The 72,089-nt window shown below is 35.9% G+C and overlaps 2 protein-coding genes and 1 long non-coding RNA gene across 4 annotated transcripts; 1 reads left to right on the forward strand and 2 right to left on the reverse strand.

The window, feature by feature from the left end:
* Positions 1 to 7,396: 7,396 nt before the first annotated feature.
* Positions 7,397 to 15,386, reverse strand: LOC145777631 (spondin-1-like). Its single transcript, XM_082589064.1, has 5 exons — positions 12,735 to 15,386; positions 10,965 to 11,027; positions 9,783 to 9,845; positions 9,251 to 9,381; positions 7,397 to 8,405 (listed from the first exon to the last, which is right to left on the reverse strand). Exons 1-5 carry the CDS (start codon positions 12,977 to 12,979, stop codon positions 8,362 to 8,364), a joined length of 546 nt encoding a protein of 181 aa, XP_082445190.1. The 5' UTR covers positions 12,980 to 15,386; the 3' UTR covers positions 7,397 to 8,361.
* An 8,657-nt stretch (positions 15,387 to 24,043) lies between these two features.
* Positions 24,044 to 29,195, forward strand: LOC145777635 (uncharacterized). Of its 2 annotated transcripts, XR_014290340.1 has the most exons (3): positions 24,044 to 24,144; positions 28,626 to 28,828; positions 29,090 to 29,195. It is a non-coding gene; the product is annotated as an uncharacterized LOC145777635 (long non-coding RNA). The 2 variants fall into 2 exon arrangements; XR_014290341.1 differs by lacking the exon at positions 29,090 to 29,195 and having other exon boundaries at positions 28,626 to 28,830.
* A 25,201-nt stretch (positions 29,196 to 54,396) lies between these two features.
* LOC145776807 (coadhesin-like) lies at positions 54,397 to 62,230 on the reverse strand. The gene is made up of 8 exons (XM_082588028.1): positions 62,139 to 62,230; positions 57,505 to 58,836; positions 57,213 to 57,275; positions 56,683 to 56,813; positions 56,016 to 56,252; positions 55,736 to 55,861; positions 55,013 to 55,135; positions 54,397 to 54,476 (listed from the first exon to the last, which is right to left on the reverse strand). Exons 1-8 carry the CDS (start codon positions 62,228 to 62,230, stop codon positions 54,397 to 54,399), a joined length of 2,184 nt encoding a protein of 727 aa, XP_082444154.1.
* Positions 62,231 to 72,089: the final 9,859 nt, after the last annotated feature.

Below are 72,089 nucleotides of genomic sequence, written 5' to 3' on the forward strand. Positions count from 1 at the left end.
TTTCCATAGAACGTTTATTTCGAAACCAGGTTTTTCATGTCACTACTCACTACCTAAGGGAAGATTTCTTATTGTAACGCTTTTTATTCGTCAATGGATATTTGCTGGTTGAAACAACTGTTTTGAATAGTTTGTGGCCTACATTGATCATAGATTGCTTTTCTTCGTAAAGCTGATAACGCAAAAACCGTTTGCTATTATTGTTTCTAATTAACAACTTTGTGACCACTGGCTTCTTTTTGTAGCATTAGAAATAACGCGCTTTGTGTTATTGAGGTCAAACCAAACAAAGGAAAACAAGAGGATGTTCCTCTCTGCTCGCGCATATGGATTCACGAAGCAATTATGAGCTTATGGCTTGTTATCGCAATGTAATCCATTTCACGCTTTGCTGGAAGTTAGCTAGAAATAGCAAAAATTCATCAAAATCTTGAATTTACAAGAAAACTACACAACTTTTAGCATCAAATTTAGTATCATCAGATCCGCCTGGCAATTTTAGGAAAAGTCAAGAAAAACCAAGTGCATGGCGTTACTGTGCTTCAAGTAATCAACGGAAATATGAGGGGGGGGCCAAATCTGGCCTCCCTTTGAGGAGCAAAGTGTTAAAGGCATTGTTGTGATTAGGCTGTTCGGTAACGGTTTGTTATAGCAGTAATTTTTGATTCATCTTGCCGCAAGAATAAATTCCTCATAAGCAAGTATACAATCAACAAAACTTTGTACATGATTGCACAAGTCATGTCAATTTGGTATATTTTTATACTTATCTCATCTCTACACTCATGTATGCTACAGGATAGGCTACTGATAAAAAGATGAAAGAGTTATTCAGCGTATTCAAGAATTCCAGAAAAACCGTTCGTGAATTTCCTGTTCGTATTGAACTTTTGTAATAATTAAATAAAACAGAGTCAATCTTGTTTGAAAATACTTTACTATTTTTGATTTTCATATTAAACTGGATAAATAGATGAATAAAGAAATTCTGCAAAAACGTATTGTTTATGATGAAATAAACAACCACTAGGTGACTGACAAACAGGAAAAAAATAATATGTTAACAAAAGAAGAACAAAAATCGTGTGATTGCTTTTGTTTCAACCGTCTACAAAATATAGTTGAGCAAGACAGCGTTAAGCGGAGGCTCTCTAATTAAAGCTCTAAACCTGTTCCTTATTTCACGGTCTGCTGTGAGACCAATTACAGAGAAAGGACATTCTTGCGGTGAACAAAGAAAAATATCTTCTTTAACCCTTTGAAGGTTGGGAGGCTGTCAATTCAACTTTTTTGTATCAACAGTTGTATCTCTAAAACCACTAAGGCTGCGACTACGAGATTTCTTGACTTTTCCTAACTTTTATTCACCTCTATTGAGCTGAAATTTTGAGCGAATAAAGGTTATAAATTGAGAGATATAAGGCATTTCTCAGCACATCCTCTGAAATATTTCATATTCTATTGTTCATAATTTTCCCACCAGCTGGATAAAGTAATTAATTTGGCCCATGTCTCGTTAATCCTAACTGTTTCACAACGTGAAGGGAATTGGCTGTATGTAAAATTATGTAAGAAAAAAATTTAATCACAACATTGCAATGCATGTTCTTCAATACTCTACCAAAAAACAATGTGTAAACTCACGCTACAATTACAGTCATAAGTCACCTCAACAATTCAACGTATATGAGCAGTTCAAAAATTCACATAATTTTAATTTTCGGATATGCTCAGCGTGAATAATTTTACAAAGTGAATCCCAAATTTTGAAACCGTGCCTCAAAAATTGACAAAGATATCACAAGCATAAGAAGAATCGACAGCCCCCCTCACAAACTGAGCAAGACTCCAGGAGCCCAACCTTCTAAAGGTTAAGATGATATGAGTGTTTTATGAAGCAACAGAATATCATGATAGTGTCTTGTACTTCTAGAGCATTCGGGGTTCAACCAGAGATGCGGAACCTGTACGCTGAATCGTTATGATTAGATATTAAAAGACGTAGCCTAAGAAGCTGTGACGTTTTACCAGTTTATTAATTCATATTCTAGACTAAGTATAGATGACTACTACAGATAATTCTTTGCAATGGGATTTTTATGTAAGGCATCAAATAGACCAAACAAAGTAATTACCTCGTAACGATGGTATGATCCTCTCCATAGAGATACTGTCGTACCAAAACTACAGTATATGATATTTCTTTGTCTGTTATAGAAATATTGGGCAAAAAAGAAAAATAGTTTTGTTAATTTTACATGAGAATAACATTAATTTCTTTTTAACCCTTTGATAAAACTTTTTATTGATTTCACTTCGATACATACAAGAAAAAATTAGTAAGTACCTCTGTTTCATAGGCAGTTACTCAGTTACAGTGGTGTTACTGAACAGACCGCAGACCATGTCATCCACCACTGCCTAAGCCACCGGCCTTCAAACGGTGCGCATGGTCTGAGGGTCCTGGACGACGAGACTGCTCAGTGGCTGATGATTTCCTGCTCCCCAATCTAGCCTGGAAATATCTGCTCATACGCCGATGATAGGCAATGCGCAACTTAGGCTACGTAGTCCCATAGACAGCATATCGGCTTTTGTCAATGATTTTTTTAAAGTGGCACTGAATCTTGTTTCTGCTTGGTATTCAGCAAATAAATTCAATTTAGGACGATAGTGTGGGTTATTCAACTGCACTTCCAAACTGCTGCACTGATACTGTCTGCTTTGTAAAGCGCTGAGGAGCAACGCATATCAGCGATGGATACAGTGCTATATAAAAACACATAATATTGTTATCATTATTATCTTCTTGAATGTGAATACAGTAGGCAGTTATAAAAACAAGAAGTGAGAACCACGAAATCCTCCTCATGCAATCCTAAACAGCAGGAATATTTTCGCAACGAGTTTACCATAAAGTAAGGTAAATGTGAGTCCCATACTTGAATCCAATCATCAGGTGATGAGAAGATAAGGTTCTCATTATACTAAGCCTTCGGCACTAACGAGAGTATGGGGGGCAGTTCCTTTCTCTCGGCCGCCTTTCCTACAGCAACTACGCCCACCCAATTTATTACACCATGGGTAGAGGTGAGCGGTGTTAACCATAAAGTACATATCAAAAAAGTGATCAGTTGGTTTTATTTTTTAGATAAATTTCGTTTCTATGGCATGTAAACCAAGACATATATGCAATTCATGATGTTTTATTATGGAATGATGACAAAAATAATGCAGTGAAGAAAACAGCCCAAAGAAAACAACATGAGACTCAAATTATTTCAGTCAATGAATGCTTGCACTGAAAGAAATTTTGTTACCACAAACACTGTTTTGAACAACGTATTAGTTATGCATTGTGAGTAGAGATGCAAAAAAACGTTTTTTTTTGTTTTTAAAAAAAACTTTCTCTTTTTTTTTTTGTTTATCTTTTTTTTTTTTTTTTTTTTGGTTTTTTTTTTTTTTTTTTTTTTTTTTTTTTTTTTTACCTATTTTGACATTAAATGTCACAATATGCAGCAATTGGGGTAAACTCATTGCAATAGCGTCTCTTTCAACAAACAAACAGTCTCATAACTGGTATAACTTATTTCAAATCAGACAATATGTCTGGTATATTTTTTCATTGCAATTTTGTAGATCTCAAGTCTCAACACACGAGCCATAAAGATTTCTCATCGTCTCAAATAGTATTAACAGTGTCCTATGGTCGGCACATCTCAAGTATTGTCTGTAATTTGGTCCAGCCAGTTGTTAAATGCAGTACCACACTCGTGTACAGTTTCGAAGCCACCTGGTATTTTGGTTAATGGGCATGTCAGGACCAGGTGGTCAGTGTCCTGTTTCTCTGCTTCACAAAGGCACTTTTGACCAGCACTCCACACCTTTTCCAGTACTACGTCAAGAGGTTATTCCAGTTGATGTGCATTTGGTGCAAACTTGATGAAAATCACACAAGCGGTTCTCGGGTTATAAGTGAAATAACCTTAGCCACTAGGTGGCTTCATAGATAAAGAGCAATAGAAAAACGGCAATATCTTAAGAACCGCTTACCATATTTGGATAATTTTTAGCTCTACTTTGGGATGGGCTATCTGTTTATAAACATTAAAACAAGTTTTGGCTACTACTTTTTGAGATAAAAAGAAATTAACCTTTTGTCGTTACGCACCGACAAAACCATGATGCGTAACTTTAAAATTTTTTTTTATTTGAGTAGAGGAAAGATTGATGAAAATTTTGGCAAAAGCAGTGTAGTGCTAAAGTCCCAACTTTTAGCTCAAATCACATTTAAATGTAGTGAAAGATGGAAACATTTTGATGTTTTTTATTTTCCCTGAAGAGGTTCAATACTCCTTTGTGATGTCATAGTGATGTTTTTTTTCCCTTAATCACACCATTGTGCTGTCATGGACATGTTTAAAAGAAGTATGGTTGCACTTAATCCATCCAATTTGAACTAGTTTGCAGGACTTTGAGACTTTAGCACTTTTCTGTTTTTGCCAAACTTTTCGTCAATCTTTCCTCAACCCAATGAAAAAAAAAACGCATCATGGTTTTATTGGTGCGTAACGACAAGAGGTCAATTTCTTTTATCACAAAAAGTAGTAGGCCTAGTTCCCAAATAAAATAAGTTTTCATCTTTGATGTTTGTTTTGTATTTTTATCCTGCATTGCAGGAATATGGGTAAAACTTTATACTTGTCAGGAAAAGTATTATGAAGCATTTATTCACTATGTGAACACTGAGCAGTGCTGAAAAACTCCACTTTAAAGGGAAAATTTCTTCATTCAGGTTGGTAGTTTCTAGCAATAGTCAACATGGGTGGTGGGAATTTGAAAGGAACATTAACCTAAACCTTTTCTTACAAATACACTTACTTTTGACAGCTAAAAATATCAGTGATAAGATCTCTTGCATTATGTTACAAATGATCTGCAAGAAGCATCAATGACAAAGTGTCTAAGACCTTACAACACACGAAAAGAATACTTCTATTTCAACGTTTATAAAGCATGTACATCTTTGCTAAGCTATCAGTTAAAAAATATGTTTAAACAAGCTATTGGCAATAGCTTGCATTAGTAAATTACCACAAACAAGGTAACGTGTGTTTTGAATACTGCCATCTTGTTTTTACCAAAATTTCGTCAACCCATTGAGTGTGTACAAGAATAACCAGTCCCGGTATACTAACATCGTAGGCTAACTTCCATAAAAGGAAAAAGAAATTAACTCATCTACATTATGTCATGTATCAAATTGCATTAATTCAATGTTTGTCATGTCTAGTGCCACAAACATGCCTAAGAAAGAAGAAGAAAGCGAAACAACGTAGGACTATGCAAAAAACATATGCTGCCAAGCACAAACACTTATGAATTTCAGCACACCAATAAAACCATTTTTACTAATTTAATGTTTTTCAAAAGACTATAATGAAACTAAGCTGCAAATTGTAAAAAATTTGCAACTTTTTCAGAAAAATATGAAAAAAAACAAAAAAAAGGTTAGTTGATCGATTGTATAGATATCACATAGTAATGAAACAATAAATGCTATTGATACTACAAAAAGTGCTCACAGCCTAATAAAAAAGCTAAGAAGAGAAAATTACATCAAATAAAGTTAGTACTTTCTAAAACCTCTACAGCCTGTTTCACCTGAAAAAGGGATCATCAAAAGGTCCTTTTTCAAATAGAATCTATATCTTCTTTTAGAATATTATTATTACTATTATTATAATCTTCTATTTGAATAAAGACCTTCTGATGATCCCCCTTTTAGGGGGAAACAGGCAGTAGAGGTATTAGAAAACAGTAACTACATTTGATATAATAATACTAATGATATGAATAAATAATATAAGTAATACATTGTTTTATAGGAGCAACATCTAGTAGTAAAAAGCAGCACTTTGTTTTTATACAGAATAATTTTCAGCCGCTTCATAGAAGTTTGGTGATGTGGAAGATTAAAACCAACAAAAATCGAAGTTTTTCACGCTGCAGTTCTGAGATCATGCATTTCCATTTACAAAAGGTCGATTGAGGTAACTTGCTTCATCAAAGCCAAGTTAACTTAATAAAACAAAACTCCCCAGTATTCCTGCATCTGCACTTTTTTTGAAGGGCTTTTGAAATTTGATTCAGTGTAAGGTGTTTTTGGTTTTAGCAGCCACTACGATTTTGTAACAGTTTGCTTTATGAAGTTAAACTGTATTTTGCCTAAATCTGGAGAACAGAAAGCTAAGTTCTTACTCGGACATCTCATCATCATTTCAAGAAGAGACTGTTTAACTTACCAAACACGAAATTTATCAAAAATGTTGACTAAGCAACATGATGCTTGGGCAATATCATCAGTTGCACGCATACCGAGAGCATGGGATTGTATCTATGACAAGACATTTGAAGACATCCTTGAAAGTGGAGACGAACATTGGCTTCTTTAACCGTACCTGTTACTGGCGTAGACCCTATGGTCTCGCCCTCTGCTAATTCAGCAATTTCACGTAGCAGCAGTGACGCTAGAAACCTGAGATTTCTTGACTTTTACTTTTTTTTCTTGCCCCAACTTATAACCCCGATTATGTTGGTATCGGATAATCGTGAACTTCACAATAAACCTTTTGTCACAGCCAGTTATGAAATGCAAGAAATTTGCTAATATTCAAAGCTTGATTGACAGTTTACTATAAGCGTGTGGTTTCATTTTGTGTTTGTCACTCATAACGCGACGGCGCTAAAATTCCACTCCGAAACCCAGGCAGCAAAATCCGTCATTTTTACATTGATTCAACGTCGATTTTGCTGTCTGGGTAAGGAGTCGGTCTCTGACGCGATATGAGTCATTCTTTGCTGGCAGACAATAATTAGGAAGGTGATTTGTTATTTGCACAAATTGCTTTGTAGTGCAAAAAGTGCATGGAATACTGTTTGCACAGAAACGGAAAAACAAAATTGATGAAATTCTGTGTTCAATGCAAGAAGACTTTCAAAATAAAATGTGAACTGAAAAATTTGACCAAGAAATGGCGAAAATAGGTAAAAACCGAGTCTTTATTACCTTTTCTACCTAAAATACACAATCACGAATATATTTTGCGAAATAAATTGATTGAAGTGATAGATAAGGCTTTTGACCAACGGCATACTTTTTCCCGGTGTTATTTGATATAAGCCGACGGAGTAATTAGCAATAAGAGAGACGTAGACCTGATGGTCTCGGCCAGTAACTCTTGCCGCCAAAAGGAAGCAGTAACAGATAGCCTACGGTTAACGTCCAATTAATAATAATTTTCAACCAACGGATATAAAAGCTTGAATACGGCAATTTCGAAACTCCGATGCTTTGCTTTGCATGTTTGGCAAGAAGTAAATAAATGTAATTGAAAATGTTTTATTTGTAGCGTATCAAAATGGAAATCATCGACAAAGAATATAATTGAAACCAAATCTCATGCGTTCAAATACACAGTTTTATCCTGTCATGTCCGAACTGTTACCACTCTTCATCGATGGAGGCATCAGAACACACCGATTTGTCCAAATTAAGAACAAAGCAGGCAAACTGTTGATTTGATTTTAGACTCTCCATGCAGCATTCAAGCGTTTCAGTTCATGTTTGGTGAAACAATTAAACAAAGTTTTGACAATCAATTCGAAGTCATAGTGGCCTATGGGACAAGCTTCACCAGCCTGCAAGCCGAATGACGTCTGTGCGGCATTCTTATCAGCTCGAACAAAAGCAGAGCGTGGGTTTGGTAAGGTGAACATTTTCATAGAATAAACGTTTGAACGCTCCCAGGTGCGAGGAACCCGCGAAGATGACTCTAACAGTTCGCAAGCTTACGAGCGGTGGTTCACGCAAGACTGTGAATATTTGAATTTATGTCATCACTTGATTTTGGTGACAGTTTGTAGTTATAATATCTAATTGTCCAATGATATCGATGTGCATTATTTTTGTTTTGTGTACATGCTAGCCAAGCTAATGCACAATACGGCAATAGTTGTTGTTTTTCTTATTTTGTCCGTTCTTCATGTTACTTTTTTATAAACTTAAACTTAAAGGCAATCAACTTATGAAATATTATTACTTTTGTAAAAGAAACATAACAAATCCCACGTTCATGAAGCGTTCAAGTGAAAACAGCCAGTGCAAAACAAACATTCTCATGCAGTAACACGGCATTGGTCAATACAATGTAGACAGCATAGTTAGCCCTTCAATTGGACGGGCAGATTTCGTGTTTCGCATCCCGCAGTGTCAAAATATCACTGACTCGTTTGTAGGTATGATTGATTAGTAGACAATGCATGATTGGGAATTATGAATGAGTTTTTCTTGCTGTCCCCTTACAATCTTGCAGCACGATCTTTCTCTTGGTCTTTCGGAGATTCTGAAAAAGAATACATTTAAAATTAACACAAGTCTTGTTAAAGTTTGAGTTATTGTCAGTATTGCCTGTCATTAAAAAATAGCTTTTTCGCGCACTGTGCAGCTGTATTGATTTAATTTTGCTATTTCAACCGCATTCTCTGCTGGATGAGAAAACTTAAGAGAAATCACCTCATGCAAAAAAATTACGAAGAGATACGTTTTGACAACATGTAGCCTATGCTTCCATTAATAAAGAGATTGGCAATTAAATTGCATTACAACAATGTCGCATTGATTTTGCTAATATTAAAAACAAGTGATTCATTGGAGTATTTGCAAAACATATTAATCTTAACATATTTGCATGTCCCAAAATTTAAATAATGAAACGCATATGACCTTGGGCAACTGTGTGACATGACTTAAAATATTTTATTTTTTTATTTGGACAGCTTATTTTAAATTCACATACTTCAAACATCTAGACTAGAGCATAAAATACCGTTTATACAACAAATGAAAATATTTAGTCCAAATGATCTCTGCAAGTCAAGTTATCCTCGGCGAGTCCTTCATTGCACACGCTTAGGCCACTGCCTGGCTCATTGATGCATTGCACAATGCACAATCTTGTGATAGTTGTAAGTTTTACTATCACATCCTTCTTTATTGCAGATTTTTATATAGAATATATTTAAATTCACGGTTAATTAATTATCTGTCTATGGTATTCAAGAATGCTATACTATTCTTTGTCAATCAAATATAAACGAATCTGTCCAAATTGGTTTAATGAGCATACAAAATCATGGCAACATTTTTGTATGACTGATAAAAAAGAAAAATTAAAGCGTTGCTCTTTACTTGGAAGGCATTCCATGCTGCAGTTTTTAACTTCTGTTATGTCTCCAGTGCAACCACTTCCACCAAATGAAGCTTCTATTACAAGTTGACGTCGTCTGATTTGAGTACCATTCCCACATCGCTTGCTACAACTACAAAAAGAACTGTGTAATTAATTGTTTATTTAGGGCAAAAACTTTGAGCCTGTTAATACCACAGGCATTAAATATCATTCGAAAAAAGCTTGGATATAATTTTACAATAAATTTTCATAATAATGAGCGACCTATGTTGCAGACATGTTCGAGAAAATTATTTTGTGAAGACTTTTTGCTCGTACTTTTACTTTTAGCTTGAGGTCAGAGGGAACTATAAGAACCGCACAAATAACAAACATGAAACCATAGGTCGTAAACAACAATGGTAGGATTTCCAATTAATTGGTAAAACATTGGTACGAGTATTGGCGTTTCTGCCTTTTTGCCAGCTTCATCCAATCTTGAATAATTAAAAAATTGTTTTCCACAACAGAGTTTAAAATATTCCAATTTACCTTTCCCATTCCGACCATTCTGAAAATATACAATCCACTGGACACTCCAGTTCATTGCATGTTCTAAAAAAAAATTTTCAATTGCTTCAAGCTTTCCATGTGCAGACTGTTTGGGAACTTTAAATATGACGCTTAGTTTCCTGGCTTTTGTAAGCATATTTTTATTTAACCCTCAGATGGTTGGGCTCCTGGAGTCTTGCTCAGTTTGGGGGGGGGGGGGGGGCTGTCGATTATTCTTATGCTTTAGGAGTGATATCTCTGTTATTTTTTAAGGCACGGTTTCAAAATTTTGGATTCACTTTGTAAAATTATTCATGCTGAGCATATCCGAAAGTTAAAATTATGTGAATTTTTGAACTGCTCATATACGTTGAAATGTTGAGGTGACTTATAACTGTAATTGTAGCGTGAGTTTACACATTGTTTTTTGGTAGAGTAATAAAGAGCATGCATTGCAATGTTGTGATTAAATTTTTTTTACATAATTTTACATACAGCCAATTCCCTTCACGCTGTGAAACAGTTAGGATTAACGAGACATGGGCCAAATTAATTGCTTTCATCCAGCTGGTGGGAAATTTTTGAACAATAGGATATGAAATATTTCAGAGGATGTGCTGAGAAATGCCTTATATCTCTCAATTTATAACCTTTATTCGCTCAAAATTTCAGCTCAATAGAGGTGAATAGTGTTATGTCTCCGGTGCAACCACTTCCACCAAATGAAGCTTCTATTACAATTTGACGTCGTCTGATTTGAGTACCATTCCCACATCGCCTGCTACAACTACAAAAAGAACTGTGTAATTAATTATTTTTTACGGCAAAAAACTTTGAGCCTGTTTTAGAATACCACAGACATTAAAACATCAATCGCAAAAAGCTCGGATAAAATGGCACAATAATGCGCGACCTATGTTGCAGACATGTTCGAACAAATAACTTTGTTAACACTTCTTTGCATTGGTTTTACTTTTAGCTTGAGGTCAGAGGGAACTATAAGAACCGCACAAATGACAAACATGAAACAATAGGTCGTAAACAACATTGGTAAGATTTTCAATGTGTCTTGGTGAAACATTAATACGAGTATTGGCGTCTCTGCCTTTTCGGCAGCTTCATCTAATCTTGAATAATTAAAAAAATGTTTTCCACAACAGCGTTTGAAATACTCCAATTTACCTTTCCCATTCCGACCATTCTGAAAATATACAATCCACTGGACACTCCAATTCATTGCATGTTCTAAAGAAAAAAATGTATTTTCAATTATATCAAATATAGTTATTACTCACTAAAACCTCTACAGCCTGTTTCACCCAAAAAGGGAGATCATCAGAAGGTCTTTATTTAAATAGAATCTATTAGAATCAAATAGAATTTATTTTCAATTATATCAAGCGTTCCATACGTAAACTGTTTGTCAAACTTTTTACATTACGTTTAGCTACCTGACTTTTTTAAGTATATTTTTATTTAACGCTTCATTTAAGGAGCAGTTGGTATTTCGAGGCGAAAGAAGTGTTTACAATAAAAATAATTCTGAGTAACGGATATTTTAAATCGCCTAACCTGAGCTCCAACTGTGACACTACAATTAGATTACCATAACACACAATACATAAATGCCGACGAAGTTTATAGGGAAAAACATAATCATTGCAGCCTGTTCTGTTATAATAACCAGACATTTCATTTTCATAAGTTTTAATTAACTTAAAAGTAGGATATCTAAATACAGAACATAAATACATACGTAAACAGAAAAGAACATCATTACTCTGTAGTCAACATAAGCTAACAACACCAGCTAACAAACTCAAGACTGCAACAAGTTGAAAACACAAAACACCGCGTGTACCAATAAAGAATGCCAGCGTCCGAAACAAATCAATCATGACGTCACACACACGAATCAGAAGAACGCAATTTCATTACACAGCCTAACGTTGTTTTTTGTTTGAAATAAACAGATTAATAATTAATATAATCAAAGCAGGAAAGCCATCATTCATTAAACTCTTAACCAGTGACACAATGTCCGGCCTGGCCTACTTCTGATGAGACTGTCCACTATCAACGTTATTGGAAACGGTAAACATTTTGATTTTGTTAACATCTTAAAAATCAAATATATTACACGATAATACGTGTGCCTTGTAAAGATGATGCAACACATAAAAAATCGGTTGCTAAAAATTCTTACACTTTACATAGCAACAATATATTGCCACTGGGTATGCACAAAACTCAATTTTTTAATAAGTAACTAGGCTGCGGGAGAATATAATTTTAATGTTTATTTTAATTCTTGAAAATCTCGTCATTTTGTTTATTGTTTGCCATAGAAATCATATCAAACAATATTCGAATTATTTGCAACTGCAAAGCAAAGTTGACTTTACATGACAACCAAAACAAAGCATTGCAAACGTTACAGACAAATTTTGAATTAACGCTTGATCGATAAGCTTTTCAATCGGACATGATCGTGTGAGTCTTTAGAGTGGAAGATCTATTTTTTTATCACCTTGTATTGGTGATGCTACAGAAGAGCAGTCATTTTTTTGGCTCGTGGTTCAGCACAAGCAAACTTTCTGGTCTATTTTAAGATGGTGCCTCTAGAAAGATGGTATTAATCAGATGGTATTCTTAAGATGGTAAAATGGTATTTGTAAGGTAATTTTTGTGAGATGGTAAGATGATATTTGTAAGATAGTAAATGGTAGGATGGTATTTATAAGATAGTAAATGGTAGGATGGTATTTGTAAGATGTAAGATGGTATTTATAAGATGGTAAAATGGTAAGATGGTATTGGTAAGATGGTAAAATAGTAAGGAGACTTCAAGCTCAAACACCGGTTTACTCATTTTTGTATTCCGGTAGGCTATATAGCACAATTTTAAACATTGTACATTTGAATTAAAATCAAGCGTCGGTAAACATTTACCTTGTTTCTCTATTGCTTCCGCTACATGTTTTGCTTCCATATTGCTCTCGAACGTTAACTGATCTTCTTCGTGATTGTAATCCCCCTCCACAAGTCACAGGACATTCTTCCCATGCATTCCACTCAGACCAAGAACAACCAATAGGACAGTTTTGGTCATTACAAGTTTCTGTTTCTGTATCTTCACCGACACAACTTACGCCACCGCACTTGGCAGCAGTTTGTATGGTTCTTGATCTATTCATTTCTCCACCTCCGCATGAAGCTGAACATTCACCGTAGTTGCCCCATGAACCCCATCTACAATTCACCAGAGAGCATTGCACATTAGGGTGGATCGTTTTTCAACTTTTTTTCTTAATCGCTTATTAATAGTGCGGAAAAGTTGTGCACTGACATTGTAAGCACAGCACAAAAAAAAAATTTCAAAAATTTTAATATCTTGGGTTGCCCCAAAGAAGTTGAAATATTAGAAAAAATGGAAAATTTCCAAAAATTTTATTTTTTGTTTTAGTTTTTAATCGCTTGTTAAGAGCGCGGAAAAGTTGTGCACTGACATTGTAAGCACAACACAAAAAAAATTCAAAAATTTTAATATCTTGGGGTGCCCCAAAGAAGTTGAAATGTTAGAAAAAGTGGAAAATTTCCAAAAAATTTATTTTTTGTTTTTAGTTTTTAACCGTTTCAGAAAATTTCCGAAAATCAATATTTACTTCGCATTGCTGATGTCATGGTTGTCTGTATCCTGTTTAATAACATGAACATTCACCAACGTTTGCTGCCTTCCCCTTAGTGCGGGCCTTTTGTGTGTTATGTGTAGGCAAAACAGCACACACTTGACTTCCTGCAGGTTTCAAGCTGTATCTCTCTCACACAGCTACACGGATCGCAAATCGATCTCATGACGACGACCATGACTCTAATTTCGTCTCACCATACTAGACCACCAGACCTGTGGCGATGCGTTCGATGGCACTTATGTGGGATCGCTATGCCATCTCTGATGGAGCAGCGGCCGCTGTAGCGTCTGCTGCATTGCACGACGTAGGTATGGTAATGGTTAGTGCTGATAAAACTGGTATTATTGATAGAAACAAAGTTCGGAGATCAAGAAGTAGAAATCGATAAGAACTGCAAGAGTCCAGGTCGGACGTTTTACACGGTTTGTATTTTGATGGTAGAAAAGACAAGACCCTAAAGATTGAAGTAGACAATCATGGGGTGTCTCTGTCTCACAGAAGATCTGTTGTTGAAGAGCATGTGTGTATTATTGTCGCCGAACCTGGATCTCAGTATTTTGGCCAGGTAAGTCCAACCGCGGGGACTCTATAATATCAGCAGTTCATGATAGAGGAACAGACACCAGCTTAATAACAGCCGTGGGGTGTGATGGTAGCCTACTGTGGTAAATATGGGTCATGCAGGCGGTGTTATGCGATTGTTGGAATTATAGTTTCGAAAACCGCTGCAATAGTTGGTATGTCAATTCCACGCAAATGAATTACCCCTACGGCATCTTTTTGAGTTTTTGGATGGCAGTACATCTGGTCCTCGTGGGTATTCCGGACAGATTGGAAAGGCTTTACTTACATGTGATAAAATGCCTATCTGACGATTTGAATCAATACCAAGTAATTTTCCTCATATTATGGGTGTGACCGATTTAAGCACGGACCAAAGATACCTCCGGGACATTTGTCATTGCGTTTGTACATGAGAAATTCCTAGTTCACTCGCCACAAGAAGTCCAAGTAAGCTTAATCACTCACGCTGGCTAACTGCGGGAAATCGCATTCTGTGGTTGTATATAGGGACCACAGAATCCTCTGATAATTTAAAAACGCTGGATACCTTTGTCATGAAGGTATATGCTCCTATGTGGTTCGAAATAAAGTGCAATCTACTCTGTATCAGCGGTGATTTTCATCTATGGCAAACCATCAGCAAATCTCGCTACCTGTCGGATACACTAAAGGCCATTGTCGACCCTGTTTTTCAAAGAAATGGATTTTTTGGCCACAGCGAAAACATACTTTATCAATGCTGTTTGACAAAGAATCACATGTGCGTGAGCTGGGAATACGCCGTATACTGTTTGCACGAGAAACTCCCGTTTGCACTGAAATCCGGCGCTTCAAACTGCCAAAATTCAATTTTAATGCTGTCAGTTATGTTGATATGATATGCTGGCAAACCGATAGGCCTAACGACAAACCGAACCTCCAATAACTATGAAATGACAACAGAGAATTGTGGTCGTTCAAAAACATCAACACAAGCCAACATTCTCTCAATTTCCCCTGCCACACGCAAGCAATCGAGCGAAGTGTCAAGGTTGTCACGGAGGCCTCTGTTGCAGTATGTAGTGCCGCTAACCGCGTTGGATTCATCAGAAATCGGCTACAGTCCAGCAAAGACATGCCCCGTCTCAATACAAAACAAGATTTCAGATTATGTTCTTAAAAGGTTTGCGTATCTTACATGCACTTGTACCATAATTCTACATGTAAATATTGATTTTCTGCGTAATTTACAATGATTCGCGGGAGGTAGTGCTGTTACAAATGTGTAAAAATGGAATTTTTAAAAATTTGCAATTCTTTTTTGAATTATAAACTTTGTTGGGGCACCCCAAGATATTAATTTTTTTGGAAATTTATTTTCGCTTTGTGCTTACAATGTCAGTGCACAACTTTTCCGCGCTCTTAATACGCAATTAAAAATTAAAACAAAAAATAAAATTTTTGGAAATTTTCCATTTTTACTAATATTTCAACTTCTTTGGGGCAACCCAAGATATTAAAATTTTTGAAATTTTTTTTTTGTGTTGTGCTTACAATGTCAGTGCACAACTTTTCCGCACTATTAATAGCGATTAAGAAAAAAGGTTGAAAAACGATCCACCCTATTGCACATTGCAATAATTCAACAAGAGAGCACTTCCAGAACAATCGGAAACGCCATGACTTGCTTCTACGACTTTATATCGCGTTCTTATGTAGATTCCAATTCCGCAAGTTCTTGTACATGGTGTAGTTGTGCTCCATGGGCTCCATAGACAGTTCTGACTTGCATGTCGACGACTGCGTGGTCTGTAAGTGAACGTATGTTTAACTTTTGTAGAAACTGAAATCAAACAAATACTTACAATTTGTTCACTTTGAAAGATTCATGCAAAACAACGACATTTTGCATCATTGTATCTTCAAATATCTCATGTTTGGGTACTAAGCGCACATGGCAATTTTACAGTAATAATAATGTATAACTATTCAGTTTTGTAAGATAAAATATACAATATAGTATAACTTAACGTTTAATAATGTTACACAAATCATAAATTGCTAGAGAAGTCTTTTCTTCTGCGACTACAGAATTCTTTAACTACCATGTATAGTCGATGTCATTGCTTTTGTCGTTGGTAAAGAAATCTGTAGATCTTGAATTGTTTACCATAATATACAGTGAAGCCTAATTTGCGGACATGTTGTAATTGATAAGTGTATAGAACAGTCTACCGGTTAAATGCAGAAAACCCGAAAAAAAAAGTGTAGATTTGGTCAGTTATCAAACACATTGCCTTTTGTGTTGCGTATGCCAACAACGTTTCCATCAACATATTGAAAATCATCTTTAGAAATAGATAATTATGAATATCATTTTTAAAAAAAATAATAATAATAATAATTATAAAAAAAATTTAATGAAAAAAAATTAACCAAATGCAATGTAAAAGTTCTGTAGCTTGACAACTTATTTTATGAGTTAAATGTCCTTCTCGGTATAGACCCTCTTGCCACACGTGGCTACGGAACGGCTTAAAAATACGTGATATGAATAGTAGCTAACTCCTCTTACCTTTGTGCCCTTGGCCAAGCAGATGATAAGTTCAAACAACCAATTAAACAAAACATTAAAAATACGACTTTCAAATTCATTCTTAAATGCTCCAGTTAGATCATAAAATACTTCGTTTATTCCAAGACTGCCACGTTTCGAAGTAAAAAAGGGTAATTTTTTTCCAAGGCAGTTATGTTGATGTAAACAATAAATTTGAATCGTTCACACAGTGTTGCAATTTTGAAACGCTAGGATTCTGTACAAATAGAATAAACTTAAAAATGATTTTCAGTCTGTCGTAACCACATTGTTCATGCCAATAAAACCACTGGTAGCTTATTCTTACTAATTCAACTTACCCACATTTTCAAAGAAATCGTTAATCAACCCACATTTTGTTGAAAAGACTTATCACATTGATGGTCTAAAATTAATTCTATCAACCTAAAGTTTTCAATATGTTCAAGTTACATACAAAATGGATTTATTTTATTAGAGTATTAACGTTTTGTTATTACAATACTTGCACACAGTAATAGCACATCTACAGTATATAATTCACAAGCAAAACATCTAATTTTGTTTATAGTGAATATAAAATTCCAATTTATACACTCCAATGCAGCCCAAACGAATAGACGGAGTCATTCTTGAAACATCAATCTTAAAGTTTGACAGACTTCGTTATCTCAGTATGCTTCAACTAAATGTTTTTAACATGCCCTGATAACTTATCGCAGTGTATTGATAAGAGTTCCTTTTGATCCTGGTATATATTTGCACTGATGATAATGGGATAATCATGATATGGTCATTCTATTTTTCTTGAGTGCTTGCGGTATGAAAAAAAATATATTAATCTGAGAACTCGCCTTAAATCGTTGGGCCACTTCGTAAGGAGAGACGAAAATTATGACAGAAGAAGAATGGAACAAATGAAAGTTGATCAAAGAAAAAGAGGAAGGCCGAAAAGAAGATGAATAGATTGTGTGGCAGAAGATATGGAAATAGTGGGAGTGAAGGAGGAAGATGCTGTTGACAGAGTGATGTGGAGGAGTGCAATCTGCACCACCAACTGCACTTGAGGTGAGAATAAAACCAGAAGCAGAAGCTCTCGAAATTTAAAATGCTTCATACTTTTCTGCAGCATAAATTTAAAAGCAAAATGTCTATATTTCCAATCAAATCTACCACAAATACAATATTTGAAAACTAACCTGTTATTTATCGACTTTCTTCATCTACTTACAACTGTAGTTTTTAATATGCCTGATCAAACTAAAGGATTAAAACCAAATTGCTTTTAAATAATAAAGCTACCCTAACAATATGAAAATTGGCAGTTTTAACAGATCGAAGATTAATATCTCTAATCGAGGTGTATCCTGCTATTTAAATTTGTAGTAAATTCAGCTTCTTCAAATTAGATAATAATTTTATGATAAAAACCTAACATATGGAGAATAAAAATTTGACAAACATTTTTCAATCTTTGTATTTATACCCAGTTTGTTTCATCCCGAAAAGCACTTTAAAATTCAATTAAATAAAATCAACATACAGTGTTGAGAGTTGCATGAACGAAAATCGAAAAACAATCTCAATATTCTATCGGCAACATCACTATTCCTTAATACTGATTGATCGATTAATTTACATAAGTAATGATTCGTGCAAAATCGTACATTTAATTGCAAAATCGTACACTCATCGTGCAAAAGGAACATTTATCTGCCACACAGCAAATAAATTAAAGTGATAAATACACCAAGGTTTCTAGTTTCCGAGTACACAAAGTCCAGCAAAGGGATAATTATAAATTCAATTTGAATATATTATGAAACATTTTTGTTTTTCTCGCATTGAATTTTAGTCCTTCGTTTACACTCATAGTAGTGGTCTAGAGCTGTGGAAAAGCATGATATAACAGTGACCCATCGAAGCTTATCATGAGGTCTACACAGGGCCCGATTAACCATGAGGCACACGAGGCACAGGCCTCAGGCCCCCTGGTTTTGGGGGCCCCCAATTTTTTTTACATTAATACCGTAGGCGTCAATACTTTTATAGGTTTCAAGCAGTGCCGTGTCAAGGGGGGCCCGGATCCCAGGCCCACCATCTCAAGGGGCCCACAAATAATAGATTTTTGCATTTCAGAAAAGTGTTTTTTGAGTTGCTAAAGTTCACTGCATGTACTTGTCCATTAAGAAGATGATGTAGGCCCTTATTATACTAAAACATCTCAAATTTGGGCCTATTTTACAAATTTGGGCCCTAACTACACTGAAACATCTCTAAAAACACCATTGCTATCTAAAAACAAAATGCGATAAAGTTAGTAACATGTTCTGCAGAAATGTATTGGATGCAATTGAATATATGAATTCAAAAAGGGCCCAATTGCCACAAAGTGTTTTTGGCACAACTGTTTTAATTATTTTGGTCATTTACTTTTGTGGTGAAACTTCGATAATGATTACATGCTTAAACATACTGGTAAGAAGCATCATACCTAAAAAGTTCACTCATTGAGGATTCTGTGGAGAAACTATAGAGAAGTTGAAGTGCAATTGCTGTAGTTGGGCCCATTTCAAAATCAATGGAAAAATTTATAGAGTATTTTTTATGTGTTTACCAATATGTTTGAAAAATCTGGCTGTTTTTTTTTAAGTATCATTTAGAAGACATTGAAAGAAATTGGAAAGCACAAATAGTGAAATAAAAAAAAAAAAAACAACTGGAGGGCCCTTTTGAATTCACATATTCAGATTCTTTTCATCAATAAAAGTGCTTTGTTTTAAAAAATTGTAAGCTGTAAGCAAAATAGCATTTCAGATAGTTTAATTATCATTTCAATTTTAACATTTACAATACCATAATTATAAATATCCTTGACTAGTGATGTTGCGAGCAGGAAAAACCTGTCCTGTACTTTTAGCAGAAACGTTCTTCTGTATTTACTTTTTCTGAATATATGCACATGAAATTGCTCAATTATTTTCAAATACCTTATAAGCCTGGCATATCACATGTTGTACGGTACAAAACAAAAATCATTTTTAACACAAGGGACCTGTTTATTCTTGCCACTAACTTAGGCTACCATACCCTAAAAACTTTAATTAACTTGAATACCTACATAAAATTATGAAAGCTTTGCCTTGGAATGAAATAATGTTGAATAAAAATAATTGAACACCTGATCCTCAAAACGCTTTACACTGCTTTTGTTTACAAGTTACCGTACAATCACAATGTTTTCACCTTGGTTGACAGAACAAGTAATGTTGCCAGATAAAACATAAAAATAGTGAAAAACAATAATGTTATCAGATGACCAAATCTGAATGGAAATTAATAATTTCTACAGATTTGGTTTTATCCCCAGATTTTATCTGCGCGGTACCGGGCGGCAAAGCAGGGCAAAGTTAAAACAGTCAAAATTTTGTGTGGTACGATGGTATGACCGCGTCGTGACCGATAATGTTCCATTGCCAGTATTGGAGCTGGTATATAAGTCCCCCCCCCCACCCCCCTTGGCAACTCATGACAAAGACAGGACTCAACCAAACATATAGGGTGAAATTACTTTACCTTTGCTTTACTGTTCACACACTTCCATCCACATGTTTTGGTCAATTCCTCTTTATCATGAGTTGCCAAGGGTGGGGGGACTTGTGTACTAGCTCCCCAGTATTTTTTTTTTATTAGAAATTGTTAACACTTTTGGCTTTCATTCCTAGCAAAGGTGTAGCTTAGAAATGATAGACCTGTGTTTGCGGTTACTTACACTTGTGTTGTTTTCTAAACTGGTGAAAAAGTCTATTGAAATGAACCACATTTCCATGTCGATGCAGTGAAAATATACACAATATTATAGGTCTGCTTGACGATAGAGGGCCCAAAATTATTCTGGCCCCGGGGCCCACAAAAGGTTTAACACACCACTGGTTTCAAGGAACTATTAATAAACTCTGCTAGTTCAAATTCAAATGTAGCCTATATTTTGCTAGTGTTTCCTGTATGAAATTAAAATGAGCTCAATTGCCAATCTGTTAGAGAGATTTTTCATCCAATAATTTTTGTAATAAGTATAAAAGTGTTCATACTGTTAGAAAGTTGTAAGTAAATTGGCTAAATTAATATGTATGAAGTTATAGTTTTGCTTGAACTATTTTTTAGCCCATATTTCATCATTCACAGAGACTACGTACCTGGCATTGCTTTGAAAGCGATTGCCAACAGGGGCCCCTAAACTTAGCTGTGCCTCGGGCCCCCATGAGCCTTAATCAGGCCCTGGGTCTACATATTAAAATTCTGGTTTCTTTTTCAGCTCAAAACTATTCCAATATTCTTGGTGAGTAGTATGGCTTGATATGATGGTGATCGCCTGTACTCAATGCGCGCTTATTCTTTTCTATAAAAAGTCAATGTAATGTACATTTGTGCAATGATACTTGAAAATGCGGATTGATTTATAAATGTTTTCAAAATTTTGCCGAAAGTCAGATTAAAATGAACAAATAGTGTAGCATAACAACAATCAAACACACATTTACATGACCGGTAACAAATAACCGGTTTGGTCTTTTCAGGAAGTACAATTTTTAAATGCTGTTTGTGTTTACCAACGAACGTTTTCTTTACAGATGCGAAAGCAGAGATTTCTACAGTAGGTGTCCTGATTCGTTTCACAAATACATGGCATTATGTCCATGCCCACTTTCGGTCTTCAATTTAAAAAAAGATAATTAAACAACAGACATAAATTTTGGTTCTGTTGAAAACCAAAAGATTCACGTCACAAAACCCGTTGCCGGAATCATTTATCATGTGAAACAAGTAAGATATATTTGATATCTTATTGAAATGTGTCGTGTTTCGGTTAGACTACTGTCATTTCGAATAAATTGAGTTGCCAGCTTAAAATTGGTCATCCATCATAATTTCCATTTACCATTTTCTTCCTGTAAAGCTTTTCAGATATAACTTACTTTCGAACGTCGTGCAAGACTCTCTCCACTTCACTGTCCATCGGAATTTTTGTGATAAAGGCAAGGCACTATAAAAATGATTCGGTTTTTAGTTGTTTTTTTTATGTTTTTGCCAAAATAAAAATAAATCAGGATGTATTCATTTGTTTCAAATGTGTGTGGCAAAGCAAAGTGAACTCTCCACCAAAGATCTGTCTTATTATTCAACGAATTCAATGAATAGCTCACGATCTACGCCATTGATTTCAGTGAGTTGCAGAAAGAATTTATCGAAATTAAATCAATTCTATAAACACAATTCAAACCAATAAAAACATTTTATTTTGAATTGTATTGTTTCCAGTAACCATTAGTCTTAAAAAATTAGAAAAAGATTGAAAAAGTGATTCAAAGCCTCGCTTTTGAATTTTGCGTAATGGATTCTAAGGTAGATAGGTTGTTCTTTGCGTCAGCGCATTGCAGAATGAGACTCATAAATTTCAACACGAAGTCAAGAATAATGCATAAAGCTGAGGCATAATTTCGTGAACTATTTTGTTCAACAAACTTTATTAGAATTAACTTTTTAAAAGAAGTCGAGAAACTGCATTAGACAGGATATGAGATTGAAAACAGATGAACATAATAGACCTAGAGTGGAAATGGAAAAACCATGCTTGCGATATCTCATTACCGTTAGCCAGAGTAAGTTTAGTGGATTTACTTTAAGTAAAATCTGGTGTTCATAAAGTAGTTCTGTGCGCAAAAAAACATTATTGTTTTGTAGTACCCTCACAATGCAGCAAACTATTTTTATGCTACTTCTATGACATCACACCCTAAATCACCCATTTTGCATTAGCTTGAGTTAGCATTTTTAAAGCATTTATGCTAGAAGTTGCAAATCCTACTCTCAAGCTTAGCTGCATATGTTTCTAGACAAAAACCCCACTGGAACATAAGAAAACCCATATGGCAGTTTTAAGTGACTAGTAGAAAAAAGATTGGACTTACTGCATTCCGGTATGTGTTCTAATGGTTTCATTGTACACAACATATCCGGAGTGTTTAAAGTGGATATTTTACTGATTTCCTATTCATGAGCTGCTATTAACATTATTTTTCACTCTGCCAATCACTTCAATATGTTTCATGCCTTGTGCAGAGATTGATTGATAGTCGTTCCGATTTGATCTCTATTGTGGAACGGATTGCATGTTTTAAAAAATATTTTCAGATTGAAAATGAAAGCAAATTAAGTTGGTTGGTCGATTTGAATCTTTGTTTTTTTACTACATCCAGGTAAAGATATAACAACTTCACTTTGCCTATCTCGGTAATTGGTCCTGCGTCAGTGGTTCAAAATCTATGTACTGTACAAGTATGTGAAACTACCAGGAATAGCATGCCAAATGCTTTGTCAGCGCGAGGATAAAGATTCATAACCAACCAACCGGGGAATACAAGCAATAATCAAATCTATCTTTTTGTTGCAAAAAGAGAGCCTTTATATTGTAGAATTCCACGGTTATGTTTCTGCTGCAGATGGGCTTTTAGATTCCTGAAGAACACTGGCCAACATGTCAGATCATTATGCGAACAGAATAAATCTATAAGTGGTCTTACAACTTTAAAGCAACCACGCCCCGTTTTGTTGAACTTTAGTCGTATATTCTATGTTAAATTTGTAGACTAAATTTGTGAAATTGCAATCAGTTTGCGGCAGGCAGTTCACTTCATATTTTTGTCAACCAAATTACGGCAAATCATTTTTTTAAGTAATTCTACTGTATAAATAATAGGACTAATATATCACTTTAACAAAAATATGGCCAATAATATTTATACATTTACACGAGAATTAAAAAAAAAAAAAAATTATTTTTTAGTTTGATTCGTTACATAACGTTATATAAACTTTGTTTCAATAACCAATTTATAAGAATCAAAATAAATTTTCAACTCATTTCTTACAAATACAAACTTATAAAAGAATTGAATATGAATGCTTCAAACTTTGACCTTTGAACTTCAAACTTTGACCTTTGAAGCACTCTAGTGGTCTCGATGACCATGCAGTTATTAAAATCAAGATGGAATACTTTATAAAAGGCCATTAATTTACAAATGTAAAATCAAACTTTTTATACACTGAAACGAGGACTCTCAAGTGGGCAGATTTATTTTATAGGGATAAATTTAGTCTATCCAAAGATTAAGTTTTGAAAAGACTAAAATAAGATTACATAACCTATACCCAAAATGTGATGTAAAAAGGGTGATGGAAATAATTTATCTTTATGTGATTGGCAAAGGGAAAACCAGAGTAAAATCGATGAACATCTGTGCACAACACATGGTACAGTATGCATTCTTTATCCCGGCCAATGGCTACTGAAGAAAAAGGAAAATACTAAAAATTTTAAGAGCTTTTTACTCCCACTTTCCTTTATCAGTTATAAAACATTTTGTAAGTTCCATCTTGTCCTATGTTATCAAAAAATCAATTTGCGTTAGACTATAATGAATACGTTGGTAGAAATATTGCTCATATCTGTTTTACTTCTTTCACCGAATTCAAACGCAAGAAGGTTAAGGTAAGTTGAAATATATTTATTCATTATGATATGCTATTAAAATTTCGTCAACATAGAAGGACCAAACACTTCAGCTGATGTTGTTTTATTTTTAAATGCTTGCAATTCCTATTCTGTAAAAGTGTATTACTTCATACTTTCTGACTTTTATGTTTTCATTGGTATATATCATAGCCGTAAAAAATAAAGCTGCAGGGAGCGGGCGCAGTCGCAATCTTGATAACAAAAAAAACGTTGCTAGTTTGGACAAATGATTCAATTATTTGGGAAAATTTAAATTGTTGTATTTTTAAAAACACATTTGCCAAACTAAAATCTTTTATTCTCCCACGGCCATAGTATAAACACATTGATCGAATATCGTGTTTTTGGAGTCAAAGGTTGCTGAGAAAGTTGCAGCATTGTCTAGAATAGTGAGTTAGTAGAACAGTGAACATGGGGGAGTGCCCCACGTTATGTAGCAATAACTGTTTGTGACGATATTTTTGTTAAAGTGGCTATTCTGGAATTGCAAGTGTGAAGACACAAGCTAAAACAAACTTAACTGTGAACTTGACATGAGATGTGCATTGTCTTGAACTAAGACACGAATATAATCGTTTGCTTTGAAAAGCTGCTAGGCTATTGATTTTTGTATGATTGAAAGCAAACTTTGTTTTGAAATCCAAAAGGGGTAAAAATTAAAACTCTATTTAAATAAGTTTCTTCTGGTGATCCTAACAGGGTGAAACAAGCCGATAAGATTCTTTGTGAGTAGTGACTTAATTTCATTTACAGTAGAATGTAGTTTGACTTTGATTTATAACTAAAACAAGAAAAGGATGTTTAAACATTTTTCAAGTGACGTCAAGGATGGCGCAGCCAAAAAATTTGGAGAACCCTTGACTTAGAACTGGGGTGACGAACCTTTTTGCGGTCGCGGGCCACTTTGTCAATTACACATGAGATATCGGCCACACAACTTTTTAATCGTAATCTACTATGAAATCTTTTAGAAGCGACTCAAGATATTATTCATGAAAAGTAACTAACGGCAAATGAAAGTAATAAAACCCACACAGTTGAAATTATCTTACGCAGAATCGAAACATACAACAGTAAAAATAAAAACAAATCAACTTGAGCAAAAAGGATAGAGCAACAGTACTTGCACTGAAGACAGTTTAATTTTCCAGTTTAAGCGTTTTCTTTCGTATGAGCAGAGGCGTAGCAACCGCCCTCCGAACCCTTCGATCGGAGGGGGCCCTGCAAGGAATAAAGGCCCCTCCGCCGAAGTTTTTGGAGGACTATTGAAATACAGGATATAGGCTATCACGTGGTCACAAACGCACGCGAAATAGCAGAGCTTATTGGTATTGAGCAGGTGTTTTCAAAAACACGGTACGACGTAGGAAGAGAATGTTTGGTTACGAATGTGCTGATGATTCGAGTCGTCTTTCTGCTGAAGAAAAATTCAAATCACAATTTTTTCTTGTTTTCACTGATCTGGCCATGTCTTCTGTTTCTTTCCGCTTTGGCCAACTCGTGGAGTGGTACAAGTTGTTTGAATTTCTGTACAAGGCTTGCAGCCTGAAGAAGTGTCTCAGAGAAAATGGTTGGGTTGGTTGGTTTTGTATCTTTATCCTCGGACTGACAAAGCCTTGGTAGGTTATTCCTGGTAGTTTTTCATACATATAGAAGCTCTTGACGCAGGGCCGGTTACCGAGATTGGCAGAGTGAAGTTTCCGATTATTGAAGTGTTGTTGCCAGGAAATTATTCCATTCACTAGGTGCCGCTGAATGGAGAGCAGTCCTGAAATGCGTTGCTCAAGCGTACACCCCGAGAGGCGAACTTGCTCCGCGTGGTCTTGAGCGGGTACTTGAAAGAAAAATGGGAGACATTGATGCCAACGAACTAATAATGGAAATGGAATTGAATCATTTTATTTATGTCATCGAGAAAGAGAGAGGACTTGTCACGGCAAGCATTTTTTTAACGTACAAGAACAGCCTTCAGGAGATATATCCGAATCTTTGCATTTGCACCAGAATTCTTCTGACCGACCACACCAGTTACTGTCACCAGTGCTGAAGGAACCATCAGCAGGATGAAACTGATCCAGAATATCCTGAGCTTAGCCGTGGCAGATGAAAGGCTTTCTGCTCTTGCAATTACCATCGAAAACAAGATTGCCAAATCCCTAGACTATGACCCAATACAATTTGCGCAGAACAAGGCTCGAAAGAAGCGCTTTGCGTAATTATGGAATATATGTCCACACTGTCACTGCAGCACACTGTCACTGCAGACCTATGTATACACAGTAGTGGGCGCAGCTAATGTAAGTTAGCTTTCCACAAAGAAATCAGCGGATTTCCAATAAATTTACTTTCGCTAACGAGTCCGCTAAATTTTATAAATATTAGCGGAAATGCTAATCCGCTAACCAAAACATTAGCTTCGCTAATTATAATTAGCGGTTACCGGAACTGTGCCCTCTACTGTGTATACATATTATGAACCCTGCATGTTGTGTGAAATAAATACCTCATTCCAGTTTCTGCGTTGGAAGGGACCCCGGACTTATGTTTGGAGGGGGCCACGTTCTTTGTTGCTACGGCCCTGCATATGAGTATGATTTCTTCTTTTCTTTGGCTCTATCCTTTTTGCTCAAGTTGATGAAATGTTTCGACCATTATCCTCCGAAACATCAAATCAGTTAATGAAATTTCTTTTTCAAACAACAAACAAAAGCCTATGCGAATCATACAGCTGAAGCTATCTAATGCAGCATTGAAGCATAAAACATTAAAAAATAACATTGAAGTATTGAATTTTTTTGCTTAGTAGAATTTTTGGAAAGTTTTTTGCTTGACTAAGCGTTCAATATTAGGTCGAACAGACGATGTGGCGACTCTCAACTGCACACTAAGATTTTCATCTGTCAGCCTCGACCTGTAGCAAAGGAAAGGTGCACCAGTGAAGGCATAAAACAGCTTTGAGATGCCTTTTGTCTTTAATGCATGAGCGATTGTCAAATTGGTTTGCGGGCCGCACAAAATTCTTTGACGAGCCGCATGCGGCCCACGGGCCGCAGGTTCGTCACCTCTGACTTAGAAGAACAAGCACGTTAATTGACGCCAGAGGAGATAACAGGTTGAAATCCATACCCTTTCCTATACAGTACTGCAATGGTTTCTAGATTGATTTCATTTTATTTTATTTTTATAGTTTTTGTAGGTTAGGTAAGAATATAAGTCAGTAGCACATCAAAATACAAAGACTTTTTCCATGCTTATTAAGTCTTAATTTGATTGCTTAGCTTCATTTCTGTCATATCAAAATTCAATCACTGTCAGAGAAATTAATCAAGTGAGCAATAAAATAAAGAAAAAAAGCTGAATTTGAGTGTTATCTTGGAAAAATTTAAATCTAGTATCACCAGTAGGCCTATTAGAAAGAATCTAAACCTGTAAACACTCTGAGCACTTCACATAAAGACGTTGCTATTCCCAAAACCAACAATCGTAAGCCTACAACTGTGCTCTATTACAATAAAACCAAAGTTGGTGTAGTGTAGATGCTTTGGATCAAATTTCTGGGCTGCACTCAGTGCAAGCAAGTAGCGTAAAATGTACATGTTTTTTATGATGTCATGTCCATTGATATGATAAACAGTTGGGTTATCTACAAACCAGTTTGTGAAATCAGCAGAAGAGCGTACACCCAAAAAGTAAGCAAAGATCTTCTGGATTGCTTCTTTTATATCACCTCTTGCAAAATCTACTACGTACAAAACAGCCTCTCCTGCTACAAGAAAACTCACTGGAACGATGAGAAAGTGACAATCTGGAACAACCCGTGACTAAATATCGCCGGACATGTTGTGGTAAATAGTGAAAAAATAGAACTGGCCATTGAACTTTGTGTCAAAATCCTGCATGTACAGTAGAACATGTTGCAGTAAATAATGCTTGTCGCACATGTCACAACCATTGTAAACATGTTCGTGATCCTTGATTCATTGGGATAAATTACTTTTAAAAGTGCAAAGTTTGATTTTTACGAGGATTAAAAATGAAGTGTAAGGCATGCAAGTTTCACCAAACGTCAATTGAGGTACTTGGTCCTTCTAGTTTTAAGTTACGGTACCGAAAATAAATTTACAGTGCAATGATTTATGACTTAATGATGATGATTATGTGCCTGATCTGATACAGACGTTGGCGATCATGGTCTTCCAAACTTCTTGGTCAAATGTCACTTGTATAAAATCCTTCGTTTTGACTGTTGCGTTTGTGGCCCATTGATTCAAGCTGTTTAAATAAGTCAATCTTTGTCAACCTCTGCTTCTTTTTCCCTGTATCATCCTCAATAGTGCTAATTTTTCCAAATTTCCATTGTCTGTGATATGACTACATATTTTTCCAAATCTCCAGGTCTGTGATATGACTAAATATAAATTACTAATTCAGTTACCTTCAAATTGTTTCTATTTTAGGCGCTGTGTACGGGAGTGCTGTTACGTCACAAAAAGTGGTGGATACGAATGTGAGGAAGGGTGCCTCCCAGGTTGTACAGGAAAGAAGAGCGACACAAAAGGAGATGAATATTCCCGTGGCTTTCCTGGTGATACAAAAGGAGATGAAAATTCCAGTCCATATATTTGTGATTTGACGGGACCTTGTTGACGCATGAAATAAGGTGCATGGTGAAGGAACACACGTGGTCGTGATAATAGAATCAACAATTGTAATGTAAGATTTTGTGGGAGATTTTGATCATTAATTGATCATTTTAGAATTGACTACCAATAGTAATACAATTAAAGAATATTGGTGAGTAATCAAAAAATTATACAAATCTAAAAAGCTTGCAAAAATGAATCCTGAAAAATCAATTTTACTAATACCTTGTATGTTAAAAAAAAGTATTATCTTACTCATGCATAGATTTGTGTTGCAGGTAACAGAAAAAGGTAGAAAATAATTCAACGTATTCAAGAAATCCAGAAACATTAAATATGTGCTTTTGTTTAGTGTAAATAAAACAGCGTCCATCTTGTTACAAATTATCGTTTGGTATTGTCCATTTTGCAATAGATTGAGTTTCGCTTTTAGCAGCATGATCGTTGCTTACTTTACAATATAGATATTAACGACCTGTTTTGGCCTGATGTTGCGAGTTTGCTGTGATAATCCACAGCAAACTCGCAGCATCAGGCTAAAACAGGTCCTTAATATCTACATTGTGAAATTGTCCCATTTTGTTTTGCAGATTTACTTTGTTGAATCTTTGCTGCCCTTCTCATTTTTTTCTCGACCCGTTAATGCCTGCTAGCTTTGGAAAAATATAGCCCACCATGTCAACATTCTGTACCACAAATTATTGTTATACAGAGTGTCATTCATCTTGGTGAGTCCATGCAAAAATTTATAGAAAATATAGATCATGGTGATAACAACCGTGATCAGGCACTAACAATGGCCCATTAAGCTATTCGAATATTATTCTTTAATATTTTTGCAAATGACTCGGTTGGTAAAGATTTAGATTAGCTGGACAGAAGGACAGACAATTTTCAAGAAAACAAGCCAATCTGATTCATAAGTGTCTTTGCCAAAAACACATCAACGAGACCACAATCTCTGTTAATACCAACCTCTTTTCGAACTTCGTACCAGATCTGTCACCAACACGGAGTCAACAAATGGTATGTGATAAGCCAAATAGAATGTGGTATCGATATATTCTATAAATATTGCACTGCAATCGCTGCTTTAAGCAAATATGTATTGTGTTTGACATATTGAACGAGAAACATATTGCAAATGCGTTATTTCCAAAAAATGAACAAAATTCTGAAACTACATAGTCTAGCTAGAAAGTGAGGCAGGCATCGCAAGTAGGAAATAAAACGACTAATCGTGTACACAGAGAAATGCTGCAAAAAAGATGAGATCTAATTGCTAGCAACATATGGAGTGTTAGCTGCAGTCTGAAATACGGTCCTTAGCAAACTCCACTTGATTGCTTCGAGGTAAAACTATAAACAGAGCACCGTATTTTTAACTTCCGACAACCAAGACGGTGATATTGAAAACATTTGTGTATAGGGTTTCTTTAATTTTCTAATTAGACCAACCAATGCAAGTTAGCGCTGCATTAATTTTCTACCAAAAGCCAAAGGTTGCAAAAAATTACTGCAATGATTATGTTGGATAGATAAATAAGAGCCCAGTACTTCTTCTTCTCGTGTTCCTGTATTATTGATACAGAACACTTATTGAAAACAATGATGATAGAAGATGACCACAAACATTTCCGTCTTTTATGTTAATAATCGGAGTTATTAATCACTTCATAATCGTTTAGGCATTTTCATTAATAAACGACTCTGCTCAGACTTTAAGACTTTTCATAAAGAAGAAGGGAGTTATTATTTGCTAAAATCATAGGGAAAATATTTTTATTTTCACTTGTTTTGTGGGTCATACCAATTGCTTCCACGACCCATTTGTGGCCCGGCTTGAAAAAAAAACATCTTAAAGCCGTTTAGTCACATCCGCCATAATGTAGGGGTCTACCAGCAGTTTGAGGGGGCGATATTTTGTTTACATTACACCGCTAACACCAAAAGTGTAAACTAATCGAAATAAAGGCATTGTTGTGATTAGGCTGTTCGGTAACGGTTTGTTATAGCAGTAATTTTTTGATTCATCTTGCCGCAAGAATAAATTTCTCATAAGCAAGAAGTATACAATCAACAAAACTTTGTACATGATTGCACAAGTCATGTCAATTTGGTATATTTTTAAAATTATCTCATCTCTACCCTCATGTATGTTACAGGATACTGATAAAAAAATGAAAGAGTTATTCAGCGTATTCAAGATTTCCAGAAAAAACATTCATGAATTTCCTGTTTGTATTGAACTTTTGCAATAATTAAATAAAACGAAATTCTGAAAAAACGTATTGTTTATGATGAAATAAACAACCACTAGGTGACTGACAAACAGGAAAAAAATAATATGTTAACAAAAGAAGAACAAAAATCGTATGAGTGCTTTCGGTTCAACCGTCAAAAAAATATAGTTGAGCAAGACAGCGTTAAGCGGAGGCTCTCTAATTAAAGCTCTAAACCTGTTCCTTATTTCACGGTCTGCTGTGAGACTAATTACAGAGAAAGGTCATTCTTGTGGTGAACAAAGAAAAATATCTACTTTAACCCTTTGAAGGTTGGGGGGCTGTCAATTCAACAGCGTGAAGGGAATTGGCTGTATGTAAAATTATGTAAAAAAAATTTAATCACAACATTGCAATGCATGTTCTTCATTTCTGTACCAAAAAATTATGTGTAAACTCACGCTACAATTACAGTCATAAGTCACCTCAACATGTCAACGTATATGAGCAGTTCTAACATTCACATAGTTTTAATTTTCGGATATGCTCAGCGTGAATAATTTTACAAAGTGAATCCCAAATTTTGAAACCGTGCCTCAAAAATTAACAAAGATATCACTCCTAAAGCATAAGAAGAATCGACAGCCCCCCTCACTAACTGAGCAAGACTCCAGGAGCCCAACCTTCTAAAGGTTAAGATGAAATGAGTGTTTTATGAAGCTACAGAATATCATGATAGTGTCTTGTACTTCTAGAGCATTCGGGGTTCAACCAGAGATGCGGAACCTGTATGCTGAATCGTTATGGTTAGATATTAAAAGACGTAAGAAGCTGTGACGTTTTACCAGTCTATTAATTCATATTCTGGACTAAGTATAGATGACTACTACAGATAATTGTTTGCAATGGGATTTTTATGTAAGGCATCAAATAGACCAAAAAAAGTAATTACCTCGTAACGACGGTATGATCCTCTCCATAGAGATACTATCGTACCAAAACTACAGTATATGATATTTCTTTGTCTGTTATAGAAATATTGGGTAAAAAAGAAGAATAGTTTTGTTATTTTCACATGAGAATAACATTTCTTATTAACCCTTTGATAAAACTTTTTATTGATTTCACTTCGATACATACAGTACAAGAAAAAATTAGTAAGTACCTCTGTTTCATAGGCAGTTACTCAGTTACAGTGGTGTTACTGAACAGACAGCAGACCATGTCATCCACCATTGCCTAAGCCACGGGCCTTCAAACGGTGCGCATGGTCTGAGGGTCCTGGACGACGAGACTGCTCAGTGGCTGATGATTTCCTGCTCTCCAATCTAGCCTGGAAAGATCTGCTCATACGCCGATGATAGGCAATGCGCAACTTAGGCTACGTAGTCCCACAGACAGCATATCGGCTTTTTGTCAATGAATTTTTTAAAGTGGCACTGAATCTTGTTTCTGCTTGGCATTCAGCAAATAAATTCAATTTAGGACGGTAGTGTGGGCTACTCAACTGCACTTCCAAACTACTGCACTGATACTGTCTGCTTTGTAAAGCGCTGAGGAGCAACGCATATCAGCGATGGATACAGTGCTATATAAAAACACATAGTATTGTTATCATTATTATCTTCTTGAATGTGAATACAGTAGACAGTTATAAAAACAAGAAGTGAGAACCGCAAAATCCTCCTCATGCAATCCTAAACAGCAGGAAAATTTTCGCAACGAGTTTACCATAAAGTAACATTTAACTTACTTTATGGTAAACTCGTTGCCTTCGGTAAACTAAGCCTTCGGCACTAACGAGAGTAGGGAGGGGGGGGGCAGTTCCTTTCTCTCGGCCGCCTTTCCTTCAGCAACTACGCCCACCCAATTTATTACACCATGGGTAGAGGTGAGCGATGTTAACCATAAAGTACATATCAAAAAAGTGATCAGTTGGTTTCATTTTTTAGATAAATTTCGTTTCCATGGCATGTAAACCAAGACATATATGCAATTCATGATGTTTTATTATGGAATGATGACAAAAATAATACAGTGAAGAAAACAGCCCAAAGAAAACAACATGAGACTCAAATTATTTCAGTCAATGAATGTTTGCACTGAAAGAACATTTGTTACCACAAAACTGTTTCGAACAACGTATTAGTTATGCATTGTGAGCACGATAGAGTAAAATTATGGAATAGAGTTAAAACCAAGTACGATTGGTTAACGTTTTCGTCAGCAATAATTAATAGTAATAATTAATTAATAATAACAAATAGTAGAAATGTCGACAAATTTAATATTACGTCATCATAGTTTACAACAATCCGCCATAAAATAATGCAGGTATACTGACATATCTTCACGATATCATGATTTTACATATATTTTTGACAAAAGTACGAAATTTAAGAAAAATGCATGTTACAATTTTACAAGGACAATACAGAAACAGCACGATATGATGAATTACTGTATCAGAATTTCATGAAATTATATAAATCATCAATGCATTTATACACATATCGTAAATCGGTAATCAGAGCAAAATCACAAATATTTTTCAATTGAATAATTGTTTCAATAATCACACAAATTTGCAACAAAACCGTCTCAACTCTTTTTTCCAGAAAGGAATGTTCATTGTTCATGCTCATTTGCCAACTTCTGCAAACAAAATTGAAAGTAAATTTGTATCAGTTCAATTCGGTTTATTTTCATTTTTAACCATCAAGCAAAAATTATCATCTATCATTCACGAGTCTAAAAAAGTAAAAAGGAATAGACTCGAAAGATAAAACGCTTTCAGAAAAGATAAACTAAGTGTAAGGTACGTTTGGATAACATTAAACTTGACATTTGCATATGAGACAACTTATAATATTGATTACATAATATTATAACAATATATATAAAATTATTAAAACCAAAATATAAATTCTTTTATTTGAATATCAAGCTTTTGATGACCCCAATTCTGGTTAAAAAAGTTTTAAATGCTTTTAAGTGACTATAGTGACTATATATGATATAATTCGATCAGTTTGGCTTTTTTGATTGACATTGAGGAATTTCTGTAGTGTTGATAGTATTTATTGGTTTACAAATTATAAATGTAGGTGGTTATTGTCTAACGAATACAGAACTTATGTAGGAAGCATATCTTGTTTAGCCACTGGTATATAGTTAGCGTAAATCTATTATTTTTAGTATAAATATGGCTTCCACGTATTTTTTCGTGCTTTTGTCTGGTATATTAGCAACTGTGGAAAGAAATCTCTTACCTACACACTCTCCATCAATATAGACTAAACCTTGAGTACAGAAACATTCATAACTTCCAACAGTGTTTCTGCACTGTGCAAAAAATCCAGTGCAGCTGTGTTGATCACTTTCGCATTCGTCGATATCTGCGTATTTTCATAAAAAAGTAACATTTGTCAGCAAACACTGTTTAGTTTAACCCTTTGAAGGTTGGGGGGGGGCTGTCAATTCAACTTTTTTTTATCAACATTTGTATCTCTAAAACCACTGAGGCTGCGACTATGAGACTTCTTGACTTTTCCTAACTTTTATTCACCTCTATTGAGCTGAAATTTTGAGCGAATAAAGGTTATAAATTGAGAGATATAAGGCATTTCTCAGCACATCTTCTGAAATATTTCATATTCTATTGATCAAAATTTTCCCATCAACTGGATGAAAGTAATTAATTTGGCCTCGTTAATCAAATGATTCGTTAATCAAATGATTCAAATTGAGATTATGTAAAAAAAATTTAATCACAACATTGCAATGCATGTTTTTCATTACTCTATCAAAAAATACCAAATAGCCCAAACGTCATAAGTCACCTCAACATTTCAACGTATATGAGCAGTTCTAAAATTCACATAGTTTTAATTTTCGGATATGCTCAGCGTGAATAATTTTACAAAGTGAATCCCAAGATTTGAAACCGTGCTTTAAAAAATAACAGAGATATCACTCCTAAAGCATAAGAAGAATCGACAGCCCCCCCCCAAACTGAGCAAGACTCCAGAAAGCCCAACCTTCTAAGGGTTAAGGTTTTATATAATAGATGATTTTTGAGTGACACTACAGAGACAGGCGTAGGTGCTCCTCAACCGTCTTTATCCGCACGTTAGACTTTTCCGCTCAACCATGCATCCATAGGGAATGACCTCATCTTTCTCTTGTGAATATGGTGCTGAGGAACTGATCGCAGACCACACTATCAACATTCAACAAGTGTACCATCTTCAAACCACTTAACGTAGTGGAAGGTCTGCGCATCTTGGATGATGAAACGAAAGAAGCCACTAAACTGTCTTTTAGTGTAGTCTGGGAATATTGTGAATCTGGAGTGGTAAAAGGGAGCCAAGAGCCTCTGACCCAAGAGGCTCACACGACAAAGAGGTTGTGTTTTTTCGCTGGATTCATTACAATCTTAGACAACTAAAAATCGATATCGATCTGCCGGATAATATTCACTTTAAGTCTATTCAAACATGATTTACTTGTTAGCATGGAGTTCTTGACGTAACAACACACTTTTATGGAACATAACCCTTGGACCACGTAGGCAGTATAATGTTTAATACATCAAAATGATTAAATCATATGTTTTATTACTTTAATCAATAGAGGTAATCAATTTCAAAAACTATTTTTTTAAATTTGCATAGACTAGCTAGGCCTACATTTCCAGGAATTTCTGGACTTAAAAGAAGTACAACTGACTGCTCAAAGTAAATAGCAAAATATTGCTTGCAGATACTCTTCGGAGTCACTTGAACATCTTGTACGTTATCAACCTTTGTGAAATCCACATTTCTTTTCGATTATAAACGGACATTTATCTTTACCAAAAATAAGTATTGACATATTTCAATTGATAAAAATCAAAAGTCTCAAATGACCTTTGCAAGTAAAACCATCCCCAGTGAACCCCTTGTCGCACAAACATCGATAACTTCCTGGCTCATTGATGCATTGCGCCATCTCATGACAACTGTCAGTTTTGCTTTCACATTCATCTTCATCTGAAAAGGGAGTACATTTAAAATTGCCTTTTAATCATACTCGCAGCATTTTATATTTGCTACAGCTGCCATAACAGGTTTAACGCTTAGAGGAAACGTATGACACATTAATTTAATACTAATTTAAGCATACCAGTGAAATAAAGGGCCTTAAAAAGTCCAACTTACTCAGCAAAAACTAAAGACCGCAAGCATGTAAACACCCAATAACCGATGGCAACTTAAACGCCTGCAAGTTGAGGGCGATTTGTGAACATACAATTTACTGCGATTTGTGCAAATCAATACGAAAATGCAAGAAGACACAATACTTTACAAAGTTAGACCTTGATATGCTTACTTTACATGATAAACCATTTCTGAACAAAGTTTTATGTCCTTAAACAGCAGAATCGGCCTTTTTCACTTTGGTTCAACGTCTGCAGACGTTGGATCAATGTAAAAATGACGGATTTTGCTGTTTGCGGAAACATCCTGCCACGTGACAAACGCTAATGTTGGTATGTTTTCAATTTTTTTCAACTGCTGACCGAAAGTAGGCAGGGTGCCATGCAATTAAGGAAACGAAAATGTTAAGCTGTACTTTTTAAAAAGAAAATAACGTTTAAAATGTACCAGAGACTTTCGATCATGTGAATACAATGCAAATTTTAAGAAATGGAAAAAAATAATTTTGTTTGAATCAGCAAAGTCTACGAATAAATTTGTTCTGCAAATAATATAAAGTGTCATGTTACCTAATGATCGTTTATATTTTTAAGCATTTTTACCTTGACATTCGCCGTTTATGAACTTCCGTGCTTGATCGCAGTTGCATTCGTAGCTTCCAAATGTATTTTCACAAAGCATGTACGGTTTAGTACAATTGTGTTGATTAGACTCGCATTCATTTATATCTGTGGCGGAATATGTGACAATTAATCAAATAACACATGCGTAAAGCTTTTATCAGAGCAATTTTTCTGATTTGTAGGTGTTTTCTAATGTCTGAGTTTTAGAATAGTTTATAAAAACTGTTTCTTCTTTGTGCAAACTGAGGTAACTAGCCTAAAGTTTTGTAACCCAAAACAAAATTGATAATAAAGCGATTAAAAAATGGTAGACAGAGAGCAGATGTTTACAAGCCGACTGCGACAAAATGTTCACATTACTATTGAAAACTCATGTACCAAAATCGAAAATGAATTTTCGTTGCACAAAGTGTGTTCATATACAAATAGGTTCTATCATTAGTTACCTTCACAAACCACACCATCCCCGGTCAAGCCTTCATTGCATGAACATCTGTAACCCCCGGGTTCATTGACACATTGAGCCATATCGTTACAAATATGAAGGCCACTTTCGCATTCATTAATGTCTGAAAGAAAACAATTTAATTCAAAGATTTGATACTACTTTGCTTTCGTTACACAATAAAAGTAAAGGTCGTTGATTTTTTTTTTTTTTTGGATACCTGGCACCAGCAAATCGCTTTCTATAAAAATCAATAGCTAAAGTGTGCTTTGTTGATAGAAAGTAATCCGAATTAGTAACTCCATGTAACGACACACTCTTTTTCTCTTATGTGAACAAGTCAGTTAAATTTTGTCTTTACAGTGCACTGTCACATTTCAAATGTCTCTTCTGTTCATTTAACTGTTACCGTTATTCCGTGCAACGATGGTCATTCTAACCTAATGTCAACTCGTACATTAAAGGCCTTTTTGAATTATTGGTAATTTTAAGTTTTGTCTATCACTGGGTGGTATCATTCCCTTATGCCAGGATAACAACATAGCATTTCCTATAGCTACTGCTTGCAAGAACGCGTGGGTTGATTGCTAGTCGATAATGGTATTAAAATATGTAGGTGGTATCAAATGCGTTTTTTTTTTGGCAAATCAGTGGAGGGAATTCAAGTTAATTAGAAATAAAAATTTCAATACTTTGTAGTGGTTTTTTAAACTGTTTTGTTAGCAGAATTAGAAGTATTTAATACACTTTAAAAATTATTTTTTTTAGTTTTTTAATTGGTTTCTCAGGTCAAACCCGATTTACTTTTATTTAAGAAAGATTTTTGCGATACCACCGAAAACAGAACGCAATGAAAGAAAAAAAAAATTATGTGCTACAGCCCTACTAGGCCAACGGTACTATTTTGGAAAACAAGGTAAAGGCAAAGGTGAGTCCCATACTTGAATCCAAGCATCGGGGGATGAGAAGATAAGGTTCTCATTATACTAAGCCTTTGGCACTAACGAGAGTAGGGTGGCCAGTTCCTTTCTCTCGGCCGCCTTTACTTCAGCAACTACGCCCACCCAATTTATTACACCCTGGGTAGAGGTGAGCGGTGTTTGTCAACAACCAGCATAAACCGGGAGTCGAACCAGGATTGCATGATTGGAAAGCGAGCGCCTTACCTGCTGCGCCATCCCACCGCTGGAAAACAAGACCAGGACATGGCCACCTAGTAGAATATGGCCGGCTATGTTACATATGAAGGCCTTTTTACAACGGGCCGATAGAAAAATACTTGAAATTTTGACTAACAAAGAAACTGCTCTTACTGGCATGGGGTACAACAAAGCAGATATTTTTCAGACTTGTTATGCGTTTTTAATGCATTTAACAGGTGCCTGACCTTACATTTTGACATATTGCATTACCAAACTACATAATGAATGGTGCAAATTAATAATTTGTAAGTGAACAAACATCTCACAATAAACAATAACAAACAACACAGACTATTTTTTTTTACAACAGAAATAGTGTAAGGACATGCGAAAATAATGATATATGTTTTATTTAATGAAGTGGGGGGGGGGGAACTACAAAGACGATAGTGATCATGGTGACGGAAAAAAGACATCCCATAACTACAATAGAATCTTAAACTACTTTTGCCTTTGCTCTACAATGTTATCCTTTCATTTTGACTCATTTATAATCTTTTGGTAATTATTATAATAAATATTAACAACAATTTTCGATGCAAAGTGGTGGCCCCAGACCATATGTGTGTCACATGTAAACTTTACACCGGAGAAAAGATATTTTTTGAAAACATAGGCTACTGCATAGCTTTTCGACAAGGCAATCCACATTTGCGTACCTTTTCTTCAACAACATCTAAAGCAGCAAAAGCACTATGAACAAAATCAGAAAGTGGCTGAGAAGGCACATTGAAGCCCCCTTGACAAAAGCTGAAAGTACAAAGGAGCTTTAGCTGCAGAATAAGCTGTAAGTAAACTTTTGCACATTGCACATTTGGAGCGTTTAACAAGTTTTTTGCAATATAACCGGCTATTGTAAAGCCAACTTCTGCACTATTAGAAGATAATGTTGCGTCAAACATTTCATTGGCAACTTCATCCACATCTTCCTGAAACTTTTCAAAACTTGAAATGCATGGATCACTTGCAGCTAGATCCTCTTTCCAAAATTGATTATCCCTTTTCAACAAATCTTTTTGTACATGCAAATTCCGATCTACTAACAGCTTCAGCAACCTTGGGAAAGCCAGACAACTTGTCAGAAATAATGTTGTAAAAAAATCAAAAAGTTTTATTCCCGACAGTACTGGAAACCATCTGAGCAGTGTGCCTCAGTTATGTCACTGAAAATAAGATATTCTGTTTTTCTGCGAGAAGTCTACCAGCTGTTCATCAAGTTGTTTTATACGAATTTTGGGTGCTTTTCGTGGAGGTGGTGCTGGAGTTGGTAAAGCTGATGGAGTGATGGCGTTTTAATGCTTGAATTGAGTGAACTGTCGGAACTGGATTTAGATGCCACTTAAGGCTATTTCTTTTACCATAACTTATAAATTTCTCTTCAAAATGTTTCATACACAAAACAGACTTTTTTGTAGGCTCCCAGTTAGATCGGTTAACAAATTTTATCCATTGCAGCAGCAACACTACACTATATCCAAAGGAAAAGCAAACTTAGAAATATTGGTAGCAGAAGTAAAGTAGCCTGATTTGCAACCAAACGCAACGCATTTGTTAGGCATTTTGTCACTTAATTCCTATAAAATGCAATGAAACAACAAGTCCGTCATCTACTTGAACATGTGAACTAGAGATCATAACCGATTCGCGGTCATGTATAATTGTATTGGCTATCCTACATGCCAAGACTTGCATTACGATTTATACATTGGTCAAAGAGTTACAATATTTTGCTGACAGAAAACGATTGGTTGGTCTAGTTTAGTTTTGCAAACATCAAGTTAACCTGCTTTCTTTTCGTCAACTGACTACAAAGTTAAAGTAGGCTACAGTAATAATTAAAAAGTATGCTGAAGTGAAGATACAACTAAGTCTGTAGCCATTGCATATCAGAAGCTTGATTTGCTCAGTAATCAGCTGCATAATTTCGGTACCGTGCAATCGTGCATTACTTTTCTGTGCTATGTTGCTTGAGAATATCACATGAAAACTAACTGCACAAGTGCACATATTGTGCGACTATATTGTCTTCCTTTTCACTCTAGCTGCTAGACTTGCCTATGCTGTGACTAACTGCGTATGAGTTTACTTCATGGTTTACTCCCATCAAGCAAAATGTCCAGCTGCGCAATGTTTCAGCTCTCAATTTACAAACTTTCTTTACATTGAGTCAACGTCCACAAACCTGCGATTCATGTTTACATACTCTTAAGGCAAAAGTAATGTGTTTTGTCTGCCGAACTGCTACGAAACAGTCGGCCCGGTATTTTAAGGCTTCAAAATGTGACATAGCCGGTCATCTCTACTAGTATGGTCATGGACCAGGAGTAAACAAAAGTCTAAAGGAATTTAGTTGGACGAGTTTTGTAGAAAAAATCGTGAAAACGTTTCTTGTATTACAAAAACTTACATAAAAGACATTTGGTAAGCTTAATAAATGTTTCATCCCATGTAGGCTGCAGTCAGGGGCGTAACCACCACAATTTTTTGGGGGAGGCAAATAAATATCTTTTTGCACAAATGAGTAAGCAGGCAACTAGGCGGAGCACATACAGGGAGGTTCGGAAAAGAAACGTTGACAAAATATTTAAAAATTGCGCATTCTGAGAGGGTAATTTCAGCCTAAATCTATACTAAAAATTGTCAAATGAATGTAAAATTTTATTCAAATATTTTGCGAGGACAATTGCCTCCTTTTCCCTTCCCCCTGACTACGCCCTTGGCCTCAGTAAGCTATACACATTTAACATAATGTGCTGATTTTGTAGCATTTGTATTATCGCTATTACAAACCTGGGTCTAGTTGAATCAAAATTTTAATAATAAAGCCAATCTTTCATAATAATGGCTAAATATTTGTCTATTTTTTTTTTCAATCAATACCTTCACAAGAAGACTGATCAGCGGTCAATGAATATCCCTGGTCACATTCACACAAGTAGCCACCGATTGTATTTGAACATATGGTCGTTGGAGTGCACTCATGAGTTTCATTTATGCATTCATCTTCATCTGAAGTAATCATAGTTTTATTGATGGTTATCGATTTATGAAACAATTAGTTTTGTTGCAGAGAAAAGCTCCTTATCAGCCTATTGCTCTACCGTACAACCAATTTATGATGAAATAAAAGTTCGTTCTTTTTTTGGATTGCATGTTTCCAGTAAGGTATCGGTAATGAAAGTGGTATCCGGGTACGCCCAAATGGATAATAATTATGAGATAGTGTTAAGTATCAGTGGTGATTCTTGTGTGCCCACAGAAAGCTACGTTCGTGTTAAAATAAATACAGTTTCAATGTTCAAGTGGCGAATTACTTACCTTCACAAGTACGTCCATCTCCTGAGTAGCCGTGCATGCACGTACAATCAAAGCTACCCGGACTATCGATACATTCGGCATCTATGTGGCAGTTGTGAACATTTGTTGCGCATTCGTCCACATCTGTAGAAAGGAGCATTTATAATTAAGCCGTTTAGGCTTAACATACATTTGATATAAAAAATGAAGTTTTATGTGAAGAATTGTAATTTTTGTATGTCTTCCTTGTTATTTTAAGATGTTAAAACTATAATTTTTAACAAATAAGTATAAAATACCACCTAAATGTCACTTTCTGTCTAAGCAAATGAAATTCATGAAAACATTAATTTGTTTTGCTAAACCATAAGATTCTAGATCTAACTTGAAATGGAAAACAAACAATACGAAGTGATACTCACTGGTGCATTCCGTTCCCAATCCAGTATAACCACTCGGGCATCTGCAATCGAAATTTCCTTCCGTATTTGAACATTCAGCGTTTACATCACAATTGTCACTTCCAATTTCGCATTCGTTGATGTCTGTCAAATTTTAAGGCATAATTCAATGTACAGTACAATAATCAAGATATTTCTAGCTTTTTTCGTAATCCAAATTAACTATTTTCAAATCAATTTTATGTTTTAATAAAACAATTTTCGAAATTTTCTCTTATATTGGAAACACAACAAGTCAAAAGTTGCACCTTCACAAGTCAATCCATCTCCTGTGAAACCGGTTACGCATCTGCATATGAAACTTCCCGGGGTGTCTATGCATACTGACGATGGATGGCAGTTGTGTTCGTTTGATGAGCACTCGTCAATATCTACGTAATAATCTTGTGAAAATCGTGAAAATTTTGTGAACAATCTTGTGAAAAACTCTTTCAGTGCTATGCGCTTTTTCGAAAAGCAATCACTCAAGCCGGCAGTAAATTTTAAAGTTTTTTTTTTATGTTTTTGTTCTTTTGTGGACAATACAATTGAAATAAAAATAACATGCTACATTTTATTGAAAAGGTGTTATCTTGAGTTAGTACAACTGTACGGCAAAATGTTGTATTCCACTCAGTCACAGTTTTAGAAAGAAGTGTTTTAGTAAGTATAGTTTTATGACCATAAATTTTTTTGCAAAAAAAAATCCAAAATTGGTTACTCTTCAAAAAGTTGTCAAAAAAAAGCGTTGCGTAATTATAAAATTTAAAATTAAGGTAAAGTAGTATAAAATAGAATAGATATCTATGAAAATTTAACTTGTTGGTCTAACTGTGACAATATTTCAACAAATGTTAAACAAAAAACACACGCTATTCATATATTGGTATTTTTTTAAACCAAGAAAGCTTTTACTAAATTATTTTTACTGTAGCTCTATACTTCCACCATATAAAAAAGGCGATCGTAGGCTATTTGGTTTGCCATTATACGTATGTAACAAGTACACAATGACAATTTCAGAGACCTGGCTTAATTAAATAAGGTATGACCAAGCAACACGCGGATGACTTTTCATAGACGTTCGTTTGGGTATTTTACAGCTGACAGGTCGAGCCTATGAAGCTTAAGCATACATTATATCGCCTCATGAAATTGAAGTGGTAAAATGTGCTGAACTTACTATTCAAAGATAGAACGGTTTATAATAACAAGATTTTATCAATGCTGGTTGAAGTGTAAGTTTTTGATAATGAAAGTGATTCCTGACTTCTAAGTCAAGTCATTCGAATGAAACTTGACAACATACCCAACTGAGACACTAAAGTAATGTTTATCTATTTACTCTAGATTCAATTGTAGAAATTTTTTAAAATTTTATGACTTCATACGTGGATATAAGCCATTTATTTTTCAAGATAATGGAAGGCAGCATGTAGTTACACTTACTTGTACATTGGGTGCCTGATCCAATATAACCATTTGAACATTCGCAGTCGAAGCTTCCCAGAGTATTTATGCATATCGCGTTGTCGTCGCAACTGTTGTTTCTGTATTGGCATTCGTCGGTATCTGAAAAATTTAGCATTCATTAGATGATTATAATGCGGTTTTAATTGTTAAGTAATTCTGTTTTTAAACAATAAAAACACACTTTGGTTGCATTAAACGAGAGCTTTACTTACTCGTTTACGTCAACGCAAAAATATCAAATCTGTATCAGTGAGAGCATAAAACAACAATTATAGCCTACTGTATACACAACAATAAGCAATATAATGCTTTATTATGTAACATATTGTTATGTGTGTACAAAATTTTTGGTGCTTACCTTCACAAGTTAATCCATCTCCGGTGTAACCTTCAACGCATGTGCATGTGAAGCCACCTGGTGCATCTCTGCATTCGGCCGTTGGGTGGCAGTTGTGTTCATTAGATGAGCATTCGTCAATGTCTGTTGCAACAAATGTTGTTAGAAGACACTTTTATAAAAGATAAGACATACTTTAAAGCTTAGAAGAATATTGAAGACACCGATGACAGTATATTGGCAGTATTGGGAGTGAGAAAACTTAGAAAAAAGAGAGAGCAGCCAAAGACAGTATAGAAGGAATGAAGTCTGCACCATGCTTGTAAAGGTTTTAAATCAGCCATACAGTAAAAAGTAGAAGGTCAAGGAAAAAGTTGGAAAATAAGTAATAAATGTGGACATTAGTCAATGATGAAGATACAATGAATAGACAAAAATAGTGAAATAGATCTGGTTTGTTGACCCCTGACTAGAGAAAGAAGTAAAGATGATTCTTCCAAATGGTTGCCTTTGCTGATATTTCATTTACTTCCGGTGCAATGGCAGTTCAATTTAGGCAAAAACTTCATTATTATTTTGGAATTTTACAAAGAAAATACAAAAAGTAAAATATGAAAATGCATCGCATACGTGTGCACTGCGTTTTTAAAGCAAATTAGGCTATATTATCTGCAAATCGTTTGTTTGTAGTCAGATACAGAGCATTATTTTCCATCTATTATTGCAAAGATGTGCAAAATAGTATATCTTAGAAAGACGCACATGCACAGAAGCAAATGCACAAAAGCAATTAAAAGTGACACTGACTTGTGCACCGAGTTCCTGCTCCAGTGTAGCCACTTGAACAAATGCACTGGAAGCTTCCTTCAGTGTTTAGGCATTCAGCATTTCCATCACAATCATTGGTGCCAGTTTCGCATTCGTTTGTGTCTGTTAAATTTTTTTATGAGATTAAGCTCTTCGTGTGTGATAATTTGTACTGCAGGAAATTCAATAATGTAATGCACAAGTGAGGTTTGACTCCATCATCGGCTTACGAATGCGGCGCAAAGGAACAAACTGCTGACCATGTCGTCCTTAAATGTCCCATTTACAAGGCGCTATATCGACTGTATAGGAGCACTGGATGAAGCAACACTCACCTAGCTCAACATCACTTGCTCTGAAATCTGAGCAATCATCTTTCATACAGAAATAGAAGGATAAATGTAGGGTTCCACTTTAATTTGCGACAGGAAAATACAACATACAACATTTTACTTTTGTAAAAAAAAAAAAACGTGAACAAATGTCGTATAGCAAACATTAAAAAATGCACCGTTTACCCAATTATCAATTTTCGTTACCTTCGCAGTACGTTCCATTTCCAGCAAAACCTGGTAAGCACTCGCAACTATAGCCGCCAAAACTATCTGCGCATGCAGCTGAAGAGTGACAGTCGTGTTGGTTGGAGGTGCACTCGTTTATATCTAAAAATAAAAGAGCGATCCATTGTATGTACCACTGATTGTGCTGAATTGCCTTCTGGCTACTCTTGCGCCGTTGCTGTGTAGTAGGGAGGGCCGTCAATGCACTTTTTTTGTCAAATCCCTTAGCAACTCGGCTCAGATAGGAGGCTTAGGTCACAAACAAATAATCTGAAAACCTTTTTTAGATTGGGCCGCGGGAAGACGCCGCACAAAAAAATCAATATCACCCAAATAAAAAAATTGTTTTTCCAAAAAAAAGGAATTAAAAAAATAAAAAATACACAAAACGACGTCAACAGTCAAAAACAATCACAGAACGTAATCTTTCTTTGACTAAAACGTGGACGCTGTGAACGAGCAGCAGTTCGCGTCAGAATAAGTTCATGTCTATTATCATGGCCGATGACTTCATTGCTCACTTCGGTGGCGAGTTTGACTGCGCGCTCAACTGCTTGTGTGCAGCATGGAAAATTGTCAATCGATGTAGGAACATCCGTCTCGACGAAAAGCTCTGTGAGCTGTTAGATGCTAAAATCGCGTAGAATTGATGGCTCAGTGAGTTTCTGTTGACTCCACCGGAGCAACTAGTATGTTGTCATTATTTGCATTCCATCAATCAACGTAAAATACGACTGGTAGGCTACCACTAGCACTATTACGAATTACTGTCCTGAATACCTGTAATAAATTGCGAATTGTGTTTTAAATATCCCTTCACTTCACTATTATTATTATATGTTTCATTGAAACAGAACCCAATTATGGTACTTGCTTCAGTCAGTAGGGTAACATCTTACCTGTTTTGCGAGCACTGATACTTATCTGATACCTGTGTCGTCCATATACCCTGACTTCACTTCTTATAAGCCCTATAGGCTACTAAGTAGCCTACTTACTTACATACCGTGCCTTCACCTTTTATATAGGCTACCAAGAAACCGACTTACGTGCGTATCATGCCTTCGCCATTTATATAGGCTACCAAGTGGCTACCAAGCAGCCTACTTACTTGCATAGGCTACCCTGTCATCACCTTTTATCTACGCTACCGTACCAAGTACTTAGGCTACTTGCATACCATGCCTTCACCATTTATATAGGCCACCAAGTGGCCTACATACTTACATACCATGCCTTCACCTTTTAAATAGGCTACTAAGTAGCCTACTTGCATACCATGCCTTTACCATTTATATAGGCTACCAAGTGGCCTACTTACTTACATACCATGCCTTCACCTTTCATATAGACTACCAAGTAGCCTACTTACTTGCATACCATGCCTTCACCTTTTATATAGGCTACCAAGAAGCCTACTTACTTGCATACCATGCCTTTACCTTTTTTATATAGGTTACCAAGTAGCCTGCTTACTTGCATTTGCATACCCTGCCATCACCTTTTATATAGGCTACCAAGTAGGCTACTTGCATACCATGCCTTAACCATTTATATAGGCTACCAAGTAGCCTACTTACTTGCATACCATGCCTTCACCATTTATATAGGGTATCAAAAACCCTACTTACTTGCATAACATGCCTTCACCTTTTATGTAGGCTACCAAGCAGCTTACTTACTTGCATACCCTGCCATCACCATTTATGTAGGCTACCAAGTACTTAGGCTACCATACTTGTATACCCTGCCTTCATCATTTATATAGGCTACCAAGTAGCCTACTTACTTGTATACCATGCCTTCACCTTTTTATGTAGGCTACCAAGTAGCCTACTTACTTAGATACCATGCCTTCACTTTTTTTATTATTATGACTGCTCATCCACATCAATATTGGAACTGGCAAATTCAATCCACAACACTTTTCATTAGGCTGTCATTCATTACTACATGTGTGCTTCTCTCTGTTTTTGTTTTATTTTTTGCTATTTGTTTTTTGGGTTTTGTGGCCGTGCTAACTACTGATATATAGCCTACTACATAATTTTTCATTCAGGCACGTTTTAAACCTTTCAAGGTTTTGCCACCTTTTCCCGTTCGTTAACGTGCTGGTAGGTTTATATCGATTTTTGTAGTTAGTATCTTTTTCGTCCCGGACGCGTTAATGACGAAAAATAAAATGATTGATTGATTATAGGCTACCAAGAGCCTAGTTACTTGCATACCAAACCTTCACCTTTTATATAGGCTACCAAGAAGCCTACTTACTTGTATACCCTGCCACCACCTTTTATGTAGGCTACCAAGTACTTAGGCTACTTGTATACCCTGCCTTCACCATTTATATAGGCTACCAAGTAGCCTACTTGCATGTTTAACTGTATGATAATTGATAGATCAACCATGTTTGATGGGTGTGCGGCGCACACATATGAATAGACGCCACTGCAATATCCAGGGTTGCCATCGACATGGACCCCAAAATAAGGACAACAGAAAAATTAAATTTTCATACAAAATAAAACAAACGTTTTTGAACAAATCTCAGCATTTATACGAGCCATTACATATCACATGCCATATTGTTAATACTATGTGCATCTCACAACAACTCAGGTCTAGGTTTACTGTTACTGTAGTAGGGATTTGGCTGTCATTCCACTAAGTTTATTCACTAATTGTTGAAAATAAGACAAAATAAGGACTCAAATCAAAAGAAGGACATTTCCTAGCAATAAGGACAGTAATATTTTCTAAGATAGAGTTCTTCAAAATAAGGACAAATCTTAGAAATAAGGACGGTATGGCAACTCTGGCAACATCCCTGGAATGGGGTGATTTACCGATTTGGTCCGTGTTGTGCGCCGTCTTCCTGGCGTTCAATTAAAAAATGGTTTTCGATTTCGCCATTTACTCGACGAACCTCCTAAGAAACTCGAGTTGCTAAGCGATCTGTTTCCGACGGCCCTCCCTACTGTGTAGGCTATGTGCAACTGTATGGCATTTATTAGTTATGTATTTTTGTTTTTGTTTATTTGAATAGGGACATTCTTGTCTGACGCAAATAAATAAGAATAATAATAAAAGGTTAGTCCCATACTTGATCCAAGCATCGGGGATGAGAAGATAAGGTTCTCATTATAGGCTACTAAGCCTTCGGCACTAACGAGAGTAGGGTGGCCAGTTCCTTTCTCTCGGCCGCCTTTACTTCAGCAACTACGCCCACCCAATTTATTACACCCTGGGTAGAGGTGAGCGGTGTTTTTCAACAACCAGTTTAAACCGGGAGTCGAACCAGGATTGCATAATTGGAAAGCGAGCGCCATTCGCTGCGCCATCCCACCGCTTAATAAGATAAGAATAATAATAAGATAGAAAAAAGTATATTACGAAATTACGCTAAATTTATGATAAGGTTGTTTTCTTCACTCTCAGGTTATTGTAATTGTACGAGTTGAGCGATATTACAATGAATTAAATTTGTCTCTAATAGTGATAAATTATAACCAGAAAATATAGCACAAAAACAATTATGCTTTCCTTATAACTACGCTGATGATATAAATAACTCAAGTTGGAAAAATCATAAAATATGTTTACGATTCCTTTTTACGATTCCTTTTTACGATTCCTTTTTAAAGTATCCTGCAATTTATCAGCAGTCTTGAATTGGACAGTTAAGTTGAAAACATTACCTTCACAAAAGAAACCGTCCCCAGTGAAGCCTTTGTTGCACACGCAACTGTATCTTCCAGGTTCGTTGACACATTGAGCCATTGCATGACAGTCATCAAAGCCGCTGTCACATTCATCATCATCTAAACACAAATAAGTCGTAGCTGCATGTTGAGCTCATTTATCAAAACTCAGCCGAGAGCGTATAATGGACACTTGAAGGAATGTCGGTTCACCATCCATTATTAGGATGGTGCCTGTGCTATGTGAACTTTCGTTTATTTTTTTATTTCTAAGTTTATTCATTTCCATCATATGCACGTCTTCTTTCGGTTGTTTTGTTCTTACTCTGTTACGTCAAGGGTCTCTTGTCGTATTTTGATATTGAAAGACACATTTCATTCAATAGAGCACTTTCTTATTAAAGTATACTGGTGCCTGAACAGTTGTGTTTCCATAATACGTATCTTTAGCTTTTACCTTCACAAATTACTCCATTTCCTGTGTAACCGTTCAGGCATGAACACGTGAAGCTTCCTGGAACATCAGTACACCTTGCCGCTGGGTCGCAGTTGTGTTCGTTTGATGAGCACTCGTCAATGTCTGTTGCAAGAAATGTTGTTAGTAAGACACTTTTATAAAAATATACAAGGTAGCCTACCTATGAAAGTATATTCAAGATCAATTAGGGAAAGAAACTTAGCAGAAAGAGAGTGTTGCCGAGAATTTAATGGCATTCGTCAATATCTGTTGTCACATTCACATAAAAAATGTGTATTGTATCGTTCCATTATTTTTTAATGTGATAACATTAAGTACGACGTGCAAAATCATAGATGGAAAGGAGAATCAATTCATCATCTATTACTAATAAAGTGATGCAATACAAGACTAACTAGTGCATTCTTTGCCAGATCCAGTGTACCCTTCCAAGCAGCTGCAAAAATAGGATCCTTCTGCATTGAAGCACAAGGCGTTGTCATCGCAAACGTTTTCCTCATTTTCACATTCGTTTACATCTGCAAGTATATCATATTAATGTGCTTCAATGAAGGCACACCATTTGATCTTTGCAATCTTTCAGGTCTCACTACAAACATATAAAACTTAGAAAAGGAGCCTAAGGTCAATGGTTTTTGACATATTTAATTTACTTAATAGGATTACCATAACAAAGGTTTTATAAAACATAGCTAAACATAAACATAAAGTTAGCACCTAAACTTTACACAACCCTCACAATACAACTGAAAAGTGGACAAAGAGAACTGTTGAACAAGAGCTTCGCGAATCACGCCAGAAGCCAAACACGTCGACTGTGCACAGAGCACGCAAGATCAATTAAACACAACCAATCAGAAAAGGGAACTAATAGTTTTACAACATTCTCCCAAACTTTAAAATGAAAGCAATGCATACTAACAAAATCTTGACAATAACTAATAATACATTAAACGATCCACGGGGCGTCGTTCACGAGTAGATCGACGTAATGTTTCTGGTGCGACATCACTTCGCTCTTTTGTGAGATCGTCCGTAACAGTGTCAGACCGTTTATCAGTAATTGGAGAGACGGCTTCTTCGGACAAAATCGGTGTATTATTCAATTCCGATGCTCTTGGAGGAGTTTCGGTGAAGTCAGTTTGTTCGGCGACTTTACTAGTACTGGTAGTATTTTCTTCATGGGCATCTTCATCATCTGGACCACACACTTTGTCACAATTGGGTATGATCTCCAGTTTTTCGGAAGATCCTCCATACGGTGCTAAATGCTTTGTAGCTACTGTTGAGGTTCGTCCATCTGGATATTCTACACGAGCGTAATGTGAATTAGCTTCAATTAGTTGTACTTCATCAACTAACGGGTCGTTTTTAGACTTTCGTACATAGCGTTTAAGAAGCACCGGGCCCGGAGTCGACAACCACGTAGGCATTGAATATCCACTTGTAGATCTGCGAACAAAGTTAAAAAGTCTCTCATGTGGAGTGACGTTAGTAGCTGTGCATAAGAGTGATCTCATCGAATGTAGGACATCAGGAAGTACATCCTGCCAGCACTCAGTAGGTAAGCATTTCGACTTTAGGGCTAGTTGAATACCTTTCCAAATAACGCCATTGCATCTCTCGACTTGTCCGTTTCCAGCAGGATTGTACGGCGTGGTTCTGCTTGTGGCTACTCCTCTTTCCAACAAAAACTGTTTTAGTTCATGACTCATAAAAGAAGACCCTCGATCAGAATGTATGTAACCAGGCATTCCAAAAACGGTAAACAATGAAGTTAACGCTTCGATTACACTTTCAGTGGTCATACTGGGAGTGGGTATGGCAAATGGGAATCTAGAAAATTCGTCGATGACACACAAGAAGTATTTGTTACGATTACGAGATGGGAGAGGTCCTTTAAAATCTATACTCAAACGTTCGAATGGTTGCGTTGCTTTCACCAGGTGTCGTTCGTCTGGGCGGTGAAAACGAGGTTTGAGTTCATTACATATTCTGCAATCAGCTACAGTTTGTTTTACATTGTCAATTGAATAAGGCAGATTACGCACCTTCACGAAGTGGGCCAGTCTTGTAACTCCAGGATGATTCAAGCTATCATGTATTTTGTACAAGGTTTCACTTGAAGGAAGAGCACACGACATCCTTGAGAGAGCATCTGGAGCTACATTGTCCTTTCCTGGTTTATGCATGATGTCGAAATGGTATCCAGCCAGTTCAAGTCTCCATCGCATAATTTTGTCATTTTTGATTTTACCTTTGTGTCGTTGATCAAACATGAAAGTAACACTTTTTTGATCAGTTTTTAAAACAAAATGACGACAAGCCAGGTAATGGCGCCAATGGCGAACAGCTTCTACAATTGCCTGTGCTTCCTTTTCCACAGCTGGATGCTTTAGTTCTGAGCCTCTAAGTGTCCGTGAAAAGAAAGCAACAGGTCTTCCTTCTTGATTCAAGGTGGCAGCCAAGGCGTTCTCTGAAGCATCTGTCTCAATTTCGAAAGTTGCTTTTTCGTTTACAGCTATTACCACAGCTTCGGCAATAGTTCGTTTAAGATCTTCAAATGTTCGTTCGGCTGTTTCATCTAAAGGAAACGATTTACATTTGGTGAGTGTTTGTATACGATGAGAAAAACGGGGTATCCACCTTGAATAATAAGAAAAAAATCCCAAACAACGACTTAACTCTTTCGCATTAGTTGGCACAGGCATTTGACGTAAGGGTTCCAGTCTGTCCGGATCCGGTTTGATCTCACCTTCAGAAATTTCGTAGCCAAGTATTGGTAACTTCCTTGTGGTCCAAATACTTTTCGCTTCATTGAGAACGATTCCTTTTCTCTTGGAAACTTCCATAAACTTCCTGAGGTTCTTGTCGTGATCGTTTTGATTGTGTCCACAGATAGTTATGTTGTCTAAATATGGGTAGACCCCTTCTAAGTGTTCTTCTTTGATGATTTCAGTGATTACTCGTTGAAAACAAGCTACTCCGTTAGTGACTCCAAACGGCAGCCTTGTAAATTGGTATAACCCGCCATCTGCTTCAAACGCTGTAAATTTTCGATCTTCTATTCGAAGAGGGACTTGATGGTACGCACTAGTTAGATCGACCGTACTGAAAACTCGGTATTGAGCAATTTCATTCACTAATTCTCCCATGTTAGGCAACGGAAAAGCATCTAATAGTGTGAATTTATTTATAGTTTGTGAGTAGTCGATTGCTAACCTTTTTTTGCTGTTTTGTCCTTTGACAACCACGACTTGAGCTCTCCAAGGTGACTGACTTTCTTCGATGATTGATTCTTGCAGCAAACGAGTGGTTTCTCTGCGAATGAATGTCCGATCATCTAGAGAGTATTTTCGTGATTTCGTAGCGATGGGGTGACAGTCTGGGGTTAGATGTTTAAATGGTTCTGGGGGATCAATCTTCAAAAAGGTAAAATTGCACACAGGCACAGAAACACTGGGCTTCTTCCCTCCATAATGAAATATCACACTTTCATGTTGAGATTGAAAATCTAATCCGAGTATGACATCCGCGCATAAGGCGTCAAGAACACCGAGCTTCATACCTGGGTATACGTGGTTCTGGTAGGAGACGTCTACTGTCACATAACCCAAAAGTTCAGCGGAACATTTCGAAGACGCCAAAGCTATAGTGTTCCTTTGTGGGACCAAATTGAGATTGAGGGACTTTACGATGCGAGGGTGAATGAAACTCTCAGAACTTCCGCTGTCAAACAACGCAGAAACAGTTTTGTCGCTCAGTACAACAGGGGCCGCCGCCTTTGAAAGAGAACTAGGAACAAAACCTTTGACAGATCCCAATGTACATCTTGGTGCAGGGTACTGTTTGAAACTTGCTCCGATTGTAGAATAAGAAATGGAAGCAGATATTTTAGTTGGTTTAGTTTTCATAACATTAACACTTTTCTTTGCACGACACACATTAGCAAAATGTCCTAATTTCTGGCAATTAAAGCAATGTGCTTCTTTAGCTGGACAAACAGATCTGCAATGTCTTGCTCTCCCACAAAACATACACTGTTCCTTATTGATAGAGGCCGACAAAGTGTTTTCAGAAACATCTTCCACGACTGATTCTTCGGGATAGGTGGCATTAATAGCGTTCTGAGTTGCATAAGATTGCGAATCATTTATAGCTGCTTCTAAGGATTTTGCTTGATCCGTCATCTCACTTAAAGTAAGCGTTTTGTTTTCTAGGAGCCTCTGACGGATCCACGAAGAATGTATTCCTCTTATGAAAGCATCTCTAATATATTCGTTTTCGTATTCTTTTCCTGAGACTTGACGAAAATTGCAGTCTTTACATAACTCTTGTAATGCACGCAAGTATGCGGCAATGGTTTCGGAATTGTGTTGATTTCGAGTTGCGAGTACATGGCGAGCATATATTTCGTTTTTTGGCTGAACGAAAATTTGTTCAAGTTGAAGCTTAGCTTCCTCGTACGAAGTGGTATTGCTAATAAAGCGATACACTCGTGGAGATACATAATTGAATAGAACACTCAACTTGTTTAAATTTTCTTGGGGCAAAACCGCCAAGAAAGTCTCAAAAGTCCTTATCCAATGCTGCCATGCCCATTCTGTTTCCTTCTCGCTTGGATCAATATCCAATTTGTCTGGTCTCAACACTTTATCCATTTCTTCTATTTATCTCTTTGAAAGCTATGTTTTATAAATTGACATATTTAATTTACTTAATAGGATTACCATAACAAAGGTTTTATAAAACATAGCTAAACATAAACATAAAGTTAGCACCTAAACTTTACACAACCCTCACAATACAACTGAAAAGTGGACAAAGAGAACTGTTGAACAAGAGCTTCGCGAATCACGCCAGAAGCCAAACACGTCGACTGTGCACAGAGCACGCAAGATCAATTAAACACAACCAATCAGAAAAGGGAACTAATAGTTTTACAACAGTTTTCACATATTTTTATTCATTTTTTGTTACACGAACTAACGATATGTGCATGACATCAGCAAACAAGTAAAATAACAAGTAAAAAATGTACGAACGATTCCATCACACCGTTTGTCCTGATCGTTCTTCTTCACATGAAAATTTACATCACATGAAATTATTACCCAATTCCAATGCAGTTTGCCCTAATCGTGTCCTTTCATGACTTGATTTGGAAACCGAGTTTCTCTTAATTGAATGTTAGGTGATTACAAGATAACCTACTTGTGTTGTCCGAAAAAATAAAAAAACAGAAAGAGAGAAATTTATCTTAACTTTAGACTTTGGAAGTGAAACTTCATTATTATTTTTAAAAAGTGTTGAAACCATTGCAAAATTATATGCGTTGGATGTAAATTTGCATAATGCAGTGAAATCTTAAGTTAGATAAACCGCAAGTTAATTTTTTACAAAAATTGCTTTTACCTTCGCAATCAAATCCGTTTCCAGTAAAACCTGTCAGGCAATCACAAGTGTAACCACCAGATATATCCGAGCATGTGGCAAAAAGATGGCAGTTATGCTGATTAGCAGAACATTCATTTACATCTGTAAACAGCAAAGGATTTTTTTTGTAATCTTAAGCGTTTCGTTTACTTTCCCTAAAGTCTACAGTTATTTGATATACCGTATTTATCGTATTTCAGAGTTGAAATACAACAGTTGCCAGAAAAGCGATAGATCGTTTTTTTCTTCGTTTGAAACTTCTTTTCCACTCCAGGGGTTGATGGACTCTGCCTTTTACCACCTTTGAGGGAGGAAAACAGTCACCTTCACGCGGTCTCCCCCAGTAAGTAGCATCATAAAAATGCGAAACGAAGACTGTCAAAACCGAACCTCGATCCAGAACGCTCAGCGCAAGACCTCACGGGAACCGCTTTTTTCAGAGCGCGGAAGTTCCACTGTCGACAAGTACCGTCATCCTACCATCTTACAGCTGAACGCTGAGGGCATCACATCCAGCAAGTGATAGATGCAACAAGCAGATTCAAACAATTAGCAATTGAATGACTGTTGTCTTTGGGTAGAAATTTAAACCAATATACAATTTTCTGGACAATAAAATGCAAATTAATACTTATCTTGGGAAATGGCAAAACAATTAAAATGAATGAAACTTATGAGCAAATTGTTGAGAAATGTACTTACTTTGGCATTCTTTACCATTTCCAGAATAACCTTCTCTGCAAGTACAAGTGTAGCTCCCATCTGTATTGCTACACAGTGCTTCAGGATGACAGTCATTGAGACCATTTCTTTCACATTCATTGTTGTCTGCATATTACTATGATCAATTTCGTTTAAGTTGTAATACACTTTGCACTTGATGCAACTTTCAGTAATGATTTTATTACAAATTTAGTTCAGATCTAAGTACAGTAGAAGCAGCAATTTTATGAAGTAACTTTTAGAATTGGCAACACTTTACCTTCTTGACAGCATTCGCCAGACCATCCCGGATCACATTGACACTGAGAGCCGTTTAACAATCCTTCATTGTGACAAATTCTGTTGCAAGGTTTTTCTTCTTCAGTATTTTCTGGACAAAGTGATCCGTCACATTGGGGGGACACAGCAATGGAACGCGATCGTGTCTCGATGCCATTTGGTCCACAACTAGATGAACAATTAGACCATTCCGTCCATTGAGTCATTTCGCAATGAACTAAATAGGAAATATTGTGCTTTAATAATTCCATCAACAACAAACAGTTTTTGTCATTTTATATAAATCTTTGCAAAGATACCTAGTAGAAAATTTTACTGGAGGAACTGTTGGTCGTTTGACGTAAACTATAAGGGACTTGAGTGAAAGAACTACTTGTTCAAAAACGACTTATGAGATAAAACAAGTTAAAGTTCTTTAAACGTTTTTTAATATTTTATTTCTATGTAAACCCCATCGTATGTAATAGCGAAATTAAGCGGTTTTATAAATCAAATTTTGCGTGGTACACACATTGACCATTTTGCAACATATTTTTGGTGATAACTCAATTTTAGAAAATGGTGAATTTAACTAATGTCTTCAAATCATGTCTTCAAATGTGAAAACTGAAACAAATAAAGAACAACTATTGCCGAAATGGCCAAACCTGGACAGCATCTTAGGTTGCAATCTTGAGCTTCAACTGTTTCTCCAATGCAAATGCTTCCACCACATGAGGCTTCTGTTGCAATGCGACGTTGTCTGGATTGGCTTCCATCACCACACGATTTGCTACAACTACAACATAATAAAAGTAAAGTAGCTTGTTTGTAATTTTGTTATATTTTATACAAAACATCTGAAACCAGTTTAATTTAAAATCAAAACAATATTGATTTATTTTATGGTAAAGCCGTGGTATTTTCCCGGTGACCTGGCAAAAGCAAAAGAGACATTTTTCTTTCAAATACTTAAAAAAATCTTAAGGTTACACTAGTTGTATGTTTAAACACAGTGAATCTTGATCTAAATTTACAATACTGTCACTACTTTAAACTTATCTTGCCCGGGTGGCGCACATTATTTTGCCCGGGTAGCTAATACCACGCACTTAAATTTTCTGTTGCGGCTTAAGACCTCTCATATAAAATGCGTAATGTCTCCTTCAGACATTGACTAAATGCATTTTTAATTTACCTTTCCCATTCCAACCACTGAGAAAATTCGCAATCCACAGGACAACAAACATCGTTACATGTTCTGTAAACAAAATTCACTGTTGGTTAATAACTTTCACTCTTTCTACACAAAACAATATTCAATTTTGTTACGACAACAAAACACGGTCGAAGTTCCGTGATAAGAAACAGAACGCTCTCCAATGACTACTATGAACTTTCCTGATAGTTTTATTATAAGAAAAGTATCTACAAACCTACTGTATCAAAAAAACATTTTACAAAAACATCAAACGTTTGCAAATATTCACCTGATTTCGGTGTAACTTCCAGAACATGTTTTGCCTCCATATTGTTCTCGAACGTCAATCGTTCTTCCTCGTGATTGTGATCCCCCTCCACAAGTCACAGAACATTCTTCCCATGCAGTCCACTCGGACCAAGAACAATCAATAGGACAGTTTTGGTCATTACAAGTTTCTGTTTCAGTATCTTCACCGACACAATTTACTCCGCCACACTTGACAGCAGTTTGTATGGTTCTTGATCTTTCCATTTCTCCACCTCCACATCTTGCTGAACAGGAAGTAAAAGCACCCCATGATCCCCATCTACAATCCACAGGACAACATCTTGTGTTGCAATTTCTTGACTCTTGAGCTTGTCCTGCACACTTAGAACCACCACAACTATCTTTTAAAGCAACACTCCTCGATCTTGCTTGAGTTCCACCTCCACATGTAGCTGAACATGTACCGTAGTTACCCCAAGATCCCCATCTGCAATTCACTAGACAGCATTGTGAGTTGCACGATCGAGATGAAGTAGAAGAACCAGAACAATTGGATCCGCCACAACTTGCTCTCGTTGCTACCGATCGTGACCTCCTTTGACTTCCGCCACCACATCTGGCAGAACACAAACCATAATTGCCCCAAGATCCCCATCTGCAATTCACTGGACAGCATTGTGAGTTGCACGATCGAGATGAAGTAGGAGAACCAGAACATTTGGATCCGCCACAACTTGCTCTCGTTGCTACCGATCGTGACCTCGTTTGAGTTCCGCCTCCACATGAAGCTGAACATGTACCGTAGTTACCCCAAGCTGCCCATCTACAATTCACAGGACAACATTGTGTGTTACAAGATCGAGATGAACTAGAAGAACCACTACATCCTCCTCCACATCTAGCACTTGTTACTACAGATCGTGACCTCCTTTGAGTTCCTCCTCCACATGAAGCTGAACATGAACCGTAACTGCCCCAAGATCTCCATACACAGTTTACAGGACAGCATTGTGTGTTACAAGATCGAGATGAACTAGAAGAACCACTGCAAGAACCTCCACATCTCGGTGAAACGCGGTAACTTCGTGTTTTAGTTTGTCGTCCTCCACCACATCTAGCCGAACAAGATCCATAGCTACTCCATGACCCCCAAACGCAATTAACAGGGCAGCATTGTGTGTTACATGACCGAGATGAAGTGGATGATCCTGAACATCCAGAACCTCCACAACTTGCTCCTCTGGCTACTGATCGTGATCTTGATTGTCTGCCTCCTCCACATCTAGCTGAACAAGACCCATAGCTGCTCCAACTTCCCCATTGACAATCAACTCGACCGCATCGCCTTCGCCTGTTTAAATCAAAATATTATAACGCAGAGTCTGAAAAGCTGAGAGTTGAAAGGACTATTTGGGTCCGGTACTAATTACATCTTCAGACTCAAAATTAAGACACTTTTAAAAAAATCCCACGATATCCAAAGAATGCGCGGTGCTTTTTCAAGCTTTCGGACTTTTTGAAAGAGTTACAGGCTCTTGTCCGGAAGCACTTAGTGGACATCCTGTCAACGCTGTTGGTTGAGAGGGTCTACGCGACGCTTGAGGCGATGTTGACTTCGCTTGACTTGATGGCGCTTGACTTGACATCGCTTCAAAACACACATTTCTGTATTGGCAAGACATTTAATGACATGCCAAAATTAATTAGATGAGGTTACACGATAATTGAATGCATATTTGCTGCTTCTAGCTATCTCCTGCATAATTTGCAATGGACTGTGCAATCACAATAACATCAAAGCCAGAGCTGGGGAGTCTGAGCTGTAGAGATTGTGGTATATCTGGTGTCAGAATCGTTAAAAAAAAGTTTATTCCTACTCTGGCTTGAAACAAAACGATGAACAACAAAATTTTTGATTACAATTATTTTTAAATATTGTTTCTTGTTGTCCGCATTGTGCTCTAAAACTTCATCAGAAAATAGAAGTGTTTGTTCTTGTTAGTTTTGGAAAAGGTCGCTGTTTTAATTTCGATCACACCTTCAGGGAAATTAAATTAAAAAAACATGAAATAAGACAAAAATTTAGAATAATCTAGCAACCCTCAAAACTCCATTAAAGTTGAAGCCAGAGTCGGAGTAGGACTCGGCCAATTATGAACCAAGAATTCGAAGTCGTCTATTTTTCGCCATGCTCAAGACAAAATGGCTATTAATTTGTATTCTTGCTCGAACAATCGATAATCAAATAATTTCAGTGCCTTCCCACTAATATTTTTATAGTATAGGCTACAAACGTAAATTATATTTACTATATACCTTAGAAATTCTATTAATGCGTTGTAGTTTTAGAGTTTATTATTAATGCGTTTGGTTGTATTTCAGCCATCATCTTGTGTCCTTTATGTAAAAGAATAATTGCCTGTGGAAGTAAAAACTAAAGCTATTTTTCACACAAAGCATAAGCATTTATAATTAAAACGGTTTGTGGCGACCTTGGTAATTAAGACTTGGTAATCAACAACAGAGCAGAAAATTCTACTTTGTTTAATAACTACTTACAAAACTCGATGCATATTTAAAACTAAGTATGGAAGAAGAATTTTTTAGAAAGAAGCAAACAATCGTTTACTTTTTATTCAAACTGGTGCTTGTGTCACTCCTCAATGCTCTTTTACCCATATTTCATCCACAAACGTTTAGTTACCATATACCAGGCGGGGGTAGTGAAGCTGCGGCTCGGATCATATCAGATCATTTTATATGGCGCGCATTTTAATGTTTTTTTAACTTTAAAACAAAACCATCAAAATGTTAAAACTGAAGCCATCAAATATTCAAAAGGTTTCCTGCTCATTTAATTTTATATTAAGACATACTGGTAATAAGATTAAGTTAATTCTTAAGTAATTAGATAAAGATTTGGTTCTTTAATTTTTCAGCAAAAAAGAGTTGTTTGAATAGCTTATAAGTGGACCGACGCTAGACTGTTAAATCCAGAATTTGCAAAACAATACAAGCTCATAGGAATTTGTGTTACCACGTCTAAAAATAACATGGCCTACTGTATATATAAATTAACATAAAAGAGACCTTATTAAGTGTACTTAATTAAAAAAATTGTATAATATTTGTGATGTTTCCTATGTTGCATTTCCAATGGAGAATTTTGCAACAGCTGATAAGGTTTTATAGTTCATACAACCGCAACAGTGAATATAGGTCCCCAGGGATGGAGGAACCATTTTAAAAGTAGGTGGGCCCAGAGGCGCAGCAGTCAAAGTCAATCAAACTTCTGGGGGGCTTCGCCCCCCAGACCCCCCCTTAGCATTGCTGCATTCCAAATGCTCTATATCATTTTTACATTGACTTCACATGATTTCCTTTTGTACCAACGATCGAAAAGTTTCCATTTTGGGCCCAATTTGGCCTAAATATTTACAAAATTGTTAAATTGCTTTATAGTGATAAAGCTTTGGTAGAGAGTTTGCTTTGTTGTAGGCTTACGTGTCGAAAACGTTTGAGTTTATTTTAATTATGTTACATTTTTTGTGTGTAATAAAGTATGTTAAACCCGCTAAGGTTACTATGTTTTATTTCTCTATGCTTTACAGTGCTGTACAAAATGTGGCGATGAACACACAAATAAAAAAGAAACAATACACACACAGTTATAATACCACCTGGGATAAATAATCTGCAGCATTATACAGCGGACTGTGCGGCTTGTGCGCATATGTAACAGCCGCAGCACCAATATGCAAATATAATATTGGCATCAACAATGCACAGCTAATTACCATAAAGTTTCAATACCAGGAGTACCGGTACTGGTAGTACATAAACATATTTAACAGTTAGCAAAGTTATCCAGGAGTAGGCCTAACTGTCTGCAGTATTATGTGCATACACAATAGCTGCACCACCAATATACAAATATAATAGGCCTACTGGTATCAAACAACAATAAGGTTTCTTCAACTGTGACTATATAGATGACTGCTATTGTATTACACTTGAAATTTTTTGATAAAAAAGTTAATAATACGATCATTGAAAGCAATAAATTCTTGGCAAATTGAGGTGAGATCAACCTGATCGATCAAGTTTTTGTGATTGTGTTCAACTGTTCATCCTATGGTTCAAGTGCTCTTGGGTTAATCTGCTTTTTAAGTAATTTTTCACCAGTCTGTGGAACGAAAAAGACCTTTTTGCAGTAGCATTAAACATAGGGATTTTCAGGTAAAACTGTATCAGTTTTGATAGATTTATGTAAATGTTTTATCTATTTTAACAGCTTGAGTTCGTTTTCGAGAGAAATAACATCAATATCCCCATCTAGCCTGGTTTAAGTGCCTTCTTTTAGATTTAGAGACAAAGTTGCTGCATCCTCTACCCTTGCCGCAGCTAAAATTACTTTCTCTATATCACAAAAAACTTCAGGTTATCTTGGTCAAATCTTTCGCTACCTTTTCAAAAATATTTGGCTTTCAAAAGTGGGTGGGCCAGGCCCACCCAGAAAATAAAGTAGGTGGGCCCAGGCCCACGAGGCCCACGTGGTTCCTCCATCCCTGTAGGTCCCCACCCAGGTAGCTCAGATAAAGGTGATAAGATATAAATTATTATTTTTATTATTATTATTATTTGTTTATTTACCGTCTTCGTCTCCACCAAGCAGAAGAGAAAGAAATCAAACAAACAAGAAGAATCAGCAATATCAACTTAAACTTCATACTTTGATTTTTCATAAATTAGTTTATCGACTAAAGCCTATATTGCTGCAGGTTTCCAATGCTCTAAAACACATTTATCCTATAATTATATATCTTCATATACAACGACTGAATGAGGTTAAGAACAAAGCAAAAATATAAATTCATGCGTCCTGCATGCCTATACTTTGTAAGATGAACGGAACGAATTTACTTCCATGAATAGTAAAAGGATTTTCGATTTTGATTTATAGGATACAAATAGGCATGTACGTTAACTAACTATTCCTTTGTTCACATGAGCACGATAATAAATACAGAGTGAATTTAATTTCTACAAAAAAGTTTCCTGGCTACCTCAATGAAGGGGTCATAAATGTTTTATGTTTTCTGCTAGATGAGATTAAAGGAAAGCTCACTGGTTCATATTTCGCCTTTACACTAATTCTACACTTTTTAGTTTATTAATAGAAATATTGTAGGGCTTCCTAAAATTATATTTTGTTACTAAACATTCTAAATCATTTATTTGTCTATTGCATTAATCAAAGCATTTATAATATCTAACATTAAAGAGTTTCTTTGGATTATTATCACTGTTATGTTCACATAAAGTAGAAAACTATTTGTATTTAACAACACTAGTCAAAGCTATGTAAGCTACATTCTACGTCTAACAAATTTTCAAGTGTATGCTGAAGACTGCGTAACTTTTGTTTGGCAAGAGGTTGCTTTTTCATCATTATATATACTCGCACTGCGATTTGGTAGATTTCCAAAGTGTAGTCGCTATCATAAAAAGAAAATCTGATTTGTTGTTTCGTTTTCACAGACGGTATCGCTCATTTGGGAACAGAAAAGTCATGGCTGGTTTATGGCATGGACATTGTTTAACTCAAGTTTTATTTAGTTGATGCTACATACCCAGACAGAAAAGTCGGTCGTTTTTAGATTGATTCAACGTCTGCATGACATGAAAAGTATAAGAAACTGTTCTATATGCAAAGATTCCACACGAGTTATTAGTGGAATGCATCGAATAACACATACGCACCCTTTCGATATCCAACACCTTAAACTTTTATTTCTTGCATTATTTCTTGCATGAAAACTTTTATTTCTTGCTGCATCTTGACATGGCCATGTGGTAGCTTCCGTCTCAGCCCCGATAGTTCAGTTAGTTAAGAGACTGACTTCACGAACCAAAAAACTTCAAGATCAAGCAGCGCTGGGTCAATTCTCGGAGTGTGCATTTGAACAACGAATTTCAAGGATAGCGTTTCATTTAGCAGCACATATTGGATGGAATATTTCACAGACAACTACAGTGCAACAATCGGAAAGTTCAATAGTTTAATGTGTCAATCTCGATAGACCGGGCTTGAGTTAGTATAGTCAGCCAAGCATGCAAAACTGCAAGGATTAAGCTCTCAAAGAAGCTTCCTCAGTCCGAGGCAAAAGATTTCCACAATCAATTAAATCTACAAAACACTTACAGTAAAAAGTGACATTCTTGTCAAACCAGGGCTAAAACTGATAAACTTGCTCACAAAGAACTCACCAATAAAAAATTTTATGATAACCTGCCACTTCTTACAGATGCGATCAGATGACAAAAGTTACATTTAAATGTGACTTGAAGCAGAGATCCTAGATATTTCTTCGGAATTTAACTATGACATTGAAAAGGAGGTCAATAAGTAAAAAACATTTCAAAAACTAAAACAAAACGCAGGAGTGCAGAAAGATGGACTGCCATGCTTGATGAGAAACAAATACGTATGGAAAGTCTATGCAAATGGTAGGCTATATGGATGCGTCCAAATTTGTGATGGTAGAAAAAGTATTCGCATTGTCAATAAACCCACAGAGAAGCTAAAGATGTGGTGGCATCATCATAACGTTATCAAAAAAGAAACCTGAGGAATTGCTGATAATCGTTTTGCCTATTTGGGAATCACTTGAAGCATTGTCTCCACCCACAAAATCTACACAGATCCCCAAGAGGTAATATGGCAATAACGATGAATTGTAGGAAATACGTTTATTTTTAAGTAGTTGCAAAGTTATTCTAAAAAAGTTTTTTGAAAATATTGAATTGGACACTGTATTGTAGCTAAAACAACAGTTTACTGTAAACAGCATCAATTTTTACAAAAAAAAAAACAACATTATAAAGTAAGTTATTTTCTTATTTTGGGATAACAGATTTATACAAGGAAGTGCAGTAGCTTACAATTCATATTTGCTTTTTCGAAACAGAAATAAACTTATTTCTGTGCCAAAAAATATTTGGCATTGACGCATCTGGCTTGCATTGAAGCCTTTCCGCGTTTCGGTATCACAATTAAGTTGTTCTGCTAACTGTTCTGTCAGCTTATTTGCACGATATTTGTGCTGAGGAACTTTTTTCAAGCTCAATAATTAATAGGCCTGTATTTTTGTTACTATAATTACGCGCACCCGATAGCTGTTTGCGTTTTCTTCCTTCGCTACTGTTATCCATCAGACCTCGGCTGCACAGCCGAGTGGTAAGAACCCTGAGATCGGCTTCCTTGCCTTCCCGTCCACTTACTCTAAATCTTCAACCACCGGGTAAGGCTGGATACGACAAACAACATCCATCATACTTTTTGTGTTTTTATTCATCATACTCGTTATTATGGATATAAGTTACTATTTTTTAACTTTTAACAGTTGCAAGTTCAAATCCTTTGCTGACAGCTGTCGAGAATTCGAGATGTACCAATTAAAACGATTTTGCTGGCACGATGAACATTATTTTGCAACTGCCAATTGTCGCGTGCTTTACACCTAATGATCTGCCACCATGAGGTATTTCAAGAAAGTTTTTAGTTTTTAGTGAGGGAGAAATCTTGTATGTGTTTGCACATGTGCAATTCCGATCCAGTTTAGAGGAGGTAAGGATTTAATTGTTCAGAATTCGAAGATTCGTTGATTGCTTTTAGTTTTTAAATTTGCATGTGTAAACACAGGTGATATAAGCCTCATAAGGTATATTGCCAAGCGTTTGATATAACTCTTTTGATTTTCTGATTTTCGATTGCTAATCTTGTAAGAAAGAAGTGTAGTTCGTTGCGAAATCACATCATTGGTCTTTATTGGTATAGTTTTTAACATATTTTTATGCTAGTTAGCAACATGATTCTAACCAGGTTGTTTAGAGGAAATCGTTGAACAGAAGTGAGTATGCTACAATCGGCTGCCGAGGAACTTCCAGTTGATTAGAAAATCTTAATAGCTAGTACGGAGGCTACATCTTTATTTTTAGCGAATTGCAATTGCTCGCTGTTCTATTGAGTATTCAGCTTTGTGTTGACGGCCACAAAGAACGCTTACTTTTAGCAGTGCCAACAAGGAAACAGTTTTTAAACCATTGTTCTAGAATCTAGAGGCATTAAGCATCTTGATTCAGTCCCCTCACCAACAAATATTTTTTGTCGATTTTGAGTTGTCCAATTCCGCTGAATACAGATCAGTGTTTAAAATGCATTGCTCAAGCGAACACCCCCAAGAGCCGAACCAGCGCCGCATGATCTTGAGTGCTTTCATGCACAAGTCACAATTTCAGGCCCTTATCTAACTGAGTTACTGGGAGGAACAAAATACGTAACGCTGCTATCAATTCCCTTACACCATACAAATTGACTTTTTATTGATTTATTTTTTTTTAAATACACTTTCTAGCTGCACGACGTGAAAAGTAAGACAAAATTGAAACTTACATTGTGTTATGTCATACGAAGCAACAATTCACATGCGCAAAATACTTATTGCCGAAATTTTGTGCTAGCTGCGACCCTGGTCAGTTACATTCTTTGCATTAACATAGCTATTGCCTATTTTACAAAGTTTCTGGATGTTTTATGGGGACACTCCTAATAGAAAATACATTTTTATCAAATTTTTTTTTTACCTAAAAAGCAGTAAATTACATCAGGATTCTGAATATGGTAACTTTTGACTTTATTTAATGTCATTGTGTGCCAAAACTTACATAAAAATTAAGAAATCTGTGCAGCTTGTGTTTCAACCCTAGAAATACCGGATATTTTTTCTTCAAGAACTACCAAAGCGGTCAATTGGATCCTAGCACTTAATTTTGCTTGAAAACAATTTCCTGGACACTTTGCTGTTAAAATAATCCTAAGTTAAGTGTATCTGAAATCAGTTGACAAAGAAATTCAATTGTGTGATCAAACGATATTTAATTAACACTTTAGTCAGAACTATAGCCTACTGTTAGATATCTGGTTGACAGGAGGTTTGAAAGGCAATTGTTGAAAGAAGGTTTGAAAGCCCTAAAAACAATTGAAAATATATTATGTTTTTCTATAGTAGGCCTACATAAATTCAAAAATTATTTATTTGTTAAAGGCACACCTGTGGAAGAAAACAATACGGCAAGGGATTGCCACAATAACAGAAAATAGTTAGGAATGATATAAGTTTCTACCTTGAGACTTAATAATTTTTTTACCGCTGGAGAAATTAAAAAAAAAAAAAAACGTAAAACTTTTGCATTTCTTCAACATTTTTTTTACTCTTTCCAAAGATATTTAATATGTAGGGTTTTCTACAAGTTAAGCACATTTTTGACCATTATATTAAGGGTGGTGCAGAAATTTCATCAGGAGTATCCCTCACTATCGTAGTACGAGCTGTTTTCGTACGCCGAAAGTATGTGACGGGCTATCTTAGCCCCGTGCTAATTAATCAGTAATAACGAGAGCTATGAAAATCACAGAGCCAAAATATTTTACAAGATAATAGCCATGTGTATTGTACGTATAGAAATTAAATTTTTACCTAACAAATTTATTGAAATAAAGCGTTTGAGAAGAAAAAGGTCAGAAAGTCGGTTTTTATTCCGGTTTCTCAAAAATAGCTTCAAAATTGAAATTTTTGCATAATAACATAGAGTAAAGCTAAACTAAAAAAAAAAGTTACTTTTGCTCATAAATATAAGGCATTTTTGGGCGTTTTTACATTTCAAAGTAATCGCACTAACATTTATATTGCACTAAAATTAACATATATATATATAACTAGCATTGCATGAAAATGTCTAGCCACCTGAGACGAAATGCTTATTGTGAAGGGCAGGAAGGTAGAAAAATGACCAGTGGAGGTTTAGAAAATTCGCAAAGAATAAAGACTAAAAGTGAAGAAATTTCACATTTCTAGCATATTTCCTTCTGTGAAATATTTCAGTACTAGTGTGGGGCGTCCTCATAAAATCCCGTGTCGCTACAGATAGGGTTAAGTTCTGATAAAGAAAACAGTAGATCTTAACTTATTATATCTGGTGATATATATGCAACAAAATAACTGAACCTGCATAGGCGATTGCTTTGTTGCATCAAAATGACATCAAATAATACAATATTGCTATATGAGCATCTTCCTTTACTCAAAGCAAGATTGTAAGAGGTTGTTAGCCCGTGAGCACTTGAACATTGTTTTGTTTGTTTTTTCATATCTTTATCCTGCATTGCGGGAAAGCGGACTTGAGCGCTATGCATCGGTGTACAGCTTCCGACGTACACCTGACCCACGCTGCAGCCGACGACAATGTCTGTTTCCGGTTGTCTACTCTACTTATGAGTTAAATTTGGTACTACCCATTACTCGAAATCGATCACTGGGTAGAGGCAATTATCGTAAAGTTTCTTGCCCAGAGAAACAACAGCAAGTGCGGGTGGCTGGAGTCGAACATGCAGGCTCTCGACTGCGAGCTCAACGAGCTAACCACTCTCACCTGAGAAAATTTTTCGACACCCCTGCAGTATATGCTAATGCTAGCATATTACTTTAATAATACGATTACTGCAAGATCTGAAGGAAACTCAAATCTATTTAATCTCCTCGATGCAAAACAAAGGGATTATAATCAATGCATTTGCCAGATTCTGAATACCTTTCCAATCAGCTGCAAAAATAGGAGCCGGGTGCATTGAAACACAAGGCATTGTCATCACAATCGTTTTCTCCATTTTCACATTCGTTTACATCTGCAAGTATACCAAGTAATGTGCTTGTGTTAACATGTTTAAAGGGTGTCCGACAAATTGTTCGTAAGCAATTGTTCGTAAATCAATTCTTCGTAAGCAATTGTTCGTAAAACAATTGTTCGTAAAATTAATTCTTCGTAAAACAACTCTTTCTAAAGTATTTTTTCGTGCATGCAGTTGAAATTTGATGTATATGAAAAGAAATGCTTTACGAAGAATTGTTTTACGGATTTCATTTTACGAAAAACAGTTTACGAAAAATTGTTTTACGAACAATTGCTTACGAACAATTGCTTTACGAACAATTGCTTACGAACAATTTGCCTATAACCGTTTAAAGTGTTAATCACATGAAATTATTACTCATCTACAGCACATTTTTAGCTAATCGAATCCTTGTACGAGTTTGTTTAAACCAAATTTTTGGTTAGTCATTTGACAGGCGATTTTTATGCTGGGCTACAATAAACTTGTATTGTTATATTTGTCTATAAAAATCGCTGAATTCATTGTAATCTGTACATTTTATGTGGATTTGCATATTGCACTGAAGCTTTAATGACACTTTTAAAAATTTAGTGCACTATTTTGGGCCTTAATTGTTATCGCAACGTTTTCAAACTTTCAGTAGCTTCCCAATTATGCTTACACTTTATAGTTCAGTATTATTTTTCAAAAAAATCTTTTTATCTTATCTACAATGTGCGGATATACCTCCAATGGCCAAGGTGTCGAAATCGACACCTCGTACAAATTTAATCAGATTTGTAAAGTATAAAAGATTTCCTGTGTGAAAAAAACTAATTCAATAGTTTTCACACTTAGGCTACTTATAGCGTTTCTCATGATAATTGTCCAACGCTCGGCTTGATGTGTGTCATCGCTTGTCTTGATTCTAGGTCATCGTACTGAGTTTACAGATACCTTCCACAAATCTATCAGCGATTTGCAACAGATAAGTTTATTCATATTCGAGAGCCAGGGAAGACCTTGTTGCTAATTGCATCTACAATTACACTCCAGATTGGAGCCTGCCAATTGATGAACAACTATTTCCAATGAAAAATAGATGTCTTTTTATCGTGTTCATGCCAAACAAACCAGACAAGTTTGGCAAGAAATTCTGGGTGTTAGCCGAGGTTCGTTCCAAATACGTATGCAATACCGTACCGTATTTATCGTACCTCGGAACTATGGAAAGAGAGCAACGAAATGGAGAGCAACAAAATGAATGCAACGAAAAAGAGAGCAACGAAAATCACCACCAATTTACACAGACAAGGCGGGTACAACGTCACAACAGTTGACTTCTTTCCTAGCGTGAATCTTGCTGGATTGATACAGGAAAGAAATATAACCATTGTTGGAACTGTTCGAGCTAACAGTACAGGACTGACACAGGAGATGACCAAGGGTGGAAGAGAAAGATTTTCCACTGAATTATTCTACAGTTCAACGAACAGCTGCATGCTTGTAAACTATCAGTGCAAACAAAAGAAAAATGCGAATGTCCTTTCCACCATGCATGACAGCCCCAGTATCGATGCAACAGAGAAAAAGAAACCCTCTGTGATCCATTTTTATAGCGAGAACAAAGTAGCAGTTGATATGTTTGACTAAATGGCAAGATAATGCACCACACATGCAGCAAGAAAAAGATGGCCTCTTGCAGTTTGGACAAATGCTAGATATTGCAGCTTTGAACTCTTGAATTATTTTTAGAAAACGTTCCGGCAGCAACATCAGCCGACGTGATTTTATCCTCCAGCTCATCGAGAGCTTCAGAACTGCTCATGTGCTGAAACGAAAGCCGACACTGCAGAGAGAAGAAGAGCAGGGAACGCAGAAAATCTAGAAAACGCAGAAAATGTGCTGGACATAATTGCAAAAACAATACAGTTACCATTTGCCGCCACTGTCGAAGACCAACTCGTGGGAAGAAAACCAACATGGCAACATGCCACATACCAACATGCCAAAGTCACAGAGTGCAAAGGCTGCACTGCGTAAAGTGTTTGTTGGTTTGTTTGATTTTTTTCTCCTGAATAAGAAAATTTGTGCTATTTTTATGATAATTATGTCTTCGCTCTGTTGAATTTTTAGATTATCGTAGAGAGTCAAGATACAGATACAGTCAAACAATACAGTCAAGAACTGATCAAAACCTTGTAGCCTACGTTATAATTTTCGTCAAAAAAACAAAAAATGAACAGCGCAAAAAGGTGACAAAAGTAATAAGTGCTTCAGATAATTTTATTTCTGTAAAATAAAACGAATTCTTACTGTTAATTTTGCGAGAAAATAAATTTTGTGTGACAAGTGTCGATTTCGACACCAGTGGCTGTTGGAAGTATATATTTTTTTCGGCCGTTCTAGTGTTAAGTTATTAAATAATTAGATTAAAATTTAGTTCTTTAATTTTTCATCAGAAAATCGTTGTTTGGCTATCTCAAAAGTGGACCCACGCTAGCCTGTTAAACCTAGAATTTGCAAAACCATGCAAACTCATAGGTATTTGTGTTAACTCGTTCAAAAATATCATGGCCTACTGTTCTGTATATATAAATTAAAATAAAAAGATCTTATTGTGTAACCTAAGTAAAAAAATTTGGATAATGTTCGTCATGCTTCCTATATTGCATTTCCAATGGAGAATTTTGCGACCTTCGATAATGTTTATAATTCATACAACCGCAACAGTGAATATAGGTTCCCCACTGCAGGTAGCTCAGATAAAGGTGATAAGATATAAACTATAATTTTTGTTATTAATATTTTTTGTTTATTTACCGTCTTCGTCTCCACCAAGTAGAAGAGAAAGAAATCAAACAAACAAGAAGAATCAGCAATATCAACTTAAACTTCATAGCCTATTTTGATTTTTCAGAAATTAGTTTATCGACTAAAGCCTATATTGCTGCTGGTTTCCAATGTTCTAAAACACATTTATCCTGCAATTATTTAGCTTCATATACAACGACTGAATGAGGTTAAGAACAAAGCAAAAATATAAATTCATGAGTCCTGCATGCCAATACTTTGTAAGATTAACATAACTAGTTTACTTCCATGAATAGCAAAAGGATTGTTGATTTTGATCTATAGGATACAAATAGGCATGTACGTTAACTAACTACTCGTTTGTTGACATGAGCACGATCATAAATACAGAGTGAATTTAATTTCTACAAGAAAATATCCTAGCTACCTCAATGAAGGGATCATAAATGTTTTATGTTTTCTGTTAGTTGAGAGGGAACGCTCACTGGTTTATATTTCGACTTTACACTAATTCTACACTTTGTAGTTTATTAATAAAAATATTGTATGGCTTCCTAAAATTATATCTTGTTAGCAAACAATCTAAATCGTTTATTTGTCCATCATAATAATCAAAGCATTTATAATATCTAACATTAAAGAGTTTTCTTTGGATTATTATCAGTGTTATGTTCACATGAAGTGAAAAATTATTTATATTTAACAACACTAGTCAAAGCTATGTAAGCTACATTCTTCGTCTAACAAATGTTTCAAGTGTATGCTGAAGACTGCGTAACTTTTTGTTAGGCAAGAGGTTGCTTTTTCATCATTATTATATACTCACACTGCGATTTGGTAGATTTCCAATGTACAGTCGCTTTCATAAAACGAAAAACTGATTTGTTGTTCCGTTTTCACAAACGGCATCGCTCAGATGGAAACGTCTGCAGACGTTGAATCAATGTAAAAAGACCAATTTTTTTGTCCGAGTAGTGACATAAAAAGTATAAGAAATTGCTTTACAAACAAAGATTCCACACGAGTTCTTGGTGGAATGCATTATAAAACACATACGGAGACCTTCGATAACCAACACC

The sequence above is a fragment of the Aplidium turbinatum genome, chromosome 9 (genome assembly GCF_918807975.1).
Source record: "Aplidium turbinatum chromosome 9, kaAplTurb1.1, whole genome shotgun sequence".
Classification (NCBI taxonomy): domain Eukaryota; kingdom Metazoa; phylum Chordata; class Ascidiacea; order Aplousobranchia; family Polyclinidae; genus Aplidium; species Aplidium turbinatum.

What these genes read in the sequence shown, in the direction of transcription:
- LOC145777631 (XM_082589064.1), bottom strand. Translation starts at nt 12,979, where the DNA reads ATGAATAGATCAAGAACCATACAAACTGCTGCCAAGTGCGGTGGCGTA. An exon ending in GGAAGCAATAGAGAAACAAG is followed by an intron (nt 11,028 to 12,734) that starts GTAAATGTTTAC and finishes TTTTTTCTTTAG; the next exon opens with AACATGCAATGAATTGGAGT. An exon ending in CAGCATGGAATGCCTTCCAA is followed by an intron (nt 8,406 to 9,250) that starts GTAAAGAGCAAC and finishes ATTCTTTTTCAG; the next exon opens with AATCTCCGAAAGACCAAGAG.
- LOC145776807 (XM_082588028.1), bottom strand. Translation starts at nt 62,230, where the DNA reads ATGAAAAATCAAAGTATGAAGTTTAAGTTGATATTGCTGATTCTTCTT. An exon ending in GCTTGGTGGAGACGAAGACG is followed by an intron (nt 58,837 to 62,138) that starts GTAAATAAACAA and finishes TGATTTAAACAG; the next exon opens with GCGAAGGCGATGCGGTCGAG. An exon ending in CAACCTAAGATGCTGTCCAG is followed by an intron (nt 56,253 to 56,682) that starts GTTTGGCCATTT and finishes TTTCCTATTTAG; the next exon opens with TTCATTGCGAAATGACTCAA.